Raw genomic sequence first — 70,396 nt, 5'->3', positions numbered from 1 at the left:
AACAAATAATTGTTCAACAAATTAACAATCCAATCTCATACCTGCTGATGTTGGGCTTCCTGAGGCATTAAGTACAGGGCTATTCCTACCAGCACCATGATCCATATCATCCAGACCAGCACTCTTATGGAACCGACTGGCTCGATTTACAATCCGTGGACTACAGTGGGTTCTAGTATTCACTTGTCCTGCAAAATTGTCATTTACATTCTAATTACAGTGTTAAATTTTACGGAGTTTGCAAATGCAAATCAGAACTTGAAATTTTTCAACATTACTACATGTATCAACCTACTCCTTATGAGAATCTTCAATACATGTATTATATATGTTGCTGTCATTTTTTAAATCAAGAACAATAAAAAATGTTGTTGCCAATTGTAATGTGTTACCTCCCATATATTTTTAAGGCTAATACATGCTTTACTATTGCCATTGATTCATTTTCAAACAAATTTTCTTTTGAGGATTACCTCCATATGGTGTAATGGGGAAAAGATGAGTTGTTCCTCGGTGAGAAGAAACTGTCACCCATCTACTGTCATGGCTAAAACACATGTCAATCACCTGGCAAAATATTAACATAATGATTGTTGAAACTCCATATCATACAATATATTATAGTAACATTATCTAATCTTTACGGAAAAATGTCCATCACTTTAATGTACGAAACTTTTGCCTGACAATTAAATTCACTTTTCCTTCCGTGAACCTTCAACAAAAGAACCAGACATGATCTTTACAGTTTTACACACCAAACATTTCATCTAAACATCGTTAGTCTTTATACAAACCTTTGCAGTTGTCTCCCCTCTGTGTAGTGTATACAGATGATGAATTGCCCCCAGTGATGAGGCACATGGATGTGCCATGATTCTGAACACATGAAAGTTATGCCCTAGTTTACACGCTGTCAGGAGCAATGTACCAGAGGAGTCAAAGGTCATACAGGACACTGGCTCGTTAGCGTGGGCATGGAAATGAGCAATCAGTCCGTCAGCCTCATTGTCTTCACTCACACTGAACTGTCAATAGGGATAAACAGAACTCGATATGGTCAGCCAGTAGGGTAAGGGAGATAATGCTGTATTAATCATTATCAACATAACCGTAGTCAGACAATATACATGTATATCGCACTTTGTTTGTATGATTTTAAAAAAACACAAACTGAAATCTACTCTGTCTTCAGTAACAGGTGAATTGATATCTTTTATTAAGGATAGTTTCACATGTTTAAAAATAAAAAAAAAAATTTAAAAGACATACATGAAATTTCAAGGACATAATAAGGACATTAATAAAAAGAATGTAATGAAGTAAACCCTAACATGATCGACGTTGATTGTCTGTGTGTCTATAATGGACACAATGCCTGGGCGATGACCGTTGTCCAGGGGAGGGGAGTCAGCCTTCTTAGGGGCGGGGGCAGGCTTTGTTCCTGTTACACTGTGAACCATAGCTTCTCCAAACAGGGTCAAACCCTTAAATGCTCCCTGTAATAAACCAAAAAAATTATAGTGTTCTAAGTAATTTTCTCTGCTTGGTTGATATATGCATAAGTACTTTGTATTTTCACATTTAATGTTTACATCTTTATTATTATGTTGTTTAACATTTCAATAAACACTGTTTATAACATTAAGTGTTTACTAAATCCTGGTAGAATACATTCAACCCTATCTTTGCAACATCAGAGACATGTTGCACAGGTAGTTCTAGATCTTTATCCTTTAGCAGTATCTTCGTAAGAAAATACCAATACCAATACAAATGTTGATGACCAGAATCAATCAATCAATAATTCATTACCTTGGCAGCACTGATGACCGTGGCAGCATAAGACTGGGACCCATCTCCTGACATACCCCCGCAGGACTGGTGCATCGGAACAAGCTGACAATTAAATAGATTAAATATACAGCTAAAAATCTCTGTACACTGCTGAATCAACATTGCACGTAAGCGAGAATTCATCGTAAGTGTGTTTGCTATAACCATGTTTTACTGTATACATTGTACCTGTGGTATTTTACTTTTTATATTACTTGAAACATTGTAAGGAACCTAAGATTAATAGTGTTGATATACTCACCCTTTTATCTGCATAGGCTAACCACCTCGTTCCCAGAGCAATAGGGTTGATATTAGGGCCAGTGTTAGGAAAACAGTCTGAAACAGACAAAGATACTGTATACAAAATATATTCCAGAATTTTAACAGTTTGTTTAAGATGACCAAAGTCACCAGAAAGTCAGATCATTATTATTCAGTATCTTACTCATGACCCAGAACAGCTGTCTCAGTGAACAGGCATCATACACACTCAGCTTCTCTTGGAACACCACCACAACCACTCTATAAATAGATATTACATCACAGTCACTCTATAAATAGTAAATACCATCACAATTAGTCTATAAATAGTAAGTACCACCACTATCTCTTTACTTACAGTGAACATAAATACAATGAGTCACTTTATAAAATAATGTAAAACTACAATCTTTGTAAACATAGTAAGTAAAAGTTTTACATCATATAATATGTTTCTGATTAGCACATACTGCTTTTCCTTGCACATTTGGATTTGTATCATTCATATCAATATTTAGCGATACTGATATTGCGTACATAAAAATAAACATTGTTTTACTTTTAATTCAGGATTTCTTTCTGTTTGAATTGAAAAGTGCCTGACATAATAATATGTACACACACTTCTCCTATACTTACCTCTTATTGCCTTGTATATTTATCACTGGGTGAGTTTTAAAACTGATGTTGTGAACCTCATCCCCCGTCCTTAGAGAAATGAACTTCACAGAACAATATGGTTGTCCAGCACTTCAAAAGAGAAAGATATAAATTTTAAGTGTATAATTTTTATTCTTAACAGTGCTCAGATTACAGTACTTCATTTACATTTCAACACCATTCAAGACATTTTGCAAAAGGACTTTGCATTGATGAAACTACCACAAATAATTCTACATAAATAAAGTAAGTTTTCCTTTATACCTGGTACTGTCACAGAGAACAGCCAATGGTCTCTTATAATGGAACTGATCAGGATCCTCAAAAACTGTGAGAAAATAAAACACATGTATATAATACTAAAATATATGTATATGGGTATTAATAAATATATATATACTGCCGTATATGAATAACAAGTAGACTTTTATTTAAAGTTTTCTTAGAAAAAATGTAGAGAAAACATTATGACTGTAATCTAAATTTGAGATGGTGATGCCTCAAGACACTGGTCGTCAGAATGCACTAGTATATACCCTGCAATCTAACAGAGTAAAGCATTAAAACACAAGTCATCAGAAAGAGCTAGTACTAACCTTGTGTAGGGGTTGGCAAAACTTTGAAGATTCTGATTGGTCCTTGCCTCAGTGACAACACTTCCTGTGCTTCTCCATTGGTCTGTGAAACATAATTTTACTTTAAAAATAAACATGTATGTATACTTTATTCATGCTGCATAAAACTCTCACACACAATATGAAAGGATTGTGGGGAGTCACAATGGTAATACAAAAAGACCAATAATGCTGATATTTACAGAGATGAATTTAAGAAGAATGTCCTTAAATTTACCGCTATATTCCACACTTGTACTCCATTTCCATATCCCAGTATCAGCAATAATGGTACTCCTTTGCTCTCATTTGTGTTCAGATCTGGATTCGAGGACACATCTAGATTTTAAAACAAGAAAAGAAAAAATATTACATCAATAAAAACAACCATCAAATACTGTATGCAGGGTTATTTTTGCCTCGTGTTATTTTCGCCCTTGCACACTGCAGACAATTTTGCCCCATTTTAAATTCATAATAGTTTTATTTAAGTAATTATTCTGTATTCTTTGAATTTTTGCTCTGTATCAAATTCGCCCAAATGAGGGTAGGGTGAAAGGGGCAAAAATTTCCCTGTATACAGTAAATGTTATATGTTTCGATGGAATTATTTTATCACTTAAGTCATTTGAACATGCAAGTTCAAACATATGACACAACAGTATTTTATAGATGATTTTCATGTTCCTGACTAACAGAGACAATACTTAATAAACAATCTCTTTTCCCATGAATTGAATCCCTCAAAACTTTAGTAATCAATTTGTAAAATTGATATCAGACTGGACTAACTATCACCCTAACATTGATATCAGACTGGGCAAACTGTCCACCCCTGCATCATGTCCATTGATTTCAGGCTTTGTAAACTTACTGTCACACACTCTCACAGATATCAGACTGGACAAACTATTATCCTATCACCGATATCAGACTGGGCTAACTGTCACCCTACCATTAATATCAGACTGTCACTCCTCCATTGATATCAGACTAGGCTAATTAACAGTGACCCTACCTAATTGATATCGGACTGTCACCCCTCCAACCGTGACCCTACCATTGATAGCAGACCAGGCAAACTGTAATACTACCATTGATAAAAGACTGGACTAACATACAGTCCTTGTATCACTGTCTGATATCAGACTGGGCATTTTAACAGTGACCCTACCATTGATATCAGACTGGGCAAACTGAACCCATTGAATTCTCTCCTTGTCCTCAGCCTTTGTGTTTCCCGTGTATGCCTAAAAAGAAAAAAAAATATGTATGCTACTATAAACGAAGATATTTTCATTGTTCATGTAAATTTTAAAATTTGTGTGTTTCATGACAATGCTTACTACAGAGTATAATATGTTAAATAACTTTTACTAAATCTATCATTAAATATCTCTAGTTCTACTTTCATGATAAATTCAATTGCTAACTGCACATTTATATTGATAATTTTACTTATTTTCTTAACAATATTATTACAATTTAATTTCTGAATCTCTTATCTGTGATACTTATCATTCACCAGAGATGTATACTGAGTTCCTATTCAACATCTCTCCCTCTCACGTTTGGTAGATACATATCTTACCTGTGGTACTACATCTGAGATGAAATCCACAACACTCTCCATCACACTCTTTTCACTAAAATATATATATATATATATATATCAGAGATTAGTTGGTTTCATTTAATCATTATGCACACTTTGTCAATCGATCGTGTATTTGCTCATTATGTGTAATAGAATTTGAAATAGCTATGTAATGTGTACAGCTCAGCAATGTGTCTACTAACGAGTAACTAAATTTTATATATAACAGTTGTCAGTTACAGCCATATTGAAGAAATCTTCTTGCACATTTGTATTATTGGTACTCAACAACAAATAATCAATATGATTTAATTAATGGCGTTTAGAGTGACTAGGTCTCATGTTTTAGATGTCTAACAATTCATAAAAAGAGGGAGAATATGTTCCACAGTTTGGTATTCCTTTTGCATTGTATAGTTCTCCTATAAGTCTCCTATAAGTCGTATATGCAACACACACTATCTAATCGGCAAATTCTCAAGCCCACTTGGTAGGGTTTTGGATTTTATATTTGAAAGTATTTAGTCTTCCCCCTTAATTTGCATTAATGTCTATGAAATATTGAACCTAATTTTCTTTTTTTATCCATTAAACACATAGGCGCTTTTGACGTTTATAATCTCTCTTTTCATTAATAAAAAAAAAATATTCCCCATACTATTATAGCCATTATTATAGCATGGGGAATTTTCAAATTTATTAAAAAACGGGAAAAAAAAGTCAACACGTGGTTGGCACTGGTTGCGATTATACACAGTTGGTATCATGGACACTACACCTGCACATGCTCTAATAATTGATAAGTGGCCTTTCAAACAAATTCTCTAACTTTTTTGTTGTAATAAATCTGTTATCCATAAAAATCACTATTATAACAGAAATGAATCAGTAGGCTGGGTAGCAATGAAATAATCAGACGAAACATAGAAATCTACTTCAACACGTTTTAATCCCTGGTCTCAAGACCATAAACTGGGGAAAGACTTTTTATAAGTCAAAATGAATATAACTAAGAAATATTCTGGTATTTGAAACAAATGCATGAAATTGAATTAAACCTCAAAATATTCAGAATCAAAACTTTATCATGGTCGTGGGTCCTGGTCTGCTTCATAATTCTATAGGACTGCACGATTTCAGTTAAGTGTAATTGTGAATTGAAGATCGTAGAACAATTGATGCCCTTAATCCTGGACTGAAATCTGAATCAATCCAAGTAAACAACACCCATAGCATCAAATTAAACGATTCAGAATGCTAATTACCTAAAGGCCTGTGGTCTAATAACGTTGTAGGTTGATTTTATACTTCTTTTCGGTGAATCTGCAGCCATATTTTGGATATAATCGCCTTTAAACACGAAAAATAATGCTACATAAGCAGAGGAAAAATACAAATATGACGTCAGGTTTGTTTTGGTTTGTCCGCGAAGCAATAAACTGAAGAGTTCTACTTCCGGTTCAGAGTGGTGGATCTAATAGCTGTCTAGAACTTCTGAATAATTATTTCAAATACCCCCCGTCATTCCTTTCTTGTTCATTTTAAAAATATAAGCATTAAAGTAGAAATGTATTTGTAAACAGACAAAAGTGGCTCACATGACATTCTTCTTCTTCTTCTTCCATACGAGTATACTCTAGCTAGATCATTTCTTTTTCAAATTTCAAAATTGCATGAATTCGAATGCGAATGGATTGTTAGTATCTACAGATCAGTATATGTCCCTGATTGTACGATATTCATTTTTTAAAAGATCTTTCATCATGTGTCTTTGTTCTACATTTATAAATGCGATATGCATGCTCTTCATTTAGGCCTAGTGTGTTGGTGTCTGTGTGCTTGTCACCTCTCGCTTTCAGCCCTCACCGCTGGCTAGCAGCAATGCAAAAAGGGAGGCAATTTGTAAGTCTTCCCCTGCCAGTACATACATGTAGCCTCTCCACAACAAGTCTGGGCTATGCGATGCCTCCACGTGGAAGCAGACGGCACCTTTCGGCCCCAGGCTAACTTCGCAAGGTCGCAGGAAGATGAGGCTCGAAAGCCTTGGTCGGCAACTCACTCGGATTACAATCCGGATTTAGTAGGAGACCGTTAGCAACTACTATGTTGGCTCCCCTAACATAAACTTGAAGGTTGGACTTGAGGCTAATCACCTCCTTCCATAAACAAAAACCAATTGATTACGGATACCGTTACAACAATCAGTACCACTGAAGGAAGGGCAAGCGCGACATGCGAGATTCCGGATGAGGATTACCTTCATTGGGAATTCGAGAGAATGAGGGCAATCAGGAAAAGCCGAGAGGACCCTAACGGTCTGAAAGGAACGCAGATGCCATCCATAACAACACCTAAAAACATAACCAAGATCGGATGTTGGAACGTAAGAACAATGTTCCAGATTGGAAAAAACAGCGAACATTGTAAGAGAGTTTACCTAAGTTAGACATAATGGGACTGAGCGAAGTGAGATGGACAGGCTTTGGTGAACTTAAGACAACCTCTGGAGAGACCATCTTGTACTCCGGGGCTGAAGAGCATCATAGAGGAGTAGGACTTATACTTAGCAGGAAAAGCCGAAAAAGCTTGATGGAATAGAACCCCGTTAATGACAGAATCATCAGCGCACGCCTTTTCTCCCGCTTTGCTAAGCTAACAATAATACAATTATACAGCCCAACAAACGAAGCAAACGAAGCGGATAAAGACACCTTCTATGAACAGCTTCAAAGAGAGATTGCAAAAGTGCCAAAACATGATATACTGATGGTAATGGGTGATGCAAATGCAAAAGTGGGAAAGTCGAATGAAGGATGGAAAAGAGTCATGGGACAATGGGACAAGAGGGCATTGGGATTGTGAATGAAAACGGCATGAGGTTAGCAGAAATGTGTGCTCTTAATAACTTAATCATCTGTGGAACCCTCTTTAAGCACCTCGACATACACAAGCTTACATGGGAGTCACCTAATGGTAGAGATAGGAACCAAATGACCATGTAATGGTGAACGGCAGATACAAGAAGTCTGTATTTGATGAAAGAGTTATGCGAGGTGCAGATGCCAATTCAGATCACCATCTAGTACTGGCTAAAGTAAAGATGAAGCTCTGCAGAAACTTAAAGCCAAAGGAAAGCAACAGGTAGATGTATGATGTCAACAAGCTGAAAGATCCAAAGATAAGCAAAGGATTCCAACTTGAACTACGGAATAGGATTCAGCAACTGGTCGATGACGAAAACACAATTAATAAAAAATGGACTCTTGTAAAAGAAGCATATAATGAAACAGAAAAAAGATCCTGGGCCAGAAGAAAAGGAAGAACAAAGACTGGCTAACTGCAGAAACTTACAAAGCCATAGATGAAAGGAGAAAACTAAAGGAAGAAATAGGAAGATCAAATTCGGAGAGAATGAAGGAAATTAAGACAGAAGAATATAAGACCAAAGACAAGTGAAAAGAAGAGCAAGAGCTGATAAAAGGAAAAATCTGGAAGATGTAGCTAACCAAGCAGAGAATGCAGCAAATACAAACCGTCAAAGCAGCTTTGTGGGAGAAAAAGGAGCAGGACAAGTGGCATAAGGTCCAAGAATGGTGAACTAATCATTGAGGATGGAAAAATATTGGAGAAATGGAAAGAGCATATTTTGCAGAGGTCCTTAATGTCCCAACAGAAACAACAGATTTACCCAAAGGATGCACCACCCAAGAGAATGAAATTGAAGAAATTGACACAACACCAGTTACAGAGGAGGAGGTTAAAAAGGCAATAATAAAAAAAGAAGAATGGAAAGAGTCCTGGCATAGATAGCATCAATACATAGCTACTAAATGAGAGCGTATCATATTCAACACCAGAGCTCACAAATTTATTCAACAGAATCATCAGTGAGCAAGAAATACCAACAGACTGGAAGAGATCGCTCATTGTCAAAATACGTAAGAAAGGGGATCTGACAATATGTGACAACTATAGAGGAATATCACTACTATCAGTGCTATCTAAAGTATTTTGCAGAATAGTGATCGACAGAATTAGAGATGGACTAGAGGACAGATTAAGACCAGAGCAAGCTGCATATCGAAGAGGAAGAGGAACATCAGAACAGATTTACATTCTGAGAAATATTTTAGAACAGTCTATAGAGTGGCAAGCATCACTGTACATAAGTTTCATAGATTTTAAAAAAGCCTTTGACAGCATAATAAGAGAGAAACTGTGGGACATACTAAGGCAGTATGAAATTCCGTGTGTGTACGTGGATATCATCAAGAAAGTATTCGATGGAAGTTCTAGTTGTGTCATAGAGAATGGAAGAACAACAGACTGGTTCAAAGTACAGACAGGAGTGAGACAAGGTTGTGTTATGTCTGGATTCTTGTTCATCATTGTGGTAGACTGGATAATGAGAAATACCAACAATAAGAAGAGAGGCATACGTTGGAAATTTATGTCCACTTTAGAAGACCTGAATTATGCAGACGACCTTGCACTTATTTCCAGCAAACACAGCGACATGCAGGAGAAAACCAGGAGATTACATGCTGAATATACAGGCCTAAAAATTAACGTCGATAAAACAAAAAGCATGAGAATAAATGTGAAGAAGAAGGATGCCATCAGGTTGAATGATAAAGAAATAGAAGAGGTCGAAACATTTCTCTACCTGGGTGCCACAATAGACAAGACCGGAGGAACCGAGGCAGATATTGGGAGAAGGCTAGGCTTATCCATGACCGCCTTTGCATCCCTTGCCAAGGTATGGAAGTCAGCACAATACAACACAAAGACCAAACTTAAGATCTTCAACACCAACGTTCTATCTGTGTCGCTGTATTGTGCTGAGCTATGGATAACAACAGAAAAAGATAACGAAAAGCTTGATACATTCCACCAAAAATGCCTTAGGAGGATCCTTAAAATACACTGGCCTGAAAAGATAACTAACCAACAACTATATGAAAGAACAAGATCCATACCTCTATCAAGCACTATCAAAAGAAAAAGATGGAGATGGATAGGCCTTATCCTCCGAAGGGAAGAGAACTCGCATGGTAGAACAGCTCTCACATGGGCCCCTGAGGGAAAGAGACAAAGAGGACGGCCAAAGAACACCCTGTTGAGAGAGAAAGAAAGAGAAGAACTGGGCTAGAACAATTAGAAGGAGGGACAAGTTGTTGCCAGTGAGCGCCGTAATGGCGTTCGTTGTTGAACGGCCTCATGCGTCCTCCGGGGCACGGAGAGGATAAGTAAGTAAGTAATCATGATAGTAAGGGAAATCCTACTGGGTCTGAGAAAGAAAGAGGGGAAATCTGGCTCTGATGTGAGATTTCCCCTCGGGGGAAATCCTACTCTAAAGAATAAATATACGATATTCATAGGCGCTTGGTTTAAAGATGGTGTATTTTAGGAATGTAGGAACACACCCATTTATAAATAATCGTATTTTTTTTCAAATCGATGAAAATTAGGACTTCTAAAAAATGTAAATATCTGGACATAAGAAAAAAACGACAAGCGAACATACTTGCGTATAAAATTTTTATACATAGCTTGCACATGGATTTTATGAAACGTGTTTTAAAAATATTTAAAAAAAACCAAACAAACAAACAAACAAAAATATGTAGGACTGATTTCCAGGCATTCAAAGCAACCAAAATACCGGTATACATTTTGTCTACAAATTGGAATTTTATTTCTGTATTAAATGATATACAAAATACTAAATGCAAAATCTTCCTGTTCAAGTACTAATAAATGGATTTCCTCTTTTCAATGACATGTTGTTTTTGAAATTATCCTCGTTTCTACAGGACACGATTTCGTTATTACCAACTTGAAAATGTCGACTACATTGGTTAAATATCATTAGAACAATAGAATTTCGTCGATAGTTAAGAATTTCTGTAAGCATTGCTATCCTTAAATTACTCTCACATCAATGACTGCAAACAGTAACTATTTTACCTCCTTCAACAGTCAATTGACCTTGGATCATGATACGTCCACTTTTTAAACTATTTTTCCCCCAAATATGATGAGCATCGAAAGCTATTTTCTTTACCCACTCAAATGTTTTTTAAAATACAAAATGGTGCATCAATTTAGATGGAGCTTTCCAGTTGTTAGAGATTGATATCAGAAACCATAAAGTAAGCATCCACAGGATGTCATGGAGTAACATCCCATGTCGATCGTTCACACCTGCCATGTGATCCTTATGATGGAACTCTTTGGACAATTCAATGTGGGAATAACGGCCAAACAACTTGTATGAAAAATGTCAGTTAAAATTCAAGTAAATGACAGATTGTATTTGCTCAAATGTCATTGTATCGATCATAGAACTTGCAAAATATTGACCTTAAACGAGACAGTTCTCGAGCAAAGATGGCTTGATATATTAAAAATATAGGAAAAGTAGTATTATACTACAAATTTTTATTGCTAGAGTTCGAATCCCACTAATACCATCTTATATTTTAATAAAAGAATAATTATTTTCGAGATTTTTTTTTCTCTCGGAAAAGATTTGTTTCTCATAATTTTATTAATTTCAATAATGAGAAATCTAAATATGAATACTTAATTCACCAATTGAATATGATTTCTTAATATCTGAAGCTATAGGCATTCTGCACGCCTTGTTCCCCACCTCCTTTGAAAATTTCTTGTAGAATATGTAGGTATATTACGATGCATATCTGCAGGTATGTCTATAAGTTATTCTTGCACTAAATTATTAAATACATCTTAAAAACATTGTTTTTAATTTAGCTTCTGATTTTCTACAACTAATTGGTTTTCATCTTCATTACAAAGTTAAGTGAATCTTTATATAAGCTGTTGTTGTTAAACTTTTTACAATGCTTGCAGAATAAACTTACAACTTTTATCTAACATATCGTTTTCACTACTAGTATTTTGACAGCATCAATTCCTATTACCACATAAGCATTATAACAACTCAATGACGTATACATAATTAAGAGAGTTTTTTTTTTCAATTCAGTTACAATTTTAATTGTTTCAAAAGAGCCAATATTTATAGGCATTACCAAGGAAATTTTAAATATCCAGTGACCAATTGCAACTAATGTCACTTGAAAATTTTTGCTGTAAGATACATGTACTTGTGTTCAGAGCTAGTCTCATTGACATTGTTGAACAAAAAGCTTAGGGTATTGATCTAAAGTTGTAGAATTTAATAAAGTGTTTCTGCCAGTGACCATACCAAAATAACCTTGAGTTCCATTATTACACTTTAGTCATAAGGAATCCTTGTTTTATTAAACAACCGCTTTTAATTAGCCTCCATTTTAAACTTTATCTGCCAGTGGTCCCGATCTTGCCCTTGGATGAAGTCAGGTCATAATCTCTGCTCCAAGTTTGAGCTGGAAATAATTGTTTATTTCAAAATATAACCCGGAAAACTTGCATGGAAATATGATTCCCATGAAACCAATAATTTTGTTTACGGGAAGGGGAAAATGAATGCAGAAAATATACATATAATAAATATTTGTGATAATTATCATGCTTCGACAAATAAAAAGTATTAATGTTGGCAAAGTGTTCTTTCTTGCTTTACTTTTTCTCCAGCAATTGATTGAGATTGTCAATATTTTCAAAAGGAAGACGACACCTTTCGTACACCACTTTGTCTTTTAGATCCGCCTGTAATTTTGACAATAGAATTAACCTGTTTTTGATTGACAGCTCGCTGTCTGATTTGCACTCTTTCCTGGTTCCTTCCGGTTGGACGATATCATTGATAAGTTTGACTGGATCTGTCACAGGAAATGATTGCTCTTCCGCTGCGGTCACGTGATTGACCGTATCAGGGTCTTTTATCGTGTCTATTTCATTACTTTTTCTGCAGTCTTTTTCAATTACTTCATTCGTCATCGGAAGTAAAATTGCTCTCATCAGATTTTGAAGCAGCAGTAACTGTTGGCTGTAGTGTAAAAGATAAGAAAACATACGTTTAAACATATTATCATGTGAAAATTTGATATATTTAGTTTGTGTACATTTGGGTTAAAATATCCCTCTGTAATCTTTTGAGTTTCTCTTGTTAAAACTGGCATACATATATGTAGTTAGTAAATTAGTCATTACTGCGTGGTGCAGTGGTTAGAGCGTCAGCTCTAGAGAGTAAGGAGTTGATTCTTTGTTCATGGCTTAACGTCCATTTCTAGAACTCTTTTGGAGACGCCACCACTAGCCGGTGGAGGGCTGCAAATTTATACCTATGCTCGACACTTAGGGCCATTGAGCAATGATGATTCTTTTTCGTGTCAACATCTATTGGGCCTCGGTTTAAATAATAAATACTGCCTCATTCGACATGTTCGAAGAACGATCTCTACGTCCCGAAGTGAATTGGAACCCACTCCTAAAAGTCAGCTCCTTACTTCGCAACTCTGGGTATGGCAAGCCCTTTTGCTATTTATTAGGAAAATAAAATTTATCTTAAAATTACAGATATATCTCTCATTTTAGAGAGATATCTCTTAAAAAACAGACATATCTCCCAACTTAAGAGAGATATCTCTTATATTTAGAGAAATATCTCTTGTTATAAGAGAGATATCTCTCTAGGTGAAAGAGAATCTCTTTCTCCCTGAGAGATATCTCTTTATTTGTGAAAAGAGTCTTCTGTTTTCTGTCGTGTAATGTAAAAGGCGAGGATAATAAAGAGAGACACTGATTATCTTCTTTTTCTGGTAAGTTATGGTAATTCGATGTAGAAAAATCTGTTTATTATGATTACATCAAGAAATGGTATCATAACGATATAAAAATTTCAAAGAATTCAGAGATATGAGAAAGTGAAAGCAGGGAATAACGCATGTTTACTGCTGTTGTAGAGCAGTGTCCCCTACAAAATTAGTATTGAAAACATTGTCTTGTCATGTAAAGATTTAAGTAGAAAAATTCAAAATTTTTGCGGAGGACAGTAGGATTTCCCATGCGTATATACCGAATATACAAAGCCAGCACTGCAATGGAAGCTATGATTGTCACACAGAAAAACGTCTGAATTCCGGACAATACCACCAATGCCGTCACATCTTTCTCTGTCAAAGGAAAACAGGTATTTTTAAAAAATAATCTTTGACTTGAGTCTGTACACAATTCTAAGATAAAATTATTAAGTCGGGGTGACTTATAAGATAACAGTCACAATTTAGTTTAAATTCTTGACATTAGAGAAATAGTATCAGAACCGAAATCTTTCTCTAACTCATCAATCAACATTCTAAAAAAATCCTGATATAGAAGTAAATTCAAGACCCTTGAACAAATCGCTGCAGATTTGTTTAACCCAATCGTTAGGCTTATACAAATCAGTATCATGGGCTTGCATAACTGCTTTCAAATAATAGCAGTAATTGCAACACCAAAGACAATGTCAATTTATTAAAAATAATTAAAATTAAAAAATAGATAGATAAAAAAAAAATATAAAAGCACTCTCGTAACTCACCTATATTTGCATCATTTACACATGACATTTCTATTATTCTCCGAAACAGGTGAACTTATCAAATATCTGAAAATATGCAGGAAAGATTCAACAGAGATGATTATGAGTATAAGGGTAAGACGTACCCCTTTTTGGCCTCTGGTTTGGGGTGTCGTTTAGAATGATGCAACATTTTATAAATTAAAAACCACTTATCACCCTTGCCACAAAACGAGTATTGGTTCTATAAGTTATGAAATGCACGGAGGTCACAGGAAGTGGGAAAAAAGACCAATTTCCGAAATTTCACATTTTATGCAAATTTTAGTCAATTTTACAGCACATTTTCTTTCAGAAAACATAGATCACAAGCTTGCCTATCTATCATATTTATATATTCCATACACTAGTATTAGATGCATCTTGTGTTAAAAAACTCAGGTAGGCAAGCTTGTGGTCTGTTTTCTGAAGTGAAAAGTACCTCAAAGACGAAATTCCACCAGAATTGAGAAAATTCGGAAAATGTTCTATTTCAGCACCCTCTTGTTGCCTCTATGTATGCTTTGAATCAAAATTAGTGCTGGTTTTAAAACAAGCATCAATTTAAGATCTTAACTACAAACTATCACAGTTTTAACTGTGTTCCGATGTTTACATCAAATAAGGGACCAGATTCAGAGGTTATCATACCTTGTCCTTTTACAGCCTATCTGTTATTCAGGTGCAGATACCAAGTACATGTGTTCAACTGGTAGAAAATATGTATTATTGTACAAACTACACAAATCAACATTGTGAATTATATATGAAATGTGACTTTCACTGGTATAAAGTGTGACAATATTGATATACAACATTCTAAAATAATAACTTCTTAAAATTAGATTGAGTGATTGTTTTTTCTTGTTTGCTTTTAATCTATGATTATTTGAATGAAATTCAAAATCCCTCCTTAAAACTACCATATTATATGTATTTACTGAATTTTCATTGGGGGATAACAAGAGGAAGCGATTATTTAAAAACTATCAAATCATTTTCCGAAACAAACTAAACGTTATAGGCGCTTCTCATTTTGTTTACATATACGTATGTACTATTTACGTTTTCTGCTAAGTTCACGTAATTCAGTTCTTTCTGTTTAATATATTTTTGACAACTATCCTACTACTTCGAAAAACTTGAAATCGACAGGTGCGTTCTTCAAGCAAAAGGGAATCAGCCAAATTTCTAAATAATTACAAGTGCTTAAAATAAACTATTTAAGGGATAAGGCATTTTTTGAAAACTCTGACCTGTAGAAGTTAATACTAAAGGAAACATTTACTTAAAAGATAAAATATTGTTAGCCAGAACAAAATACGTAGTCTAGTACACTGACAAGGCTTAAAAGAATCAAAGATTATAATTATCTTGTAAGTTTTGAAACGAACAATTTAATTTATATTGGGTTTGCAATTTAATTTTTATAACTTTAACATAAATTCGCAGTACTTACATGCAGTTCGAAAACCATTTGGAAAATTAACTTTTCACAGCACGAGGGACTTTTCCGGGAAACAATTTCTCACACGAGTGTTTTATGATGCAGATGCCACCGATCTACTTTTACACTTCCCCAAACAAGCACGGCTCTTCCAAAGGTCTTTGCCAAAGTGTGAATTTCAAGTATACGATACTCACGCCCTGACACAGTGCTTTATGAATTCATATGACACGCGGAAGAATAATGAGTGAAAATAATTAATATCAGGATAAAAATCACATGATATCCAATCTATTTTGATTTATTAATTAATCAGGAAACAATCATACATGAAGTATTACTAAAGTTGTATAACTCAACATAAACAAATATTCAAATCTTATAATTTGAAAAGAACAATACTATCATAATTGTAGCAATAGAAGAAAAACGAATTTGTGACTACAATGACATTTCTTTGTGATTTAGGAAATGGAGGGTTATTCAAGAGAACAGTTCCTTTAAATACTTTTCAATTAACTGCATCTACGTATGATATAATCTTTAATCTACAGTTCCAAAATTGAAAGACAGTTTAGGGTACACCCAGAGGGTGTACACCTATAATCTAAGTTTGTCTACGACTTCATTCTCCAGTATTTATAGCTGACAACTTGCCGCCGCCGGACTGGGATTTTATTTATTTAACATGATCAAAGCTCAGATCAAAAACTGCAACACATTTAAGCTTTTGAGGATTCGTCACTGCGACCTTAAAAAAAAGACTACGGTCAAATTGCTGTAAAGGACCATCAGAAGGTCCATTACTGTACACAGCATAACAAGCGACATTCTGTTGCTGTAAAAGACCATAACAAGCGAAAATCTATTGCTGTAAATGACCATAACAAGTGACAATATGTAACTGAAAACGACAATACATTGTAGCTTTAAATGACAAAAAGAAATCACATTGGTGCACCTTTGAACAAGACCGAAGATCAATGTCACGAAAACCTTATTATTTTTTTTATTCAAACCATATTTATAAAAAACTTCAAAATAAATTATTGGCAAAATTAAATTTTGAAAAAAAGTGGTCTAACTTAGATGTCAATTTTTTCAAATAAAAAGTAGCAATGCTTTAGCATATACATCAGTACCTTACTAATTAAAGGACAGCATAATTGAAAAAAAGACATGGCATTATCAATTAATTTTATTCCATGCTGAAAAAAAAACAAGGAAAAAGCAAATTTGGAGAGAAAAAAATGTCAGATATCAAATTTTAAAGTCATGAGGTTAGACTGAAACTGTTCAAAGTTCTTGTGACAGGCCATATGATGCAGCAGTCCAAAGAGTAAATTCCTATCCTTCAATTGACGAATAAAATATGAAGATACGGTAATTAACACCAATCTTAGCTAATGAACCTCAAAGGTCCCTCGAAACAGTTCGGAATGTAAACAGAGCAAACACGGATCTTTAAGGCATCAAAGATGAAATGCAATACCATGGTAATGAGTAAGCATTCCCTGCCAACCGGTAATATCCACCACGTACTCCCTGTCAGGATCGGAACGAAAAAGTGGTCTAGCAGTATGTATGAAAGAAAACATGATGATGTCAGACAAAATTTCACTTATTCATTGCTGGTATTAGCTCTGAACCAACCTTTGCAAGATAGTAGATAAGTGCTCTAAACACAAGAAAAACGAGGGACAATAAATTTTAAGTGTTTATTGTATGTAAAATATTACAAGGAATATTCATGGCACACTAGAAATCAAAATTACGATAATATTGACGGCCAATAATGTCAAAGGTACTCTAATGTCTTCCATTTTATTTTAAGGACAGATGATACAAACAAACTTTTGTCAAAGAATTTTGAAATAACAAGTTGGTTCATGTTTAAATGAATAAAATGAATAACTTGCACCGTGAGGTTTTTAATTCTTTATTTGTATAGAGTAATAAGGATGGCTTCAGAATGGCAGAATTTTGAACATCACAGAAGGTTTACAATTTCTTTATATTCTAGAAATTTATTATTTGCATCATTTGCAATGAAATTAGGCAAAAAATATATACCAATCCAGGCATCCATTTTTTTTTTATTTGTATCATCTGTCCTTAAATCTCGAAAAAGAGAAGCAACAAAGCTCTATTAACAGCAAGAATGTTCTTTTTGCAGCAATCACTTTTTTTTCAGTTGATAAAATTTTGTATGTGCCTGATGTGTGTTTTGAACATTCCATGAAATGAATCAGAAATGTGATGTAACTAAGATTTTTTCAGAATCTTTTTTGCAATTCATAGATTCCATTGTCACTCTCCAAAAGGAATCGGCCACTCTGCACATCCATGGAGCCAGCCATTGAAAGCTCGACATGTTGCTCTTCAGATGAAACATTTTCCTGACTTGAACTTTCGTATACAGGGTTACTGAGATGCTTGGTCTTTGGACAATTCAAGAACTGCAATGGGATTTCCTGGTAGTTCTTTTTACTTTCTGTACTCTGAATGTGGCTTGTCTCCGTCGTCTTGGAGTGTTGCTCCTCCTGAACGCTTTGATCACTCTCTTCTAGTTTGTGAAGAATTGCCAAGAGAAGATCTCTGTCCTTTCTGTAAAAAACACGTGTATATGTTTACAATTTTAGAATACGATAAAAAGAATTTTATTGAGTGATATTTTCTCATTCAGAATAAGATGACCAACTAAAAATGCTATCATATAAAATGAATGCATGCACGTTTATTTATGAATGAAAAGACAACGCCTAATAAGTTTTACAATGTTAAAAAAGAACTAGAGGAACTGTGAGCAATGAGCTCACTAAATGATACCCCTGGTCTCACATAATGTCATGAATACATGTGTAATGGCCGTGTCCATGTTTTGTTACTTGGAAAAAATGTGTATGGCTTGGATCAAAAAGTGAAAATCTTGCACAATGATAAATAATTAAACCTGTTGGTATCATCAAATTTCATTCAGTGGTATAAGAGGAGTTCTGGACGTGAAAGTAACAGACGGACGGACATCCCGATTACTATATACATGTACCCTCCCGCTTTTCAAGCGGGGGGAATAAATATAAAGCTTTCAAAACTTTTAAATAGAGATACACCATTGTTTGTACAATTTGTTTTACCTTCTCTGAATTACAGAGAGAAGAAGGAAAAAAATGACCAGTAAGACGACTCCTCCCAAAAACAGGAAAAGGCTGCTGAACAGGGCTTTATCTGAAATAAATATAAATGTGAATGAATGCAACTCCAAACTTGTCCAAATTAATGCTGAAGAACTTTTTTTACTCAGCCGAGAAAACTATTTGAGAACTCATAACCAATAAAAATAGCATGCTTTTTCATACAGTCTTCGCAAAAGAATTAACTTTTAAAGTAAGCATGGTAATCACGGTGAAGCAAACACTTTAGAAATAAATAAACTCTGCCAAGAAAATGAAAATGAGGTTGAAAGTCAAATTTGCGCTTCATTACAAATCGCCGAAGAAACATTATTAAAGATGTGGTTTGGATATCTGGAGAGAGATTTTTTTTTCTCTACAATGTTCAAATGGACAAAGAAATGGAGGAGGAATTTAATTATATTGTAGTCGAAATGGTCGTTCAAAAATTGAGGGACATCACAAATGTTACTATATATATCAACATGATATCTGTAAATGCCAGATTTACGTTGGTATAACACACTTAAAGTGTCTTTATCACAAGTATTGTAAAGGAAGTACGAATCCGAATTTAAAGAAAGTGGTCTCATTTCATTGAAGACGCTTAAGAGAAACCATGCATTAATTTTGACATAGTAAAAATGTTGCTGATATGATTACAGTATTGACAAAAGAGGGAAATTGTACTTTGAGAAAGAAAGAGGGAGAGATCTTTTTAGTGTGAACATTTTATACAGTAATGTTTTGTATTACAGATTTGGAAAAGTTGGCATGTAGTGATATTTTCTACAACGAGATGTAAAAATAATTTTGAAGAAAGGACATTTTCATTTTTGTAACAGTTTTAGAAATTTTCATTTGATAATAAAAAACAACCAAAAGGGGACTTTACAAGATTTAGATACGTCATAAAAAGTGTTGTTCATAGGGGTCTTTTGGGAATCCCTAAAAAGAGTTTCCTGAGGTATCGTAGGTATAAAGATCTTTGACATGTGTTAACTTTAACATCCTAATGTAATACTTTGAGGATTATAAATATATGAAAAATTGCTTCTTGTGATTTTTTTCTTCAATTTTTAGATTACACTTTTGAATTTTTTACTGAGCAACCCTCGTATATCAACTACTAGTACTCGAATAAAAATTAAATGCTATTTTTTTTTTATTTCCCTTCAATTTCTTTTTGCAACTTCTTACTGTTATGTACATTGTATCTGTTATAATATTAATATACAGGAAAATATCATCCAAATGTTCTTGGAAGAGCAATCTGACAATTTTGTACACGTAATAAATCTGTACACAAAATTAGTGATTTGTGTACACGTAATAAGTCTGTATATATTATAAATTTTGGAATAATGAATTTTCATGAGTAAGTCCCGTATTTCAAATTACAGCTGAACTTCATTTTCTTTAAGTATTACTTAACTTGTCATAATTTATTTGATTTCCAATTCTGAAAAAGTTCTCTTATCATTGTGAAAATTGGCATTTTATCATTTTACTGTTCGTTATCTTCACCCTTTTTCATTCCTTACAGATTCAAAAAGTTCGTCAGTTAAAAATAAAAAAAATCTCCACTTTAAGGTACATCAAATCAAACTAAACATTACGGACTAGTTAAATAATGATAATATTTTAAAAAAAGAACCGTTTAACAAACGTTGGTGGTTGCCGTTATTTGTAGACGCTTGTGTCGCCGTTGCTGAAGCATTCAATGATTTGTCAAAGCCCATTACTGTAAGGGAGAAAAATCTCTAAACAAAACTGACAAAACATTCCAGAAATTCTTTATATTGATCAATTTGCCAATCTTCAATTACACTGCATTGCATAGACCCAACTCTGTAAATTTTCAAAAAGAAACAAAATTTGACAACTGTGGAAATGTGTACTCATTGTAATACCCGGTACAATGTAATTAATTCTGGTCATATATTTACAAAACAAAATCTTCAGATCAGAAGCTAGCTTTAACAACTAACAATATTGCCTTTGCTAAAGACATTGATGATTTGTTTTCACCTTTTACATATTGACTTGTTGAGCTATGTGTTAGTCTTTGTTCTCCTTTCTGTTGTGTCACTGCACTGGTTAATTGTGTAGGCACAGCTACTTTTACACATTGTTTTGTCCTCGCAATGAATTGTCAGGTTCCCTTAAAAGAAAAATAAAAAAATAAAAAAAGGACTACATCGGTCACTTTATTAAGGTAAGATATAATTTGTCTTAAAAGGATGGGTACTTTAACAAGTTTCGTCACAGGAAATTAAGGCTGACCTCGCAAGACATTTGGACAAGAAATCAAATGTTGAAATTTCTTATACAGTAGATAATTCTTATGGTTATTCGGTAATCTTCTGAACGACCTACATCCGTCGCAATATTTTGTGTACGTATATTTATAAAGTATATTGAAAATAATGTAGCAAGTACAAAATTGACAATTATGAACTGTTTTTAAATAATACCAAAGAAAGAAAGAAAGAAAGAAAAGAAAAGAAAAGAAAACATATTTGAGGAACGTGCCATCTGACCTTAATGACTGGATGTAAGAATGAAATGCTTACCCAATACTTTAATCAGTATATAACTTGATGCAGATTTTCCCTTGGTACGAATGAGCAACTTCTTAGTAATCACTTGAACTTCCACTCCATAGAGACTTACACTAGGGTGATTGTGCTCTGAAGCATTGAAATAAAAATAGAATATTGATTAATGTAAATTGCACTATCAAAATAATTATATTTATAAAATATTATGTTAATATATGTTGATAAATAAAAAGTATATAATAAAATCTGTAATTATATTTTAGAGAAGGATACTTTTTATAAAGAAAGAAAATTTTAAAACCATCAAAAGTATCTCGTATTATATATCTTACCGTAAAAAGGCATACTTTCATTGTAGATGGAAATTTCAACCATATTTGTCTGTAAAATATGAACAGGTGAAATATTACCAATGACGTCGCACGAACAGTTTTCTCTGTCACCAGATAACCGTAAATATACATGGGGACTTCTGCTGTATTTTCTATTTGTGCACATATCAATGACTTGATAATCTAAAAAATAAAGTTTTTGTTAATTATCTGAAAATTAAAGTAGAAGAACTGTCAAGAAATTGGGAAATTTCTTTTCCTATGTAAAATTACCTTGAATACATTCGTAATCAATGCTTTGTCGAAATTTGGCTTCGTTTAAATCCGATTGATGTGATTGACTGCATGATTTGCGAAGACCTGCCTCTACATCTTTAAAGTATTGAGTACTCACATGGCACTGAATTTTACCATTGCAATCTCTTACAGCTGACGAAAAAGCTGAATTGTTTTGTCCAAGCGTTTGGTTGATAGGAAGTTTGGCACCACAATAAAGGGCATCTGTCTCTTGACATCCAAAGATCGTGGATGATAACTTGTGAAATCCATCCTCTATGATATGATGTTTGATATAAATCGTATGATTTTTGGGGCATTGGAATTGGTAACCGTTCCAGTCACGTGTTCTCTTACACTGTGTGTTTTGTAACGAACCTTTGGATATAAAGAAAAAAGTTCTCATTTGAAACACAGATTGTTGACAGTAGAAAACAAAAATGCTAGATATCGTCTTTTAACTTTTACGTTAAAGCAGCAGTTGCACTTTACAAACTACTCTCTTATCAAATGTTACACGATAAAAAATTCCAAATACCTCGACCAGAACCAGCACGGACCTCGTGGAAACATAGAATGGTTCAGGCGTCATGGAAGACACGCCTGGAATGTGCTGTTTTTCTTGATTGAAACAGACCATGTTCACAGACCGAATTGAATAAACTTAGAGAACATACACAGAAAATTATTGCACGTCAAGTATTATTTTTTAGCATATAAAAAGAGCCAAAAGTCTTAACGTAGAGACATGGTTTCAATTTCATGAAGACTTTTTTTTCAAAGCAAATTTTACCATTTGCCCGACCATGGCAAGAAACTCACTTTGGGTGTGACTGGTCGACAGGGGATGTTTAATCCTCCATGACACCTCATTCTTCAGTATTTAGAGGAAAATGTTTGCTTTCTTCCCAATTCGTAATTTGTAATTGACTTTAAGCTTTAAAGTTTAAAGCTTTATCCTGTTCGTCACCTTCATATTTCATTTCAGAAGTGAAAAAAGAATTAGTTTGATTACATTATCAGTACGTGGTCCCTGCCGACAAAGCAGGTAACAACATTGTCTTCTTGCCAAAATGAATTTGAACTACCTTATATATATATTGGATTCCGAAACTTCATAAAAACCCTTAAACAAATGAACTCATAAATTTACTTATCTGGTCATTGGTCATTTGCAAAACTATTTTGTTAAAACACATTCTGATTGCACATACAAGTACTCTGAAGTTGACATCAAAGAGATGCTTAAGTTTCTGATTGACAATATCTATGTGGTTTTTGGAGACCAGGTATTCCAACAATCTATTGGAATTCAATGGGTACCAATTGCGCTCCGTTATTAGCAGACCTATTTTCATATTCATATGAAGCAGAATTTGTGCAAAATCTTATGCGTGAAAAGAAGAAAACACTTGCTATGGCCTTCAACTCGACATTTAGATATGTCGACGACGTACTGTCAATTAACAATGGTTGTTTCGATTCTTACGTCGATACGATATATCTTGGTGAGCTTGAGATAAAATATACCACAGAGTCTGACACATCTGTTTCATATGAAAATTTTACTTGAAAAAGACGTTAATGGTAATCTAACAACCAAGCTATATGATAAACGTGATGACTTTTTTATCGTCAACTTCCCTTACTTATGCAGCAATATACCTTCATCACCTGCATATGGAATGTATATATCTCAGTTGATTCGATACGCAAGAGCATGCTCTACGTATGAATGTGGTAGTTTCAGATAAACGGCATCCAACTAGCTTGAGCTAGTGGGTTAACCCTTTAGCTCAATCGGTAGAGCACTGGACTGGCAAGTCAGAGGTCCCGAGTTCGATCCCATGCAGAGGCAATAAATTGTCTCTGTTACATTTGGCGCAAACGTTGGGACCCGGATGTTCTCTGGCGGGTGAGAGTGATTGCCCCTAGAACTTTACCCCACAGGTGTCGGCACTCCGAAAGGGATGAGGACATCTCATTCTCCAGAGGGGGACAATGTGGTAGTGTCAGATAAACGGCATGCTTCTAGCTTGGGCTAGTGGGTTAACCGTTTAGCTCAATCGGTAGAGCACTGGACTGGCAAGCCAGAGGTCCCGGGATCGATCCCATTCAGAGGCAATAAATTGTCACTGTTACATGAACAATTTCTGAAACGAGGTAAATTATTGACAAACAAGTTGATGAAACAAGAATATCAACAGTCTCGTTTAAAGTAATCATTTCGTAAGTTCTATGGTCGATACAATGCCCTTGTCAGTAAATACAATTTATCATTGAGTCAAATGCTGACTGACGTTTTTCATACTTATTGTTAGTCCATTATTTATACACTGAATTGACGACGGATTTTCCCGTTGTTTCCTGATCATGAGTCATGACAATGAGCACACGGCGGGTGTGACCGGTTAGCAGGGGATGCTCACTCCTCCATGGTACCTGATCCCACCTCCAAAGTTTCGGAGGTCCGTGTTTGCTCTGCTCCTATTTTGTATCGTTTCATGGACTTCGAAATTGAATACTCTTCGTTATCTCTCAAATGGACATTTTCGGTTGGTTGAACTTCTACAACTATCAGCATATATCGTAAAGAAGTGTGGAAACAATGTTTTGCAAAAAAGAAATACAAACAAATGATATAAAATTATTAACCAAAATGATTCAAATTATTTCTGACCCTTGAAAATAATAAAAATAATTTAGATTTAGGCAGTAGATTATAAACATCAGCTCGAGCTCCAGTCCCAACTCTTTGTAGTGTCATGTTGTAAATTCTGTAATCTCAAAGCGCCCAAGCCCCCCCCCCCCCCCCCCCCCGTCTTATTTAACATTGATTGTATAAAATGCACATGTCATAGCTTTGGGAACTTTATTCATGAAATGTTTTAAATGTTAAAAAGCCCTTAGCGATGTTTGAAGACATCCTATTCCATGTATAAAAAGCAGTTTAAAATACTATGCAACATTTTTGGTGCGTAATGCGCTCCATACATCCGTTGTCGCTATTTTGGAAATGTTCAACCAACCGAAAATGTCCAATGGCCCCTTAAAATGAATACATTAATTTTACGTTATACAATAAAACTCGTATAGTACAAACACGGATATTGCGAATTCATGGATATAACGAAATTATCTTGGATCCCCAACTACATACGTTTAACGAATTCCTTACTTGGATATAACGAATTACGGATAGAGCGAAGTAATTTCACAGGTCCCTTGACTTCGTTATTACTGAGTTTTACTGTACATGTATATAGTTTTAATTTGCACGGCTATAGATGTGGCCTTTATTAGTAATTTTACATTTGATCAAAATATCATTTATTTAGAAATATGACATCATAAAGTTCACGTTTTCCCGCCATTTTGGCATATTTTGTATAAAACTCTTATTTTCAAGCAATTTTTCTTCCAGAATACATTGAGCGCAAACTAGAAAAACTTAATATTTACAAAAGATGTACCTATACAAGACTTATTAATGACAGAAAAATTTTGCATGTACCAAGCTGCGCTCTATGAATCTCATAAGAAAACAAAAGCCCATGGGCCACATCGCTCACCTGAGCAATGTGGCTAGGAAAAAAGCATAAATCAGTTTAATATTGAAAAGTTGAAACCCAATATTGGTCCCAAACAATCCTTAAAAGGGAGAGGGTATGATTTGAACAAACTTGAATCTACACTAACTAAGAATGCTTGCAAATTTCTTTGACTACCTGTGGCTTTATTGCCCTTTACATTTGAACTTACATTGTGGCACCGCCCTACTCCCAGGGGTCATGACTTGAACAAAATTGAATCTACACTACCTGAGAATGCATCCATATGAATAGGACTAATCATGGCTTTGCTATTTTTGAAAAATAAGATTTTTAAAGATTTTTTCCACATGTTTCTATGTAAAACTTGGATTCCAGGTTGTGGCCCCGCCCTACCCCTAGGGATCATGATTTGAACAAACTTGAATGTCCACTACCATAGGGTGCTTCCATATAATATGATCATTTATACCTTTGCTATTCCAGAGAAGAAGATTTTAAAAGAATTTTTCTGAAAGAATGCCACTGTGGCCCCGCCCTACCCCCGAGGGTCATGATTTGAACAAATCTGAATCTCCACTACCTGAGGATGCTTCCATATAAATATGATCATTCATACCTTTGCTAATTCTTGAGAAGAATTTAAAGAATTTTCCTATATATTTCTATGTAAAAATTTGATCATCCATTGTGGCCCCGCCCTACCCCTGGGGGGGTCATGATTTGAACAAATTTCAATCTACACTACCTGAGGATGCTTCCCTATAAGTTACAACTTTCCTGGCACAGCGGTTTTTGAGAAGATTTTTAAAACATACCATCAAATTTTCACTATTTCTGAATTATCTCCCCTTGAAAAAGGGCGTGGCCCTTCATTTGAATAAATTTGAATCCCCTTCATCTAAGGATACGTTGTGCCAAGTTTGGTTGAAATTGGCCCAATGGTTTTTGAGAAGAAGTCGAAAATGTGAAAAGTTAACGACAACAACGACGACGACAACGACGACGACGACAGACAACGGACAAATTTTGATCAGAGAAGCTCACTTGAGTCTTCGATTCAGGTGAGCTAAAATGTCAAGAAAAAGTCCATTTTTGTCTTGTTTTGGTTGAATAATTAATACAGCGAGTACCTCGCAGTTATCTAACTTACTACCACTCTTTTGCGGGGGAGTAGAGAAAGCTCTAAATCTCGCAAGATTTCTGGGACACATAACATTGTTAACTGTTACAATAGAATGATTCGAACAATTTTATGCCGAAAGTACAATGTATAGCCACGGATTGAACTCCAAATAGTAGATGTCAAATAAGGAAATTTTAGATCAACTTTAAAATGTGACGATTTTCAATGAAAATTAAATGAGAAGAGTACGCTTAGTTAAAAATATCGTAAAATAAGATTTTAGTATTAGATCCTCTCAAAAATTGATTAGGCTGGTTCAGCGATTGTTTAGCAAGGTATTCCAGTAGGATTTTTTTTTTACCTATCTGTCATTATAAATTCTACAATGATTGATCTTGCATTGTATTCAATATCACATTATCTCCCATCCGACAGACGATTCCTACCTCCATCGCGAAAGAGTTTCACGATATCAAGTATTGCAAAAATAGCATCATTTCTGACATCACTTTTAGCCTATGAGTGCATATAAATGTAAAATATGTATTGGAAATCTTTTTAATGTAATCTCTTCTACAAAATAAAAATCAATTATACATATATGAATACTAGTATTATTTTAAAATGTTGATTTTAAGGGGCCAAAATGACTCTTATCATATACATGTATAGTCCTTTAGAAGAAAGAAGTATTAACTTAAGTTTACAATCTTTAAGTAAAGTATGCTTGTCATTACTACACTTAAAACATTTAAAAAGATTATAGTAATTCTCTAGAATATTTTATCAAGAAAAATTACCTTGAATATCTACGATTAAAATGAATACAATGATTCCTATGGTATGATACATCCCTTTCTTTTTTTTAAAAATCAAATTGGCGAAAACATCAAAAGCAAGATCATGATGAATTTAACGTTGCATTAGGTTTATTTTTCTAAACACTAGATTGTGAGTCCTACATAGCAAAACAATTTAAATTCTTCCGTGTCAAGTAAAGAGGAATAAACTACAGATCTTCCTGAATGACTAGGCCTTGCTTCATCGTGAAGCTAAGTATGAAATGATTCGATGGTGAACGTGTTAAAAATACAAAAATGCAAAAAGTATTGGAGAAAAAAAAATTCATCAATTATAAATGTTTTGATTATGTATGGTATAAACCTTGCATCTCTAGCCATGGGTTGAGATCTAGTAATTCATTTGTAGATTATTTTTCATATCACAATGGGAAATCTAATAAATATATATAGAAACAATTGTTTTTCGATTAAACGTGTTTACCCGATTGTAGTACTCAAAACACTTGCTTTACACGGAAGAAAATGAGGGATAGGGATAAAACTAAATGAAAACAAAATTGTGCAAAAATTGTAAGCTACATACATTTTTAAAAAGAGATATTATGAACTGCTGTGACTAAAATGATTTCTATTTTAAAAAACGAATACAAATCAGTTCTTTGTGCTTGTGATATCATCAATGATTTGTTACAGCATCCGTATCCACGCATGTATATCTCCGAGAATGATTACTTTGTCAAAAGATCGGTTCATTGACGTCTTGCATATATAGTCATATTTATAAAAATAATTTCTTATTAAACACACAGAATTGGCTCCCAACAAACATTTACCCTATTAAAAAGAATAAGTAGGCAGTTATTAATTAAGACAAGAAATTTACAATATTGAAAAAGTAAAATTTACTCACGCAAAGTTATCAATAATTCATATTCGAATACTGCGATAATCACTTATGCATTTATATAACATTATCGCCTCCATGTATGTGCAACAAAATTAGGACTGCATACACATTTTTTAATGTGTTCTTTGATCAGGTCTCCCGAACAACATCAAGGTACTCATTTGTTAGACTTAGTTCAGTATAGGTTGATGTTCCGTTGACAGCCTGTAATGGAGTGTAGTGCTGTAAGGGGGGTTGTATTTCGCTGGTTTCTGACTGATTACACAAACAGTCTGCTCGGTGAATCTCAATACTTTTCTTACCGTCTTCTTGTTTGGGAGGAAACACAAGTACAAATCGTTCTCCCTTATCATTTATTTGGATCGTGTTCGATTTGTGAGATCTGGAATAGATAATATTTCTTTTTCTAGATCTATATTCATCAACAACCTAGCTAAAAATATGAAAGGTATAAAAAAAAATGTAAGGATTATGTGTGGCCATCATCCCCACGTTATGTATTACATATTTAGTTCAAAGAGGGAACATACATGTATTAAATGGATATCAAAAAAAATGCAGGCTTTGCCATTAGTCAAAAGTAAGCTTGTTTCCCATAAAATTAGCTGCAAAGTTAATTAAAACAATTTATAAATCATGGCCGTGAGGATGATTTTTTGAGATGTAATGTAAGTATAAAGCAAATGAAAAAGAAATAAATTTAGGTTTAGTGAGGGACCAACTAACTTAGAATTTACAAGTGCTGCGCTTTTCCCTAATAGCAAAATAAGAAATAAAAAAAAATTAAGGAGTAATTGGCTTTGATTTATTACTTAAACTTCATAATTTTTTTATCGCAAGATGAATCAAAGTTTTGTAAAAAGAAGTTTAATGAAATATATCTAGAGAAAAAGTCAATATGCATCAAGAAATATGGTTCAACATTGTTAAGTTTAATTACCAAATATGACTGGTGTATGTAGTACTATGGATATATCAGACTTTTTGTAAAAATGCTGTAAATTGCAATGCAAAATGTTCATTTGTAGTTAAATGAGGAATGAAACGATTTCCTTGATAAAGCTTGTTACTGACGTAATTGAAACAAAATTTGGCTGACAAATTTTGCTGCATTTATGGATATCAGTCTCACATCCGCCATTCATTTATGAACGAACGACAAGTTCATGGGCAAGGGTCACGTTAAATGTAATTATTTTGAAGATTGGTATACAATTTCTGATCCTAAAATGACATAAAAATAATTTACCTATTAACTACAACACATTGGTGGTTATTTATCAGATGTGTTTTGTATAAAATATAAATATATATACAGTAAACCATGAGATTTTCAGGATGTAAAATGTAATAAATGGAGAAAACAAACAGAGATTTATCTTAAAAAATCTTTTTAAAAAAAATCAATCTTTGAATGCATAAAGGGCATAAATACACGGCCCTTGGAAATTCCAGAGTTGGGATTAGATGCCTAGGAGGAGTAAGCATTCCCTGTTGAGCGGTCCCACCCACAAACAGCCCTATGAATTGATTCAGTATAATAGCGAAGACCTCACATTTACTATGAGACAAATCACCTGAGATTTGACCAAAGAATAAGTTGCTTGCTGACAAGGTCATTACAATGATCACATAATTGACGAAATGCGAATTTTAAATGAGATTGTCGAAATTTGCTTAACCGAAATTTATCAGTAACTAACAGTGAAAAGGCTTTACAAAAGACTATTCATTACAGTTTCAACTCTAATGAGTTTGAAAATGACCATTCATGACTCTGCTTACGACATAAAATAACAAGAACCATCAACTTTTTCCTGCCAATCTGTGTCAAATATTACATATATTTTGTAAATAAAGATACGATTATCGAAACTCAAAAATTTTCGTGATTTGCCTTATAAAAGAAATAGGACTAGATAACCGACAAACACATCTTTTTTTTATCGTACTTGTCAAAAGTTCAAATTTTAAAAGGAACATTCGACAGTACAAAACTAACGCTTAAAATTTTTAGAAAACATAATACAAAAATGACCGAATGACATGTAATATTAGTGAACAAAGCAATTATAACGAACATAGAATTCACGAAATTCTGACATGAAACGACATTGTTTAAATCACTGAAACATCAACTTATCTGTCAGTAGCATCCGGGGTCAAAAAAAAATCCTTCCAAAAAAGCATAATGTTTAGTTGCAGATAAGTTGGGAGACGTAAACATCATAAGCATATGAAAGCGAAATAAATAAGAAAGGATGCCGATTGAAAAGCTGAAGTCGTCTTGTTTGTCATACAATAGTTTGACTGCTTTTAGATTGCACTTCACTACAGTCAGTAAACCATTCCAATATGGAAACAGATGTGAAAGGCTCAATGCTGAGGTTTATGAATAATATTTTTACTTGAACATTTATCATAAAGACAGAAATCACATTCAATCTATGTGTTTTTGTCATTGGAGAAAAATGATGAGAAGGACAAAACATTACACATTAAGAATATATCTAGGATTTTTAATGTGGATAGCTTTGTATTAAACCTACCTCTGTTTATTGATCAGAAATATTACGAGTAAAATTAAAATGACACCAAAGGAAACTTGTATAACATCTAATAATCCGCCGTATTTCTTGCTTGCTGAAGAAATAGAAAACAAATTACACATTATAAATAGGAATGAAGCATTAGGATCGCTTTTAAACAAACGAATTTTTTTCTTTTCTGAAGGAAACGGTAAAAAACATAGAGATTCTCTATAGAATTAACCTCTCTGAAATTCGTCTCTTTTAATAGTACGTACTGATCTCATTTGAATTCAATGTTGATTTACTTTCTGCAGACATCATCGAAAAAACTTGTCCGGTTGATGTTTTCTGTTCTTGAAATGCTCGCCTGAGACCATTCAGTGATTTCACCATTACATCTACACTGGTTACATCTTTTACATATTGTCCTGATAAGGAATGTTTTTGTATTTGTTCTCCTTTCTGATGTGTTTCTACACTGGTTAATGGTGTAGAAACAGGATCCTGATCTTGAACAGTGCTCGTCAATTTTAACTCCTCGCAACGAATTGTCAGGTTTCCTTAAAAGAAAATGAGTATTAAAAAAAATGGTGCACCAGTGATCTGATGAATAAACTGTAACTGGATGTAAGAATGAAATACTTACCTAATACTTTAATGAGTGCATGACTTGCTGCAGATTTCCCCTGTATATGAATGAGCAGCTTCTTCGTATTCACTTGAAGTTCTACTCCATAGAGACTTACACTAGAGTGTTTGTGCTCTGAAGCATTGAAATTAAAATTAAATATTGATTTATGTAAATTGCACATGAAAAAGAATTAATTTTAAAAAATATTATATCTTGACGTTGTTGACAAATAAGACTTACATATTTTTCTTTCAGAAAAAAGGTGCTTAAAAAAAAGAAAATATAAAACCATCAAGAAATATTTCGAAGTATATTTCTTACCATACAAAGGCCTACTTTCATTGTAGATGATCAATTCTGCCATAGTTGTCTGTAAAATATCAACACGGGATATATCTCCGTTGACTTTACACGAGAAGGTACTTTCATATCCAGGTGATAACCGTAAATATACATGGGGACTTCTACTGTATTTTCTGTTTGTGTCCATATCAATAACTTGATAATCTATGATATATATAAAACTACAATTGTTTATTAGTTAACTGAAAAGTAGGAAGACTGTCTAGAAATTTTAAAATTGTATTCACATTTTAACCATTACCTTGGATACATTCATAATCAATGCTTTGTCGAAATAAGGCTTTCTTTAATTCTGATTGGTGGAATTGGCTACATGATTTTCGAAGATCTGCCTCAACATCTTTAAAGTATTGAGCACTCACATTGCACTGAATTTTACCATTGCAATCTCTTACAGCTGAAGGAAAAGCTGAATTGTTTTGTCCAAGTGTATGGTTGATAGGAAGTTTAGCACCACAATATACGGCATCTGTCTCATTACAGCCAAAGAACATGTCCGAGTACGATAACCTTTGAAATCCATCCTCAATGATATGGTGTGTGATATAAATCGTATGTTTTTTAGAGCATTGCAATTGGTAACCGTTCCAGTCTTTTGTTTGCTTGCACGGGGTGTTTTCTAACGAACCTTTAATATAAATATTATTTTTATTCGAAACATAGATTGTTGACATTCGTACACAAAAAAAGCTTCATCTTCTCTTGCACTTTATAAACTAATAAAAAATTCCCAAAACTTTGACCAGAACCAGCACGGACCTCGTGGAAACATAGATTAGGTCAGGTGTCATGGAAGACACGCCTGGAATGATCGAGACATAGACCATGATCTTGCGTATCGAGACAACTTAGAGACTTTAACGTATATAGAAAATTATTGCACATAAAGTATTATTTTTTAGTATATCATAAGAGCCAAATGATTCAACTTAGAGACATGGTCTCTATATTATAAACCATTTCTTTAAAGCAAATTTTACCGTTTGCCCAATCATGAAAAGAAACTCACTTTGGGTGTGACTGGTCGACAGAGAATGCTTAATCCTCCATGACACCTAATTCCTCTGTATTTAGAGGGAAATGTTTGCTCTCTTCCCAATTCGTATTTTATAATTGACTTTAAAGCTTTATCCTGTCCGTCACCTTCATATTTCGTTTCATATATGTATACAATAACATCAAAATGACGTAAATTAATAAAATAAAAGTATTAAATAAAGTTTATAATCTTTAAGTAAAGTGTGCTTGTCATTACAATATTCATAAAGATTATAACATTCTCTAGAGTATTTCATCAAGAAAAAAATTACCTTGAACATCTAAGGTTAAAGTGAATACAATGATTTCTATGGTATGATACATCCTCTTTTGTTTAATCAAATTGGCGAAAACTTCAAAAGCAAGATCATGCATTTGGCTTATTTTTCTAAATACTAGAATATGAGTCATGCAAAGCAAATCAATTTAATTTCTTCCGTGTCAAGTGAAGAGAAATCGGAATAAACTACAAATCTTCCTGAATGAAATTGTAAATGACCAGGTCTTGCTTCATCATAAAGCTAAGTATGAAAAAAAAAGATTCGATGGTCAAAGGGTTAGAAATACAAAACTGCAAAAATCATTGGAGAAAAAAATCATCAATTATAAATGTTTGATTACGAATTTTGCTTATGTTTGACATAAAACCTTGTTCCCTAGCCATTGGTTGAGATCTAGTAATTCATTTGTAGAGTATTTATTTTTCATAGCACAATATCATCATAAAATCTAATAAATATATATATATATATATAGAAACAATTGTTTTTCGATAAAAATATTTTACCCTATTGTAGTCCTAAAAATACCAGCTTTATACATAAGAAAATTGAGGCATAGGGATAAAACTAATGAAAACAAAATTGTGCATAAGTTTCAACAATGTATTTTATAAAAATATGATGAATTGCTGTAACTGAAATAGGTTTTATTTTAAAAACGATTACAGACCAGTTACTAGTGCCTGTGATATCAGCAATGATATGTTACTGCATCATTATCTACGCATGTACATTTCTAAAACGATCACTTTGTCAAAATATCGATTCACTGAAGTTCTGCATATACAAGTCATTCCTATAAAAAATTCTCAATAAACACACACCTACACCAACACTCACACACCAACGCACAAAAATGGCTGCCAACAAACATTTACCCCCTATTAAAAAGAATAAGAAGGCAGTTATTAAGGCAAGAAATTTACAATATTGAAAAAGTAAAATTTACTCAATAATTTATATTCTAATATTATATAATTTCTTAAGGCAAAATTAACATAATTCATATTATATATAAACAGGAATAATATAAGTATTCAAAAAGGTTTTCATAATTATTTTTTAAAATGGCCGTGATCCCCGTAGAATATTTGCACTAGGGGGTCTTTTTTAATAAAGTATTATTAAAATATGGTAAATTTTTGTTTTAAGATTTGCACTCATTTTTGTCTATGCTGTAAGCTGTTTTTCAGTTTCATATTTATTTTTTTAAAATGAGACAATTTGGATTGGAATTTTTATATTGTATTTTATTTTGTCACGTTGTGTAAAAGGGAAGATCATTTCACATATTCAAAGATCTTTATTTCTGCTCTCAGTATAGTTAATGGACCTCCTATTAGATTGTTTTGTTATCATGACATATAATGAAAATATTTATTTTATTTTCATCTAAAAAATACATCATTACATGTATACGTTTTTGTTCCTGTCAAAATCATTAAAAATTATAAAAAAATTTTTCTCGTTGGATGTAAAGAGCTCTGAAAGCGGTTTAAACAAAAAAAATTGCAATATTTTTTGCTTAGTGAAAAAAAGATGTCAGTGAAATTTTTTCCCCTTAGTCATTGTCAATGGGCGTTTTGGATCAGCTAAATATCATTAATAAGAATTAAGTAGGCAACAAATTCTTTATTATCAAAGTGACATTGTTACAATACAATACAAAAGTTTAATAAAAATAATATTCAAACACCTGGCCCATCGGACCTATATGTCAAGTTGAGGGCAACAGCTCGTGTTTCCTTCTTCTCATATGTTGTAGTTTTTGAAGGAATTTTGCTTCATATGAATATAAAAATAGGTTTGATGATAATAGGACGCAATTTATGCCTGTAGGATTTCCAACATATTTTTGGAAGATCTGATTGTTAAAAACTTAGATTTTGATTGTGATTGATATTGGTAAAATTTTTTTTATTCCAAATTTTCTAAATGTCGAGTTGAAGGCCAAAGCAATTTTTTCCTTCTTCTCATGTTGAAGTTTTTGAAGCAATTTTTCTTCATATAAAGACAAATAGATTTTATTTGTATTGACATGAAAATGCTCTAAATATTTTGAAAAAGATTAATTTAATATTTAAATAATTTTTATTTGAACAATTTATAACATTTTAAATTTTTTTAGCAAGCAAAACAACAAAAGTCTTTTGGCTAATTAAAAATTTTATTGTGTTTAAGCACACTGTTTGATCAAATTTGAAAGTAATGTGGAATACAATTTTCATTTAAAATAAAAATATTGAGATCAAATGCCATTTATGCACATAAATTTAAAATAATTTTCATTAAAAGTTGCGTGAATATTGAGAGTTATTTAAATCATGTAGAATATCCTGATGTAAGTTCCGGAATTTTGCATATGTAAGAAGAAATATAAATTCATACTTTTATGTAAAACATATCAGATACATTTTGTGCAGAAAATAAAAGAATCGCATCAATGAAAAAGAAAATAAGGGAGATTTCGATAATCACTAATACGTTTATATAATGTTATCGACTCCATGTATGTGCAAAAAAAATTTGGTCTGTACACATGCATTAATGTGTCCTTTGATCAGATCTCACGAACAACATCAAGGTAATCATTTGTTAGACTTAGTTCAGTATACGTTGCAGTTCCGTTGATAGCTTGTAGTGGTGTATAATTCTGTAGGGAGGGTTGAGTTTCGATGATTTCTGATTGATTACACAAACAGTCCGCTCGATGAATCTCAATGCTTTTCTTGTTGTTTTCTTGTTTGGGAGGAAACACAAGTACATATCTTTCCCCCTTATCATTTATTTGGATCTTGTTAGATTTGTGAGATCTGAAATAAATAGAATAATTTGACTTTTCCCCCTATTGTTAAATAACAATCTAGATAAAAATATCAAGGGTATAAAAAAGAGAAAATAACGAAAAAGATTCAGTTGAGCCTTTTCTATGTGCTTATCATCCCTACGATATTCATTATTTATTTATTTCTAGGAAGGAACATATCAAATCTTCCAGTTCAATCGACCAATTCATATGTAATCCTTTTTTCTGCAGCAGTCAATTCAAATAATTCAAACTTTGCCATTAGCCAAAAGTACGGTTGTTTCCGATACAATAAGCTCCAAATAAGTTTGGTAAATTTTTTAAAATCATGATCGTTAGGTTGATTTTTGAATTATTATATTAGTATAAACCAAATGAACAAGACATCGATCTAGGTTTAAAGATGGACGAACTTAACTTTAAACCCTCAAAAGAAATTGCGGAAAAGTTTTAGAATTAGAGAAAAATTGATTTTGATTTAATACTTACTCCCCATTACTCCCCATATTGCCCCGTGGAGACCCGGGTTAGAATAGGTCCTCAATACCCCCTTGCTTGTCGTAAAAGGCGACTAAATGGGGCGGTCCTTCGGATCAGACCGTATAAACCGAGGCCCCGTGTCACAGCAGGTGTGGCACGATAAAGATCCCTCCCTGCTCAAAGGCTTTATATTTAAGCATAGGCCTAAATTTGCAGCCCTTCACCGGCAATGGTGACGTCTCCATATCAGTGAAATATTCTGGAGAGGGACGTTAAACAGTATAGAATCAATCAATCATTACTCCCCATATTATTTTTTATCAAGACAAATTCAGTTTTTGTTAACCTAAATGAAATCTATTAAGAGAAAAATCGATATGCATCAAACAGAATTAATGATTCAACACGTTGTTTGCAAATAATGTCATTATAACAATCATTGATGCTGACTTTAATTGAGGTCGTTGAAATTTGTTTTACATAAACTTATCGGTAAGTAACAGTGATCGAAAACAGCTAAAACACGAGAGTAATCATTACAGGTTCCACTCTAAGGAGTTTGAAAATGATAATTAACAATTCTGTTTACGACATAACACAACAAAAATATTACCTTTCTTCTCCCTCTCAATGTCAAATACGATTTTGTAAAATAAGTTAGTTGATCTTGAACAGTTGAAAACTTTCCGACCAATATGTTTCATTAAAAATTTGCCTGATAAAAGAAATATGACTGGGTTACCGAAAAACACGTATTGTTTTACTGTGCTTGTCAAAATTTCAAACAAATTGTAACAACAGGCAGTGAAATTAAGTACAATACTAATGTCTAACAATTTTTATGAAACGCATCAAACAAAATATGACCCAATGGGTGTAATATTTGTGAACAAAGCAATCATGACGGATATAGAACTCACGAGATGCTGACTTGAAATGACATTGTTGAAATCACTGAAACATCACTTATCTGTCAGTAGCCTGTCTATGTTTAAAACTTGATCTTTCTGACAAAGCATAATGTTTAGTACCAGATAAGTTGGGAGACGTAAACATCATATGCATATGAAAGCGAAATAAACAAGGAAGGATGATGATTGAAATGCTGAAGTCGTCTTGTTTGTCATACAATAGTTTGACAGTTTTTAGATTGCCCTTCACTACAGTCAGTAAACCATTCAAATATGGAAACAGATGTAGGAGGCTCAATGCTGAGGTTTATAATAATTTTACTTGAACATTTATCAGAAAGACAGAAATCACATCCAATCTATGAATTTTTGTCAATGAAGAAAAATGATGAATAGGACAAAACATTTCACAGTGAAGAATATAGAATGATTTTTAATGTTTGAATCTTTGTATTAAACCTACCTCTGTTTACTGATCAGAAATAATACGAGTAAAATTACAATGACACCAATGGAAATTTGTATAGCATCTAATAATCCACCGTATAGCTTGCTTGCTGAAATAATAGAAAATAAATTACACATTATAGAAAGGAATAAAGTACAAGTATCATTTTTAAACAAACGGAAATGTTTTCTTTCTCTATAGAAAACTTAAAACAAGAAGTGTTTGTGAAACATTATTCGCCCGGTGGGAACAAAGTTCCAAAAAGCTATTTTCCGGATATAGGTCACATTCAAGGTCACAAGGTCATTGACCTTGGTATCATTTTAACGAACTAAATTAGTGAAGTATGCATAACAAATATGAAATATCTATCTTCTATGGGTCAAAAGTTATGGCGAAAGTTCGGAAAGCTATTTTAGCACATAATTATTGTCATAGCCAAGACCACTTTTGTCATAGTCAATGATCTTGGTGGCATTTGAAAGAACTTAATTAGTGGAGTATGCATATTGAATATGCAGTCATTAATCATTTTGTATATAAAGTTTGGCGAAGGTTAAAAAACAGACAACAGAGAGACAAAACGATTTAACAAAATTGAAAAATTTCAGGACAAAACAATGTACGCCCCGATCTATCGATCAGGGCGCACAATATTCTTTGATACATATTTTACCTCTCTGAAATTGATTTTTAGATAGTACGCACAAATTTGTGAATTCAATGTTGGTTTCCTTTCTACAGATATCATCGAAATAACTTCTCCGGTTGATGTTTCCTGTTCTTGAAATGCTCGCCTGATACCATTCGGTGATTTCCCCATTACATCTATACTGGTTGTTTTACGTGTTGATTATTATATGTTTGAATTTGTTCTCCAACCTGATGTTTTACTACACTGGTTGAACGTGTAGACACAGGATCCTTATCTTGAACAGTGCTCGTCGATTTTAATTCCTCGCAATCAATTGTCAGGTTCCCTTTAAAGCATGAGAATTACGAAGAAGAAGTACAAGTATTACGTCAGTCATTTATTTATAATTCTATGTAAGAATGAAATAATTACCCAATACTTTAATAAGTATATAACTTGATGCAGATTTTCCCTGTGTACGAATGAGCAACTTCTTAGTAATCACTTGAACTTCCACTCCATAGAGACTTACACTAGGGTGATTGTGCTCTGAAGCATTGAAATAAAAATAGAATATTGATTTATGTAAATTGCACTATTAAAATAATATATTTATGAAAATATTATATTAATATGAGTTGATAAATAAAAAATATATAACAAAATCTGTAATTACTTTTTAGAGAAGGATACTTTTTATAAAGAAAGAAAATTTTAAAACCATCAAAAGTATCTCGTATTATATATCTTACCATACAAAGGCATACTTTCATTGTAGATGGAAATTTCAACCATATTTGTCTGTAAAATATGAACAGGTGAAATATTACCAATGATGTCACACGAACAGTTTTCTCTGTCACCAGATAACCGTAAATATACATGGGGACTTCTGCTGTATTTTCTATCTGTGCACATATCAATGACTTGGTAATCTAAAAAATAAACTTGCTGTTAATTAACTGAAAATTAAAGTAGAAGAACTGTCAAGAAATTGGGAAATTTCTTTTCCTATTTAGAATTACCTTGAATACATTCGTAATCAATGCTTTGTCGAAATTTGGCTTTGTTTAAATCCGATTGATGTGATTGACTGCATGATTTGCGAAGACCTGCCTCTACATCTTTAAAGTATTGAGCACTCACATGGCACTGAATTTTACCATTGCAATCTCTTACAGCTGACGAAAAAGCTGAATTGTTTTGTCTAAGTGTTTGGTTGATAGGAAGTTTGACACCACAATAAAGGGCATCTGTCTCTTGACATCCAAAGATCGGGGATGATGACTTGTGAAATCCATCCTCTATGATATGGTATTTGATATAAATCGTATGATTTTTGGAGCATTGGAATTGGTAACCGTTCCAGTCATGTGTTCTCTTACACTGGGTGTTCGTTAACGAACCTTTGGATATAAAGAAAAAAGTTCTCATTTGAAACACAGATTGTTGACAGTAGAAAACAACAGATTGTTTGATCCTGACTTTCAACTGATACGTTTATATAGTTGTTGCACTTTATACACTATTTATTCATCAAATGTTACATACGGTTACAGTTGGGGGGTTTTTTTGGGGGGGTCTCACAAAAAGTTTCTCATTATTTATCATAAAACTATTTACAATTGATTTTAAAATGAAATTTAAATTAACTAAGTTATATGTAAAATTAAAAGTGACAGATGCAGTTAGAATCTTATGAAAAATCATGATTGTAAATATTCTTTAAAATAACAAAAAGGACTTTTTATTTTAAATGAGATTTTCTCTTTGAATATGAAATAAAGAAAACTCGAACAATGAACTTATATCAATGTTAAATAAGTAATGTGACACTTAATTGTTATTTACGTAAGGGATAAATAACGAGATTGTATTGAATAGTTTAGAAAAAACATTCTCTCCGAGGGCCGAAGGTCCGAGGAGGGGATGTTTTCTCTAAACTATTCAACACCATCTCGTTATTTATCTTATTTTAAAAAAATTCCTTACTTTGGGATCCAAAGAAACATTTACCCATCCAAATATCTAACTTTGCTGTAATACAATAGGATGTAGCCCATTTAAATATCCAACCGTGACACAACACAATACCCTAATAGAACACCCCTTTTATTCATAGACTAATGAGCATGAAACTACATGGTGCTGATGTCATTTCAACCCTCATCATTGTTCTGAAAGGTCATGGAATCAGACGAAGAGTATTCTTAGATCCGAAGTAAATTAGAGAGGTTCAGGTGTTTTTTTTGAATACCATTGACCTGAAAGCTGAAGAAAACTACAGAATTTTGATAAAAGGTTGGAAATTTGTCATTACTTATTATAAGATGATGGTTTGTTGAGGAAAAGTGTAGGATTCTTATGGAGTTCCATTCGGACAATACTTATATAGTGCTTAAACAGATTAAAAGATTAGCGGTGTTAATTATGCGAATCCAGCTTTAAAAACATTCCATATGATATAATCAGGATCTGCAATAAAAGCGGTGTCGAAAAATATAGATGGGCTGTCAATTAATTACGTTGTTTTGGGAAGTACGCCGGAAAAGTATGAAACAGATGAATCTCGGATAATTTAAAGGAATTTACTGATAACGGACCCTGGAATAATATTCAGCAATAAGAAGTGATATGTAGTTTAAGATTTAAGGTGAAAATGTATTTAAGTGTCAAAAAGTGATGCTTTCAAAATGTAAGACCGAAAACATTTCTAAAAGTGTGGAAAATTCGGAGGAATTGTTATTTCTGTGAGGACTGGAAGTGCATTTGAAACACGATAAATGTGATAAATGCGAATTAATAACGGAATTTAACTGGAAATTAATTCTGATAGTGTGGCAAATTTGCAGTAATTATTATTTTTAATGTGCACTGGAAATACATTTTAAAATTGTTTTATCTCTTTTGTTCATTGTTTTTTGTTTTGTTTTAAATATCCAACCGATAGGCAGTTGGATATCTAAATATCCAACTGATTGCCAGTTGGATCTTTAAATATCCAACTAGTGCTGGTTGAATCGGTAAAATATACGTAGACTTATAACAATGGGTGACGCCATAGAAGTTTTTTAAATATGTTTATTACTTTATAAATACACGGATGAAAACCAAGAATCTTACGGATTATTCCACGTAACAGGCTTGCATTTTCTTAACAGTGACTAAAAAATATTCATACAAATAAAGAATTAAAAATGTTTATTGCATTATTACAGTCGGCGGCTTTCAAAATGAAAAGTAACACGGAAGTTATGAAAATGTGGAACAGTAAACAAAAATCATGTAAGGATGTACAGAAATGAAATGTGAAAATAACGAGCTTGATAATTCGAGAAGTTCATTTAAAAAATATAAACTTTAAGCAGAACCAATTCAGGCCTCTGGAAATAAAGAAAAGTGTCACGGACGACAAGGCTGACGTGTGATGTTTTTTTCTTGGCCGGGTAAACAGAAAATTTAAGGCAACATGGGTAAAAAAAATTGAATTTAAACTTTTATCAACATTCGACGTAATTGCAGACTTACAGAACGATTTATTTGCAAACAAGTTCATTGTAACGATCGATCGACTTTAGAATTAGAAAAAGGTTGACTTTAAACAAATTTGTTGATATTTTGTATTATTAATTTCTTCGTGTAAAGCCATATTCGTGAAAGAAATTATTCGAATGTAGACCACGCTCTTGTGTATCGAATCAACTTCGAAACATGACCTCCATATCTTTAAGACAAGATTTCAATCTGAATTGCCTAATTATTTTCCGTTTGCTAGTTGATGACAAGAAACTCACGGCAGGTGTGAAGGGTCGACAGGGAACTTCCTAATCCTCCAAGGCACGTAATTGCCTTTTCTAGTGTTTTAAGAGGCACGTGTTTGCTCTGCTCTAATTTCGTACTTTGTAATTGACTTTTGAGCTTTATTGCTGTTCGTTACCTCCATGCATATTTCATTTGATCAAATGAGATAAAATTGGTATAAAGAACTATATGCGGTATATTGCATATATTTGCCCCCACAAAAGTCAAATTTTGAAAAGTTCCTGAAATGTGCTGAATTCAATAAATTGTATGAGAAATATAAATTAACAGAAAATATTATAGTGTCAAAGCAGTGTATTCACAATTTTTGTTTTTATGACGTCACAAATTAGTCCGATTTTACATCCTTTTTCAGAAAGAGGGAAAAAATGAACAATTTTCAACAATTTTAGCTTTAAAATTTATAGAGCATATTTTATATGAGAATATTGACATATTTATTGATACTTATCAATCTACACATTATATCAAAATATTGATCCTGAACACACATGCGCTCGGAAACTGTTACGTAAAATATCGACGAAATATGTACTTTTTTTCTGTAAAATTCATTTAAAAAAAACTGAAATTTACGTCATGTTTGTGACGTCATTACGTACATATGCATCATTATAAAAATATAATAGTGCTTTGACATTTTCAGCATATACTCCCCTGTTTAAGAACTTAATTAAATATATCTCCATCAAAGTTTGCTTTGGGGGGCAAATATTGGTTATTACCGAATAAAGTTCTTTAGAAATTTGGGGTATTTTATGAAGAAAGATAACAGAATTACTGTAAATAGTCTTTACGAGAGAGATTGTTTTTTTTAGAAAAGCTTATAATAATTATTTGGAATATTTCATTAATTAGGTATATCACTCGTCAGCTTTTTAGGAAAGTTCAGACAGAACCTCTTACTTCAAAACTATTTGTTATAATTCATTTATTATAACATATTCAAATTAAACAATGTAAATTGTTCAATATTCAATGAAAAAACTGCCCCCCCCTCCCCCCAAAAAAAAAAATCAGAAAGAAACAAGATTTATGATGGACTTTTTTTTTTGTGGTGGAAGGGATTTTACAAGAAAATTAGGCAAATCTGCACATCTATTAAATTTAACATCTTTGAACTCACATACTTTTACTCAGACAATATTTTCCATTTTGATATGCTAGGAATATTAAATACATGTCTCAATTTATATTTTTAGAATAAATTTTACACCTTCCCTCAACAATTTTTCCCGAGAAATTAAGATAATATTAAAGAAGTCAAGATAAAATTGACATTTTTAAGCCTGCAAATTGCATATTTTGACCAATTATTCAAAATTTACATCACTGATTCCAACTTTCTCTTTCATAATTTTAAACTACTCAATGCTTGTGACTGAGCAGCACTTTAGTCGTTAAAAGTTTGATACAAGAAAATATTTTATTGCCTACCTAGATTTTTAATACCCAAATATGTTACTTTTTAGTTAAAAAAGGTCACACAATAATTTACGCGCATTAATTTGCAAGGTTTGTTTAATGATAAATATTATTCAGACGATTTTACGCAAAATAAGATGATATTTATTGCCATGGCTGCATCTGATAAAATATGATGAAGGTGAAAGTGATAAACCAAATAGTTAAATTTTAAGTGCAAAAAGGTCAACTTAATTGTACTGTAGCTCAGTAAGATACACACTGCCCCCTGTTTTCTCCGCTATTTGAGTTCTTATTCAAAAGATACTTCTCAAAAATCCTTGATAAAACAAATTTAGAGAGTGACATACCTTAAGAAAATCTTTACCTTGAACATCTAGAATGAAAATGAATACAATGACTCCTAAGGCATAATACATCCTTTTATTTATCAAATTGATGAAATTATTGCATGCAAATCACATTAATGTTAAAAAATGGAAAACGTATTTTGAATATATAATATAAATATATGCGTTATTTATATATAACAATTACGGTATCTTCCTTGTCATGTGAAGAGGATTTAAAAGTCCAACACTTTCTGAATGAGTAGGAGTAAAAATAGGATCGGTAGAAAATTTAATGGGACCCGCTTAATTGATCGTTAATTAGTCTTTGTAAGGATTTCTATGAAATTTTAGACTTTGATTTATATGATCATATGCAACTTCACTTTATTTCCTGAATCTATATGCAAGCGAAAATAGATATTTTTTTTTACACCTGTTCCAATTAGTTCAAAGTTAAGGACAATGCTTATTTTGTAAATTCTAAGTGAGTTCTCTTTTAGAACCATTGATTCCAGGGAAAAAAAATCTCTATGGACTCATCCATTACGAAACATTATTTACAGTTCTAATATGTTTATACAAGACATGATGCGATGGGAGTTACACAATTAACTTATATTGCATTACATTTATCAAAAAAAGATGTGTTTGTGAAACACTGATGTCTACGTATGACAACTTTTGGCAAAGGTGAAGTTTTGAAATGCAAATGAAACTCCAAGGTCAAGGAATTAATTTAATGTTGTTACCCAAAAGAAAAGAATTGTTCTTAATAAATATACTTGTACTTTTGTATGAACTCTTAGCACTATTTAAAGGTTATGGTCAAGGAAAAATTTTGTAAAGTAGGTCAAAATCCAAGGTCAAGGTCACTGTCACATGGAATACATATGTAAAGTATGAAGGTTCTAGTAATCATTGTTCAAAAGCTATATCCAAGGTTTAAGATTTTTAAAAGTTTACCAATAACAAAAGTTAAAGATATTTATATCAATGTAAGGTCTAATGACAATGAATATACACGTGAAGCATGAATTCCATAGCACCATGTGTTCAAACTTTATGACCAAGGATAAAGCTAGGCAAATTCTTGCAAAATTTGCTCAGACTCCAAGGTCAAGACCAAGAAGTTAAATATTTTGATACATAAAGAAATGCTTTGTCGCAAGAACCACACACGTGGATTATGACAGAACTACAGTTGTGTGCCAAAAGTGAAGAACATTTTGTTTTTTCTCTATATATTTCATTGATAACAACATTTTGTAATACCACTGGCAATTTCTATGTAAATGTCAATTTTTGGCATTTCTCTAATAATTAATTGTGTTGGAGTTTTCAAAGGCAGAACAATGTTGTAAGTTATCTTTTTAAAAAGATCATTACATATTAAACTTTTAGTAAAAGATAGTTCATCACTTAACTCAGTTCTAAAATTCAAGATCAATGTGGACTATATAATTAACTGGAAGTATGTGTCTTAAAATTCTTGTCACACTTAAATTATAATATTTTTAAAATATTGATGCTGATGAAATACAAATTGTTGTTTTCATCAACTACAACATATAACTGATGTAAAATAAAAATTTAAAAATTACTACATGTATTTAGAGAATTTTGAAACCCACTTTTAAAGAAATATTTCTAGTTTAAACGATTAATAATGCAAATGTCACAAAAAATGAAAAAAAAAAGTATCAAGAAAACTGAATATGTTTTGTTACAAGTTAAAAAGGAAATGTAACTTCATATTCACTTTTAAAAATAGAACAACTGGGTGTATAAGACGCAAAGGAAAAAAGTAAACATTTATGATCAGAACATTTCAATGTAAATGTCTAGTTCTTCAATTATGCTTGTCAATTCTCAAAATCAAAACCCATATATGTTCTGTAATTGTGTTGACCCCACGAAATGTAAAATAAGGGAAAACAAATTAATTTCTCTTCTTCAACTGATTACTAAAATAGTAGCACTTTACTTGCTCGATGACTGAATATCTAATTAATTTATCATAGTTTACCTCCGTTGGAAGATCAAAAATAATACCAGTAGAATTATTATGGCAGCAAATACAGTGAGAATCCAGTGAAAAACGTTAATTTCCAAATTTTCTGGAAAAGAAAATGACAGAGAAACCAGGTGTTAAAAATGCAAATAGCATTTTTTTTTTAAATTTAGCATTAGGGTACTAGAATCGACTTCTCTACCTTTACCTGAACCTTTGGCAGTTTCAGTTTTTTCATGAAAAGGTCCGACATGTAATGTGCCGCTTGAAATTTTTCTCACTAGCATATAAATAAAATATTTAAAAAATTATTAATGTCATGTACTTTGAAAGGAATATATAAAATTTCAAACCATTCGACAGAACTTTCTTAGTCAGAATAGTTAAAACTCACCAAGAAGTTTTACAAGTACGTAGCTACTATAATCAAACCCTTGCATTTCGAAATATAACTTCATATTGTATTGTTAAAAATACACCAATCCTGGGCTCTAAGTGTTCTGTAAAAGCAAAAAAAAAAAGAACTCTTAAAGTTAACAATTTATATATGATCAGATAATTTCGAGATGCAATTGTGTACAGGTGATGGTGCTCTTTTGTATTTTGCCATCTTAAGTATTCAGGATACAGGGAATTTCAGTTTGGCTTATCTGTACAGATTCATAGTATTCATGTATTATCTCTTGGGTTGTTATGTATCGAGCTGATGTTTGGTGTAGGAGGAGAAATCAGCCCTTATATACTAGTAACTGAATAAGCTTCATTTAAAGCCGCTTGGTCCGATTCTAATCGCTAAAAAATATATTCGTTTTTCTTCTTGAAAAATAATTGTCCATAAATTATTTAAACTTTTGTCAATTTATATCCCAAAGTCTTTTTCTTTTTAAAGATATCAAAATTCAAAAGTTAAAAAAATAATTTTTGTTAGGCACACAATAAATAATCCTTTGTTGAAAAACGTTGCTTTCCAAATGTTCTTCGAAAAATTAAATTTATCGCTTACATGTATAACTCGAAAGAAAAACCCGGTTTTTTCCACAACAAAGTGTACAAAAAAAAAACCCCCTTTTTTCCTTTATTCTGTAAATACGCATATTAATATAAAAATTACAATGGATTATATTCAATTAATTCCTTAATTTTTAAAAGATATATCATGACTTAGGATTCTACTAATTGAAAAATTGCCGGGTTGAAATTTTTCTCACTAGATATATCCGAAAAAGTATTTTTTTTTCAAAGGTGACTTCAACAATGTTCATGTAAATATAAAATCACTGAAATCGTTTTTCCATGTAAGGATTGTTGTAATAAACTATTAAAACAACTTACCAATTAGTTTTTATATATTATCTATGTAATGCTACTATAATCAAATCCTTGCATTTCGAGAACAAGACCAATTGTCTGTATAGAAATTTGCACCCCATACAAACCAATACTGGACTCTAAGTGTTCTGTAAAAGCAAAAAAAAATTAAATGTTTTCAATGAATTTTAGTGTTGCGTAAATATAAATTTTGAGATGCAATTGTGTACAGGTGATTGTGTGTTTGTGTTTTATTTTTATTTTACAATCTTAAGAATCCGGATATAGAAAATTTCAGTTTGACTTATCTGTATAGAATCTAGTATTCATGTTTTATCTCTCAAGTTGTTATTTATTAAGTTGAAGTTTGCTGTAGAAGTCGAAATCAGCCCTTTTGTAATTGAAGAAGCCTCACCATAAACAGGATGGTTTTGGTAAAGTAGGCGCAAAACAGAACTGTAGGTATGTAAAATTTCTATTCCTGATAGCTCGCCAATCAAAAGACAAGAATGATTTCTATTCATCACAGAAAAGCGTAGATATATATCGTGAAGTTCAGATTGATTATCCACGTCCACTTCTCTTACACAGTTATCTACTACGTAGACATCTGTAAAAAAAAATTAAAATAGTTTAGAGGATAAATTTTTAGGTTTTTGCTATACATTATCATTGTTATGAGAAATTGTCGTTTAGGAATACCTGGTATGCATTCATATTCTATTCGCTGAAATATTGACGTATTCGGGTTTCTGCATAAAGCGCCATTCTCTGATTCAATTTTTTCAAAGTAATCCGTGAACAGGACACACTCCCTTTTGCCGTTGCACTTATTTACAGTCTTTGTAAATGGTGTCTGGTAATCTGTGATTGTTTTACTGAGCGGTAAGGAGTAACTACAAGAGTTTACTTTCTTTTCATCATATCCCAAAACTTCCTCCTGACAGCTTTCTCCAATATTGTGCTGTCTTATATATATCGTCTCATTCTCGGAACATCGAACTTCGTACTTTTTCCAGTACTGTGTTTCCAAACAAGGGGAGCTGTGCGTGGTACAATCAGCTTTAAATACAAAAATCAAACGACAAAAAATTTATCAATATGTTCATCTTGAATGAATTTTGAAAAAATGAATAAAAGCATTCAGAAAAATGACCCATTCAGTAATTTAAATCAAAATGAAAAGCAAACTTGAAACTTTTTTCCAAGTATAATTTTCTTGGTCTTGTGAAACGGAGTAGAAGTGTGGCATCTAATAGAATACAACAATAATAAATAATTTATTTCTACTTTGTAAAATCTGATAGCTGTTTTTTAAACATATTAATAGAATGAGATTTGATAAATATTTAGAAAGCAGATACAGATAGATGACAGTGAAAAAGAGAAACCTTGCTGGGTTATCCACATCCAATGTGATCAATTGGAAACAGTGCTGAAAAATCATGATACTGTACCTTTGAAATTCAAAAGAAAGTTCAGTATGATAAATTCCAAAGTGTGCAGCATCGTCAGTCACTAATACATGTAACGCCCTTCAATACCTCTAAAATAAGTCTAATGACTTTTTTAAAATAGAAACAGCTTCGGGGGTACTATACATGCGACCTCTATACAAATTTGTCAGCTTTGAAGATTTCAAAGGTTCCAACCACGCGTGGAAATTAAGTCTAAATCCGAAATAAAAGATCGCGTTCAAGTACCAGCTGTTCTCTCTACAATTGCCGAATAACTCCTTGATATTTGCACCTTACTTTGACATCACTTGACTTTCAAATAATTTAAACTTGTTGAAAAGAGGAAATTGTAGATCATTTCTATATCAGATGTTGAACGATTCCACGAACTTTGTCATAAAGCATCACTCAATTTAAGATAATAAAGTGATGTGGGAAAATGTTATATGACGCAAAATACTTTTTAAATGATCATTTATACCTTTTGTGGCCTTTATTTCACCGCTTTTTTGTTAAGAAACAGTTTTAAAAAATAGTGAAAGGGGTTAATTGCTAATCGTAATCAATCATTCTGATGCTTAAATATCATTGAAAGGATATGGAGATAACAAACAGTATTCAATCTCAAAATCCATAAAACAATACAAAATAAGAGCAGAGCAAACACGGACCTCCGAAACAATCCATCATGAAGAAGACTATGTGTTTTTATCGACCATAGATTTTGTGAAATATTGAGCTAAATCAAGATGGTTGATATTTCTGTATCATCAACTTATTTGTAAATAGCTTGCCTTGTTTTAGAAAGTGTTTGTATGTAGAACGTACTATTGTGTATCAAATTAAGTGGGAAACATTAATTCCATATGCAAATGATAATGGTATATTGCAACATAAATAAGGGGAGTTAACTGATTGGTTTAATTTTTGTTAGTTGAATTTGAAATAGTCAGTCAATACAGCTTGACCAATATTCTCCATACAGAAATGAATTATTTAGATCTTTTAATGCAATTTTTTTAAAATGATAATATATTAGAATTAAATAAAAAAAGAAATTATAGAGTAGAAAAATATAATTATAATTTTAAAGAGATGATTTTTATAACTGTTTTTGCAAATAGATAGAAAATAAACTATAGCATTTATTTTGATTTTCCCCTGATCAAAAGTATAAGGCAGTTTTAGGTGACATCTACACGTAACACAGAAGACCCAATCACTTGTATCTCTAAGGAGTATGAATTTAAAGAGCTATTTGCAGTTTTTACCAGCAAAACGTATGCTTACGATATTTTTATTATGTTTTATGTGAATACCAGGTTTTTTTTTTTTAAATCCAATAATAACAATTAAGCAATCGAAGTCTTTCAGCATTGTGCACTCTTTTTTTCCCCGGTAGTACATATATATAGCTATTCCAAATGGTTCATCCAATAATACAGTATGTTAAATTTGATATAATAAATACATGTATACCTATTCCTCGCGTTGATTTAGGGCATGATCTTTTGTTCCCACGAAAGTTTAATCAACATGATATACATGTATATAGTAACTGAGTCTTTTTCTTCCATTCGAAAAGGATTTTGTGCGTCACAAAATATCGGGTTTTCGAATTCATGTCATTTCTTTAATGAGGTAGAACACATGCAACCTCGCATCGATATAGAATATTATTTCATTTATTTCACAATTTCAAAAAAAAAAATCATTTGAACTGAAATTTGATTAATTTTCACTTTTAAATTTTCTCTGTGGTCCAGTTCAAATCTGGAAGAACTTCAATATACTTATTATATGGTGGCAATGTAAAGAGAACGGGTTCATCATAACTTGTAACACGATCAGTCTGTGTAATGAGGCTTGTGTACACAACTTCTTGTGGCTTTTCAGTTGATGCTTGCAAGTGAATCTTTTCCTTTCCTCTGCTCTCCACTGATGTCAAATTTTCCCTATCTTTCCATTATCGGAAGTTTCTGTGGACTTAATCCTCAAAATGAAAGGGGGAAAATTACTTTAGGTTATCAAATTTTTCAATTCATTATTAAGCTTTCCATGAGAGAGAGAGAGAGAGAGAGAGAGAGAGAGAGAGAGCGAGAGAGAGAGAGAGATTGTATATGTTTTTCATAGTACAAATAAAACAATACTTACTTGTTTTTTCGAGGTTTCAATTTCCAGATGAAAAGAGGTGTAACAACGAGAAAAACTAAAATAATACCTGTAACCAACCACCCATGATTATCTAGAATATGAAAAAATACGAAGGGACAGAGTGTAAATTGTCCTAAACACTTCTAAATGCCCTATAAAACATTCAAGTAAATATGAATTAATTTAAAATTCTTTCATGTCCATCTTATCAAAGCATATCACAGACTTTATAATTTACTGAACATAATTTTGACCTTTTCCTTGCATTTCTGTCACGTTTATCGAGTACCTTGGTCAGTTCCAAAGTCAGTACTGACTTGGACATTATGTGACAAATCAGCTGACCCAGTTGTAGAGAGCAGTGATTTAAGAAATCCAGTCTTGGTGTAGTTTCCCTCTATACTTATTTTGGTTGTGTCGATAGTCGGAGCCTCAGTTATAAAGACCATGGATTCTGCTCTGACGAGAGGTACGACTTTTTCTGCATCAAGGTAAAGTAAAGAAAAAATTGAATACTTTAAAAAAATTAAATAACTTAAATATATGTACTATAAAAGCTAGTGATATACGAACTCACCTTCAGCCGTTATTATTAATTTTTGATTTCTTTTCAATATCTTAAATCTATTATTGCCATAACTTATAAGATTTTTTTAAAAAAATTAGTGTACTCAACATACCTTCAATTAATACTTTCAGAAAAATCATACTTTCCAGAGATGTCAAGTTCACAGTAATGGAGAGACGGTCAGTTCTTATCGACAAATGACGTCCGTATACTATATCAGCTTCTTTCTCTGTTTTAAAAAAAGTTTCAGCAATTCAACTTATTCAATATGCAATATGTGCAGTTAAGCTACTTTATTATACAGAAAATTACTTACTTTCGGGAGGATTTCGGAACCGCTGGTTTGTCGTGATGATTGTCTTGTAGGAACTCAGAATTACCAATCCGGAGACAACCCCCTGTATTTCACACCTGCAAATCTTATTTGGACCCTTGGCCTTCATATAAACGTTTCCGTTGCGACTTACATTTAGATATTTACACATATCGATGACAGATCTCTCGTTTTCTGAAGAGAATCAATTTTAGATTTGATCATAATTTTTTTTAATCCAGATGCAAACATACTTCAGTTGCAAGCATCATATGCAATATTTTCTTTCATTTATTTATTTAAAAGAAAAATATTGTCAACAAATTGTTTAAACGTACCTTGTATGCATTCATATTCAATACTTTGACGAACCATCGCATTTGGATAACTCTTAAGAGATGGACAATCGTTTCGAAAGAAATTCTCACTGTCTTCAAAATACTTCTTTTTCAACGTACACATGTTCTTTCCATTGCAGGTGCTGACTGCGCGCTTGAAGATGGCCGAGTCCTCAGAGATTGTTGAGTTAATGGGGTAATGTTGTCCACATACCAATGCATTCTTAACATCACATCCAAATAATCTGTCAAGTGGCGATAGCTTCTGGAATCCATCTTCTATCACGTGACTTACAATGTAAATAGAGTGGTTGGTTTGACACTGTATATCATACCCATAGATATCCACGGTCCTGCGGCAGGGGAGATTATGAAGCGATCCAAATACTACAAAGGAAAAAAATAAGGTTTAGCAAAAAAAAAAAGATATATAATATTTTTATAATCAATTTAATACTTTTCTGTTTTGTTTAATATCTTTTAATGATTATAATATAACTTTCGAAAAATAAATAGAGATTTAAATTTTCATTTTCAAACATGATGACAAGCCTGAGTAAAAATAAATGTTTAAACAGTGTTGTTTTTTCCCTACGAAACCTAACTGGTTTTCTGAATTGATCTTACGCTTTCGGCAGTTGTCCGTTCATATTATGATGATTGAATTGGGTTTTTAAATACTCACCTTGAGGTCACAAAACAATGTTTTTCTTTTTTTTTAACAAAAATGTTTCCTTAAATTTCTCATACATTTCTTGCAGTACATGTAGGCCATTCAAGTTTCAGAATACACTTAGTTATGTCCTGTAGATTAGCTAGGGACCAAGGGACCAAAAGGAGGTTTAAAACGTCGTTTTGTTTTTTTTTACCAAAAAACCCCCATCTTCCTTGAACCCTTCAGTAACCCATTTATACATTGAAATAATTCCTGTAAGTGATTTGGGAATTTCGATTTTAACACTGAGAACATTTTGGGCAAAAAAACAACTATTTTTTTTCAAATTGTATAATCATTGTGCTTTCTTTTTTTGATATTCGAATAAGAAGAAGAGTACATTTGGAGGACAACGCCTAAGTTTGGGATATGCTATTTTTTTACATGTACATTCCATATAATATCTATTTTGCTTAAATGTAGCAAGCTATCTACAGCATTCAAAATACCAAATTACGTCACAAACTTTCAAAGCGTTATAAGCGAAAAGCGAAATGTAAAATTCACGCTCTCATTGAACAGACTCTGTTGAAATAGCACACTTCCTTTAATTGTAGCTTACCAGAGGGATAATGCCAGGATTTTGAATGAAACATATGGAGATAACGAACAGTATTCAGATCTAAAGTCCATAAAACAATACAAAATAGGAGTAGAGCAAACACAGACCTCCAAAACATTGGAGATGGGATCAGGTGCCATGGAGGATTGAGCATCCCCTGCCGATCGGTCACACCCGCTGTGTGCTCCTTGTCATGATCGGGAAATAACGGAAAAATCCGTCGTCAATTCAGTGTTTAAATAATGGGAAAAAATAATGGACTAACAATTAGTAGGAAAAACGTCAGTCAACATTTGACTTAATGAGATACTAGTATTGTATTTGCTGACAAGGTCATTGTATCGACCGTAGAACTTACGAATTATTATTCTTGTTTCAACAATTTGTTTGTCACTAATTTACCTCGTTTTAGAAATTGTTCATATGTAGAGTATGCTTATGTACGAAAGCCCAGAAGGCTCATTCGAGATTCGAGATTCGAAATACGAGATTCGAGATTCGAAATACGAGATTCGAAATTCGAGATTCAAAATTCGAGTTTCGAGATTCAAGATCTAAAATAACCAATCAAAAGGCGGTTTGAGATTCAATTACTCCCCTTTATTATTTTTTACTAAGAAATCGTTGATATTTTAATACCGAGGAGGTCATTTGATTAAATTACAACGCAAGAAAAAGTGTTATATATTATCAAAACGAAATTTAAAGAAATATCAGATTTTGGTCTGCAAGATATGCTTAATTAATTTATAATAGCTTCTTAAATGTCATAAGAGATTTATTTAAAGAATATATATATTTCGTGTTATCTACTTTGGATATACAGGGTTGTTGACATGATAGTAACCTTAAAATAGATTAACAGTAAAAACATAATTTTTTTTTACCATTGAAAATGTTCATCGAAAGGTAGGTTGCCAAGCCCCCCCCCTCCCCCTACGTTTTGCTACAGTGGTGCAGTATATTCAAAGAAGTTTAAGTAGTGGTGTATTAAAAGAAATTAGGTACTAAATGAAGTTCTTTCCCCCCCCCCCCCTCCCCGCCCCCTTCCACGCCCCGAAATAGGATTTTCGGGTTTGGACAATTTTTTTCTGTCAGTTTTTATTTTCAGGTTTGAAATAATATTTTTGTACCCCCCCCCTTATCCCACTTTCAAAATCGATGCTTCGTCTCTGTAATAATTAGTACTACGGGTTTCAAGGTGGACAGTGTTTGTGACACGGTATTAGAAAGTGGCCAGTGACCAAGTTTATGAAACCAATAAACAGCCCCTTAAATACGGATGGCTGAAACATGCATGCTTAATAAAGATAATGACCCTTGGAAATAATAAATTTGAAAAAAAAAATCATTGTTAATCCCCCTATCAAACCTCGAAAAATAGGGGTTATCATGGTATTTGGAAGTTATTTTTGAATGGACATAAAAATAAAGTTACTGTTTTCTATATAGTATATTATATCGGAAAAATATTACGGGAATGGCCAAGTGGGGGGGGGGGGGGCAAATGTGTGGTTATCAACATTCATTGTCAATCTTGCGATGCATAGATACAATAATGCGATAATTACGATACGATAATTACTTAAAAGGAAACCACTCGGGTCTCGCCCGACTTGGTCAAAGACTCAAATATACTAGTAAAACCACTATGCTCATTTCATGCACAGCCATACATGTTCAGTTTTCTACTACCAAAAATTTCTTGACAACCAAAATCAAAGCAAAAAAAGTCATCAGATGTTTTTTATAGAGGGGGCACAAAATTGAGGGGGCGCAAGCATATAGTAGTTATGATTTCTATAGTAGTTTATATATCGGCAAAATTATTGGGGGGGGGGGGCAAAAAATGTACCCTCATTACTATTTCATGTAAATAATATCTCCCTCATCAATGTTCTTATTAGAAAAAAAATGTCGACTTAAGAATTGCGCAATTCAACGATAAGACCATATAATATATCTATATACGTATCTATTGTTTTGTTTAATGAGGAAAAATAAGAATTTATATATATTTTCTAAAATGTAACCTAAAATTCCTTTTTATTTCGTTTTAATACATGTATCTTTTTTTCTTGCATTATCATTTAAGCAAATGACCCATTTTATATAAATATATTCAACGATTTCTTGATAGTAAAACATAATAAAGGGGAGTAATCAAAATTGAACCTGTCTTTTGATTGGTTAATTTGGATCCTCGTTTTCGAAAATTTCGTTCATTTCGATGTCTCGAATGAGCCTTCTGGGCTTTCGTACTTATGCGTATCGATTCAAATGAGATATATAAACCCCATATGCAGGTGATGAAGGTATATTGCGCATAAGTAAGGACAGTTGACGATAGAAAAGTTAAAGTCATCACGTTGCAGTCAAGGAAAAGAGTTTAAAAATAAAAATATAAGCATTGGATGATTATTTTTGGAAAAATAAAATCTCATAACTTCAACGATAAATGCAAACAATTAAGCATTGATTCGTTATTTTTTTTAAAGACATAACCTCATAACTGCACCGGTGTGTGCGAACAAATTGAGTAATGCGCTATGAAAATTTTGTTTGCATATTCATATCCAAAATCGCTGTATTATCCTCCTTTTTAATTACATTTAATGGAAGATCCATCTCATCAGCTTCTGTTTAATGTGATGAGGTTTAATTTTCGCTCATGACGTTGTACCACCACGCCTTTGAACGGTTGTGCCTTCAAAATAAAACGATTGCTTTATTTCTATCCGTGTCATGGTGTTTTGAATGTGTAGCTTTCCACAGACTATATATGCATGTTATATACATGTGGAATGTAAATATATTTCGTAATCCGCTAATGGACGCTACCCAATTTGTCTGCACACCCTATTGCAGTTTTGAGATTTATTCTTTCTAACCGATTCATGCTTTAATGACATAGTCTAGTTAAATTTCCTGAGGATGATGCAGTTAAAAAAACCAAAATGATAGGAACATAATTTATGGTTAATCTTACCTTGAAGCATCTTACTAAATAAAAGAAGAAAGGTAAAATCTCTGAACTTCTTTATGTTATTGTCAATACAATGTCTAGCCATTATTTTTCTGTCGAGATCTTTTATATTTATATGCTGCACCGTAAAGTTTCCTTCAATATTTTAAATGCAGCGATTATATATAGGATAACTATTTTGAATAGGCAATACTTCCCTTTGAGCTGACATACGGATTTCCTTGGGATCAGCAATTATTGCTAGCATTTTAAATTTTTGCTTCACTGCTCTATTCCATTGAGCTTAACAATAAATAGAGAATATTCAATGATTTTATTTTTCAAGAGAGCAGAGCACGAATGAAAATATATAAAGAGTTTGTCTCACGAAAGCTATCACCAATACGACAAGGCAATATTATCACCAATTAAAAATGTGATTTCAGCTATTCAAATAGGTGATATCACTGAAGAAGTAAATACGAAAACGGCCCCAAATAGTATTCTGTATTTGCAATAAACTCAATCGTAATATTGACGTAATCTGTTTAGATCACTTCGACGAGTCGAGATGAACATATATGCTATACCCCCGGCATCAGCCTTAGCGTCGACATCCCGGTTCAAGTTTTAGGAGCATGTCTATTACCAAGAATCTATAAACACTACTTAGACCAAACTTGGATGATGCAAACAGGGATAAACACTTCGAGACTTGATTCGGATGTTGGATCTGACCTTCATTTCCCAGATGAGTGACCAGGTTAAAATTTTTTAGCCAGGTCTACTCCCAAGTAACTATATCTCATACCTTGACCAACTTACTTGAATGATGCATTATAGGGATGGACACTACTAGACTTACTTCGGATGTTGGATCTGACCTACATTTCCCAGATGAGCTTTTAGAGCAGGTCTTTTTTATAGTTATTATAGGCTCTACCTGGACCAAACTTACATGGCTGATGCGGCTGGGGATGGACACTAGCAAACTTGTTTCAAATACTGGATCTGACCTACATTTCCCAGATAAGTGACCTGTGTAAAGTTCTTGGAGCAGATATATATTACCAAGAAACTATAAGTGCCACCTGGACCAAACCTATATGGATGACGAATATAATGTGAACAATACCTTCGGATGCTAGATCAAACCTACATTCCCCAGATGAGTGACCAGGGTATAATATCTGATATCAATAATTATACAGCATATAATGATCAATCTTTGCATCTAAGGATGGACTCTTCGAGAACTGCTCCAGAGTTAGAACTATTAAACGACATTTTATTAAATTGTTAAAATTGTTAACAGGTTACAGTTTTATGGAACATATACATTTCCAAGTAAGGGTTTGGGTTAGTGGAACACACGTCGATTAAAGTTATAGTTATTTCCATTTATATGTCTTCACGATATATCCCGTAGAGCCTGAAATAAAAGATATTACACAGTCTGTAACATCTGTTTTATATCTGGATCTTTTACAAGAAAAAGACGTTGATGTTTATCTAACAACAAAGCTTTATGATAAAAGAGATGACTTTAACTTTTCAATCATCATTTTTCCTTACTGAAGCAGAAATAAAACTTTGGTCACCTGGATACGGAGTTTATATCTCTCAGTTGAAACGATACGCGAGAGCATGCTCTACGTATGAACTATTTCTGAAACGAGGTAAGTTATGGACGAACATGTTGCTGAAAGAAGAATATCTGCATTTTTAAAGTCACTATTTCGTAAATTTTATGGTCGATACAATTCCCTTTGTCAGCAAATACAATTTATCACCGAGTCAAATGCTGATTGACGTTTTTCAGATCTATTATTATTTACATACTGAATTGACGATGGATTTTCCTGTTATTTCCCGATTATGACAAGGAGTACACGGCGGGTGTGACCGGTCGATAGGGGATACTCACTCTACATGGCACTTAATCCCACCTCTGTTTTGGGGGTCCATGTTTGTTCTGCTCCTACTTTGAATTGTTGTATGAATTTTTGAGCATGAATACTGTTCGTTATTTCCACTTTCTTTACATTGAAGAAAGAACGCAAACTAAAATCACGTCTTTTACCAAAGTTTCTTTTTTGATTTTTGTTCCTTGTTTTAAAAGCCTTTCAGTTTTGAAAATAAACGAACACTAGTATACCTAGTACATATTATGTATAACGTTAAGTTGCCATCTAGGAAAACTACTTTCGGCATTTAAGAGCTAAAATCAAAAATATGCATTCATGTATGAAAAGGACCAGGTCATACATATCCTAATGAACTTTATAACGATAATAATTATATATTTATATTTCAACTGCTGGTATATTATTTCATTCAATTCAGAATGAAATTTACTTGACGAGTGTTTCAAAATTTAATTTGTTGCCTGAATTAACGAACTCTATACTACCCCTAATGGTTTGAGTTTATAAAATTGGTAACTTTAGAATTCCAATTTAATTAATCTTTTAAGAAACAAGGAAAATAATCTCTTTTAGCTAATAAAAAGTTAATAAATGCATGATCTGTAAATGTCCAGACTAATTCATACAGAGTGTTATAAGAACTATATTATAAAAAATATTATTCTTATAATAATATAAGAAATAACAAGAGAAAATAACATCTCTTTTCATCATTTGCACAAATAATAAAAAGTATAAATATCACAAATCATAGCTTTGAAGTACTTGAAAAGAAGATTTTAAAAGGTTTCTATATATCCCTATGTAAAACTGTCCCATTTTGGCCCCACCCTAGCCCCGGGAGTCATGATTTGATAATCTACACTACCTGAGGATGATTCCACATGAGTTTCATCTTTCCTGGCCCAGTGGTTCTGGAGAAGAAGATTTTTAAAGATTTTTCCTATATATTCCTATGTAAAACTAGGGTCAGCCATTTTGCACAAATTTTACACTACCTGAGGATGATTCCACATGGCATCTTTCCTGGCCTAGTGGTTCTGGAGAAGAAGATTTTAAAGATTTTTCCTATATATTCCTATGTAAAACTTGGGTCGGCCATTTTGGCCCCACCCTTGTTTTGTTTGAATCATCAAAAATAATTTAGTGTGATTTTTCCTATATATTCCTAATTTCGTTGTTTTAAAACTTGAATCTTCACTACCTATGATTCCAATATATAGTGGTTCTGGAGAAGAAGATTTTTAAAGATTTTTCCTATATATTCCTAAAAACTTAGGTTTTTGGCCCCACCCTTGCCCCGGGGGTCATGATTTGAACAAATTTGAATCTACACTACCTAAGGATGATTCCACATGAGTTTCATCTTTCTTGGCCCAGTGGTTCTGGAGAAGAAGATTTTTAAAGATTTTTCCTATATATTCCTGTGTAAAACTTGGGTCGGCCATTTTGAATGATTTGAACAAATTTGAATCTACACTACCTTGCTTCCAATCTTTCCTTGCCCAGCGGTTCTGGAGAAGAAGATTTTTGAAAAATGCCATTAATTTTTTACAAATTCATGTATAAAAGGACGTTATAAAAAATGTGCCATTTGGTTGAAATTGGCATTTTAATGAAAATGTGAAAAGTTTACGACAACGACGACAACAACAACGACAACGACGACAGACAACGGACAAATTTTGATCAGAAAAGCTCACTTGAGCCTTCGGCTCAGGTGAGCTAAAAACTAGCTAAAACATTTACTGTACCCATTGAGTAGACAAATAACATTATCGGCAGAAGATCGTGTGAATGTGAACTAAATTCTTTTGAATTTGAATATTTAAATAAACACAAACAATAATTAATATAACTTTCATTTATTAAATTCACATAATTAAAACGCTGTAAATTCTAAGAATGTACATATATACTCGTATTGGTAGATACAAACAAATGAACGAGGGAATGATTGTTGTACAAGGTTGTTTCACAATTTACAAATGAGTATGAATATAAATAAAGATGTATAATAAATAAAAAGCAAATGTTTATCATTGAAAGTGAATAATGACATGGAATTATGATTCTTAATGAGCAGGATTTCTTGTCATCTCTAGTTTTGTAGGAAATTTGAAGGAACACAATTGCTGTAAATTTCAACCTGAAAAAAATCATTCTTTTGTAGAAGCTGTTATTGTATAAGTAAAAGCTAAGAAAATATTTCGAAATTTGCTTTGTTTGACATAGAAAAGTTAAAGACATAGAGAATTTAGAAATATCCATATACTTACATTATCTACTAAACCATTGAATCCAGAACCGGGTTTGGGGCAGCCCCCTATAAACATCGGGTTCGAGCTCGTCTCTATTCCTCCAGTAAGTTTCTCTGAGATGCTGTACCCATTTACTTCAGCAGTAAACGTATTGCCATCGTAGTGATATGATATTTCATTCCATTCATATGGCTTGAAATAAAATAATTTTGTGCAGTGGGCTTTTCCTTTGCATAATTTAAATAAAGAATTTAGAAAAACTTGTGAAATATATTTTTGCATTCTAGTTCATTCCTACTCGGTTTCCTTCTTAATATATTGAAATGAAATAAAACAAAACCGTTTTAGATGTAATAATAAATACTTACGACTATGTGATATTCTAAGATGGATGGAGAATTGGAATGCAAACTTTTAGCTACCAGTCTCGCTTTTTTATCCTGCATAGAGATTTCTACTGTTGGTAGACCTTCATATCCACAGTTAGAAACTAGCATCCCGTACCCTCCCTCTGTCTGGAGTGGCTTGAACCTAACTCTAACAGCAAATTCATCTCCAAGTTCTTTGTTCATAAAACCCCACAAAGTAATCTTTCCGTTTCCATTGAACTTTGCTGCGCCATTTTGAATAACTGCGTTTTCTACGTAGAAAGCCATGTTGGATCCAGAAAGTTCCCTGAACAAGTTTCCATCGAAATTCATCTTAAAGTCAGGTTTACAAACTGTTTAAGAGAGAGAGAGAGAGAAAAGGAATTAAATGAGCAGAATTCTTTGAAATAAAGTTTGTATAATTATTTTGTTGAAGAAAGCTGTTAAGGCTGTAAAGGAATATGAATGCGACTGTAAGCTTGATAAATTTATACCTTCTCGCTGTGGGTATGATCTGGTTTGCGTTGGATTCCAAGTACAGATACACTGACTGGCACTAAACGCTGTCCCGTATGGACATGCTCTAAATCGAAGACCACTGTGCTCTAGAGTAAGATATCCATAGGGGTTGCCACTATCTGGTAGGAACCTACACACTATATTTAGAGAGAAAAGACTCAAAAGCTTTTCTTTAGATGTGTTAATATGGGAATGTTCAGATAAATTCAATTTTAATACTTACTTAATGATAAATGCTCTGATAAATTCAATTTTAATACTTACTTTGTTGATTTACTCGTCGTCTTAAGTCGTCTGGAGTTTCACAGGAATCCATGCAAGAGCTGTCCGGAACACAGCCTTGACCATCAAAGCGGAATCCCTTATCACAGCAGGCTGGGACAGAAATTCCCGCTTCACAGGAATAATAGGACCTACATCCACCAGATCTTGCATAGGCATTCACACCAATATTGAGACATTGATCTGAAAATTGAGAGAACCAACAATTCATTGTAAACTTGTATACAGCTACCATGATGTAGAGAAGAATTATTTTTACAAAAACTTTTCCTGTTGTTGTTTTTCTTTAAAAAAAAAAAAAAAAAAATTAAAAATCAATTTGATATAGCGGAAAAAAATCATACCATCGTAACACGGCACTTTTTCTGGCGATTTACACATGGCGTGATCTTGATGCCAAAATAACCCAGCTGGACATTCTCTTAGAACTGCTTTTGTTTGATCGTAGTTGAAGTAACATTGAACAACTTTGTTACATTGTCCTGGATATGTGTTATATCCGATGCCATCAATAAAAACGCTATTTTGACACAAAGCTGTAAATAAAATTTGATAACACATTTCAATAACAGAAGGAAAAATAAAATGTATGAAAATTTAAAACTGAGAAAAAATAGCATGAAAGTATTAATAATTGTTTAAAAGTCATACTTTCAAGAGGAGGTGGGGGAGTAGTTGTTGTTACAGATGTTACTGGTTCAAAAGTTTCACGTTTCAGAGTTGCTGGCTTAGCAGTTATGTAACTACGAGTTGTTGGTGCCAGAGTAGTTGGTTCTGGAGTTGTGGGTTTTGATGTGGTTGGTTCTGTAGACGTGCCTTTAGGTGCAGTTGGTTGTGTGGTTGTGGGTTTAGGTGTGGTTGGTTCTGGTGTAGTTGGTTCTGGTGTGGTTGGTTCTGTAGTCGTGGGTTTTGGTGTGGTTGGTTCTGGAGTCGTAGGTTTAGATGTGATTGGTTCTGGTGTGGTTGGTTCTGGAGTTGTGGGTTTAGATGTGATTGGTTCTGGAGTGGTTGGTTCTGGTGTTGTGGGTTTAGGTGTGGTTGGTTCTGGAGTGGTTGGTTCTGGTGTGGTTGGTTCAAGTGTGGTTGGTTCTGGAGTTGTGGGTTTAGATGTGGTTGGTTCTGGAGTGGTTGGTTCTGATGTTGTGGTTTCAGGTGTGGTTGGTTTTGGAGTCGTAGGTTTTGGTGTTGTTGGTTCAAGTGTGGTTGGTTCTGGAGTTGTAGGTTCTGGTGTGGTTGGTTCTTGAGTTGTAGGTTTAGGTGTGGTTGGTTCTGGAGTTGTAGGTTCTGGTGTTGTTGGTTCTTGAGTTGTAGGTTCTGGTGTTGTTGGTTCAGGTGTGGTTGGTTCTTGTATTGAAGGTTCTGGTGTGGTTGGTTCTTGATTGGTAGGTTCAGGTGTGGTTGGTTCAGGAGTTGTAGGTTCTGGAGTTGTTGGTGCAGGTGTGGTTGGTTTTGAAGTGGTTGGTTCTGGAGTAGTTGGTTCTGGTGTGGTTTGTTCGAGAGTTGTGGGTTCAGGTGTGGTTGGTTCTGGAGTGGTGGGTTCAGGTGTGGTTGGTTCTATAGTTGTAGGTTCAGCTGTGGTTGGTTCTGGAGTGGTTGGTTCTTGAGTTGTAGGTTCTAGAGTGGTTGGTTCAGGTGTGGTTGGTTCTATAGTTGTAGGTTCTGCTGTGGTTGGTTCTGGAGTTATGGGTTCAGGTGTTGTTGGTTTTGGAGTTGTGGGTTCAGGTGTGGTTGTTTCTGGAGTTGTTGGTTCAGGTGTGGTTAGTTCAAGTGTGGTTGGTTCTGGAGTTGTGGGTTCAGGTGTGGTTGGTTTTGGAGTTGTGGGTTCAGGTGTGGTTGGTTCTGGAGTGGTTGATGCTGTAGTTGTTGGTTCAGGATTGGTTGGCTCTGGAGTTGTAGGTTCTGGAGTTGTTGGTTCAGCTGTGGTTGCTCCTGGAGTTGTGGGTTCAGGTGTGGTTGGTTCTGGTGTGGTTGGCTCTGGAGTTGTTGTTTCAGGCGTAGTTAGTTCTGGAGTTGTAGGTTCAGGTGTGGTTGGTTCGGGAGTTGTTGGTTCAGGTATAGTTGGTTCTTGAGTTGTAGGTTCAGGTGTTGTTGGTTTTGGTGTGGTTGGTTCTGGAGTTGTAGGTTCTGGTGTGGTTGGCTCTTGAGTTGTTGGTTCAGGTGTGGTTGGTTCTGGAGTTGTGGGTTCAGGAGTGGTTGGTTTGGGAATGGTTGGTTCAGCTGTGGTTGGTTCTGGAGTTGTGGGTTTTGGTGTGGTTGGTTCTGGAGTTGTGGGTTCAGGTGTGGTTGAGTCTTTAGTTATAAATTCTTCAGTGATTTTAGTTGCAGATTCTAGAGAAGTTAGTTTTGAAGTTGTTTGTTCAGGGGCGATTCTTTCTGGAGTTGCTGGCTCAGGAGAAGTTTGCTTAGATGATGTTGGGTCTGAGGTGATAGGTCTAAAAGAAGTTGTATCCTGAGTAAAGGTATCCTTAATGAATTTATCTGTAGTTGTTAATACGGGAGAAGTTGGTTCTGACGTTGTTGGCTCAGATGTGGTTTGTTCTCTTGTTGTAGGTTTTAGAGTAGTTGGTTGTGCAGAAGTCTCAACAGTAGTTGGTTCATATGTAGTTGGTTCTGAAGTTGTTTTTACTTGATTGGTGGGTTCTGGAGTGAAAAACTCTTCAGTGATTGATTTTGGACTTGTCGGCACTTTAGAAATTGGAACTTGAGTTGTGGGTTCTAGATTTGCAGATTCAGGAGTGTTTGGCTCTTGGGTTGTTGCTTCTGAAGTAAATGGTTCAGTTGTGATTGCGTTTGAAGTTGTTGGTTCAAGAGTGGTTAGTTCTTCAGTTGTAAGTTTTTGACTTGTCGAAAAAGCTGACTGCGGACTTTTGGTGGTATATTTTTGTATCTCTATAGTTTCATTTTCGGAGACAACTTCCTGCAAACCAACATTTGGGCCCTCAAGGATCACATCATGGGGCACTGTAATGTTTCCAAATTTTCGGATTTTCCCTTGAATTGGTAGATTTTGTTTATCAATATCTTTAATCATTTGCTGGTTTACTATTTTCTCTTGAATACTTTGTTCTGGTCTTGTTTTATCTTGTATAGTTGGAACCTGTGTTGTAGATTCTTTAATTACTGAAGTTTGAATTGTTGTGTCCATTGATGATAATTCTTGTGCTGTGGAGTCCCTTGATGTGGGTACTTCTACTGTTGCTGGCTTCTGGGTTGATTTTTGTGTTGTTTGACTTGGATTTATTGGTTCTAATGCTTCTTTCCTTAAACCTTCCCTATTTTTTACTTGATCCTTTACTTCATTTGGCAAAAGCATGTTGACAAAAGAATCTAAAGAAATGGATCCTGCTGAAGAAGGTGATTTACTTGGGCTCGTTGTATCAACAGTCTCTGTTACAACGGACACTTTCTCTTCAGGAATGTATGTGACGGTCGTTGTGCTGATATCGTTTATTCCAGGACTTGAAAGCAACCTGTTCAACTTGTCACCGCTTTCAGCAGTAGTTTTTGTTGAATTGTGGGTTGGGGTTTCTAAATCACTGTTGCGTGTTGGACTTGTAGTGGAAGGTATAAAATATTTTGTTGAATTTTCTCCTGTAAGCATATCACTGCCTGAATCAACTTTTTGTAGAACAATATCGGCACCTTCAATGATCACATTTGTGCTGTTTTTAATATTCCGGACTATATTTATATTTTGTTGTTCCAGACTTCTTGCAACAGAATCCCTATCTGTCTGAGATACGGTGTTAACGTCAGACGCTTCATTATTGTTATCTGCACGAGCTTTCGACTCATTTATCGTTAAATTCTGGATTTTGTTATCAATGGATTCTAAATGAACATTTTTCAAGTCTGACACACTGTCTCCTACCCGTGTCCAATCTTCCGGGGCTATGGAGTATATGCTTTCCTTCACTACTGGAACAGGAGTAGAAAATCGTGAAGCCGTTCCACCGACTGTTGTAGAAGTGGTTTCTACAAACTGAAAACCGTCACTTTTCCATAGGATATTCCCGTTAGCCTTAAATATTGGGTTCTGGTTTCCATGAGTTAATCCCATTACTATGAAAATCAAACAGCCCTTTAGGATTGTCATGGCGGACTGAAAAAGTACAATTAAACGTTTATGTAAGGCTTAGTGATATTTCTAAAAACTAAAACGTGATAAAATGAGCAATTCTAATGTATTCAGTTTGCACTTTTGTGCGTATTCAACTTTATGACCTAATAATAAAACAATCTGTGGCTTTATTCTTATTTAAAATAATAGTATATAGAAAATTTTCTTATGACATTACAAAATAATTTCCTGAAAAAAAATATTAAACAAAACATCAATGTATAAAAATAATTTCAGTTTATGAAACTATTCCGACTTTTTACTTACTATAGTTATAGAGGGATCTAGAATTATATCCACTCCCTTCGGCCTCTTCGGGGAATATATAGTCACACGCCTCCGGTCCGAAGTTTATACCGACCTCGGAACCCACCTCCCAGTAGAATGACTAAAGTCTTGGTAATGGTACCAACACATAATTCATATGACTGACAGCCCAATAATCACGTCCAAAACACGAAATCCATCAGTTAAGACGTTTATGATAATGAGCTGCACATCATTAGCGAAGCTAATTAATTCTTCATATAACCGAATCTAACATTCGAGTCGCGGTTCCGCCATAATTAAAATTCATTTCAATTTTTTTTGGAATTAATATTTACGATTTTCTTTTCTTACGTACATCTAAATTAAGAAGCCTACATTCGTTGCAACACTGCAAATATTTAGATGTGTGACGTACAGGTTGATACAAATTTGCCATATTCCAATTATCCAAGAATTCAAATTTATTTACAAAGGTCTATAGATAGATTGAAACTTTCAGAAAATTTCAACAGGACTTAATCATCAAAACCATAGTACTACTCCGTTCCAAGAATACTTATAGAATGAGAAAAGTTAAAGAATTCGTGTCATTTTTTAAGTTTTGAAAACCTTTCTGTCAAATTTTTTTTTCTAAATGAATGCTCATGATTGAAAAGAAAAGTTATTTCCTTCAAAATACGAGAATAATGATTCAAATACAGAACAACACTTATATACCATAACAAAACTTATATGCTATATAGATTGTCTCTAAACTGTTCTTTTTGGGGTAAGTATACTCAATAGTTTGATGGGCTTTTTTGTCTTTTAAATCTTAAGGTTCAGTATTTATCACTATAATGTTAAACAGTAATAATTTATTTCCTTTCATCGAGACGATTTGCCACAGAATTGATAGAAGGTGTATTTTATGCAAAGCATAATATTTAAATTAGATAATTATTAACTGCAATGATTAATCTAATGTTCAATGATAAAAGTATTATGATAAAACAAGTTATATTAATCGTCTAAATAGAGCAGCGATTAAAAGGAAAACACAACACAACAATTATATGTTACAACATGCAACTCTGATGGTGAACAAGATTTTCCCCTCTTTTTTTTTATCGTGAATCTGCTTAGTTATAAGGATGTAAACACCATTCTATAGTTGTGAAATTGCTATCAAATCTAACCATCATCTTTTAAGTTCTAAAATAGACATTTTAAGCAGGCCAAACAAGCATTGACTTGTGAAGAAATCTAATTATTTACGTCAATTGTTAATGTGATACTCTTTAAACTCAGATATTATATATAACAAAAAATTCTAAATCATGATCAGGGTACAGATTATAACATTTTTTAATTTCTAATTTAGAGCCCTAAAATATGGCAAGCCCTTTTACTATTTATTCGTAAAATAATTTTTTCTTTCAAAATGAGAGATATCTCTCTAGCATAGAGAGATATCTCTTTAGCTTATGGAGATATCTCTTTAGCTTATAGAGATATCTCTTTGACTAATAGAGATATCTTTAGACTTAAGAGAGATATCTCTTTCAACAAAAGAGATATCTCTTTTTGAAAGAGAGATATCTCTTTTAGTAAGAGAGATATCTTTATAAGCTAGAGAGATATCTCTTTAAGCGAAAGAGATATCTCTTAAAGTTAGAGAGATATCTCTTTAACACGTTTAAAAGAGATATCTCTCTTAATTAGAGAGATATCTCTTTAGATTTTCAAAAAGAGATATCTTTCTAAGCTAAAGAGATATCTCTTTTAATGAAAGAGATATCTCTTTTCCAATCACCCTTAAAATAAAATAACTAATTCTCCCGTTAAAAACGAAAGCGAAACAGGAAGTAATGTCTGTTAAGTCGTTCGTTTTCTGGTTATTGAAAAGAAGAGGATAAAATGGACTAGCCTGTTTCCCTGGCCTTCCCATAATGCTGCGCAAACGTTTGCGCAGCATTATGGGAAGGCCAGGGAAACAGGCTAAAAATGGACTGATTGATACAGGTAAATAACGTTTAATTGCTTTATTGTTTTAAGCGAAAGTAACAGGATTTCAAACCAAAACGTCCCCCAAAGATTGGTTCCATATTATATTTATTTCATTTATTTAGCTCACAGGACAGCTGAGCAGGGGATATAGAAAGCAAAGTCAATAAAAACAAATTCGAAATACATGTACCCAATTTCATCGATCACGGGAATACAGGGTTAAACATAATCCTGATAGAATCCATGTTCTTTTTTAATTAATTAATAATCCAAAAATAAACACGTCCAACATTACTTCTTTCATGTACACAGGGATGTATATATTCAATTTCAATATTAACTGTAGGACGTTAAACAACATACATGTACGATCAATATATTAACTGTAAAGCCTTATGACCCCCTTCCCAAACACAGGCACCTGAAGTATGGATAATACCCCCCCTTTTTTTCCCAAACACAGGCACCTGAAGTATGGATAATACCCCCCCCCCTTTTTTTTAAAATTTTTTTAAATCTAAAATAACAGGTGCCCGTGTTCCCAAATACTCTAACAATTATGAAAAAGACATTTTATTTTCTTAAAATAGGCATTAGAAATAGGAATTTTCTTATTTATCTTAGCTAGAACAATCCCCAATTTATCCAATGGTGTCGCCAAACAGGTCTGCACTGGGTCCATAAGACATTCATCATTCAATGGTAGAACATTTTATCTACATTTGTCATTATATTTTACAGGGATCCAGGAGGTACTGAAAAAAGGGACAATGCTTAGACTGATTGTGTCATCCATGTACCAATATAGACCTGTTAATGAGGCATATCCAATAATTCTTATACTCATGAAGAGTGTGGCAACTCCCAAGTAGTTATGCTGGCACTCATTTTAAATCAGGTACAGGATAAATTTTTGGGCTGCACTTCAATATTTCAAACTTACTAGTTAATTATCAAGTCCACAAAAGCTCAAACACCATGGTAAATCAATGGACCATAATGATAGTTAAATTTGTCATATGCTTTCTTATTAAATTATCAATTTGAAATTTGATTGGTAAAAAACATTTATTAATAAGTACAATTCTTCTACTGTGTGCCTGTCATTAAATCCCAACAATTGCAAATGCACATCGATAGGTTCTCCATAAAAATTGCTAACTGCGCAGAATGATTGCACTTTTTTTCAATGAATGACATTTTCTTAACATTTAATCCTTCAGTATAACAAGACAAATATTGCATGCTTATTATATTATGTTATAAATAAACTAAAGAACAAATTTAAGGATTGAAGTTTAATTTGTATATTTGGTAGTTACATGCGTAATTAGTTTTATATATAAAGGATGTACACAAGCATTTCATAACATTGAAAATATTCAAGACAGTATTCACTTAATTTCTTGTAGATCCTCACTTCTAGGATGTTTTCCATGTTCTTGTGAAAAGTGTTTTACATGGCACCATTCAGCTACAAATACTTTGCCGGTGGAACTGTGACATCAATCAACTGCTCATGCCACTACTAATTGGCAGAATTTCCTTTCGGACAAGCAAACTGTTTCAAATATTTTACACCTGCAAGTTAGTACTTATGAAATTTTGTTTGAAGGAAGCTAAAAGCTAATGAGTACTGAAAATACAAGCCAGATGAAGTACAAAAGTGTTGATACAAGTCATTTAGAATTTTTAATTCTTTGCAGGTAGTGATGAGTGTACTGGAAGTTTTTTCAGGGTCTTGTCTGACATCATAGGTACAACTGGTCACTGTGCTTTCTTGGTTATATAAGCAGGCATATTGTTAAAGCGGTGACATATGTAGCTTCAAATGATGCTTGACTGTTAAAGTGTTTTTCTTCAATTTATAAGTAAACCTGGATTGATCTCTGAGGCAGTAAT

General features: G+C 33.2%; 8 protein-coding genes and 1 long non-coding RNA gene across 15 annotated transcripts in view; all 9 read right to left on the bottom strand.

The window, feature by feature from the left end:
- LOC134255793 (BCAS3 microtubule associated cell migration factor-like) overlaps positions 1–6,383 on the bottom strand; it is a 15,225-nt gene extending 8,842 nt beyond the window's left edge. The window contains exons 1-14 of the mRNA XM_062738327.1: positions 6,237–6,383; positions 4,966–5,020; positions 4,549–4,624; positions 3,613–3,713; positions 3,357–3,438; positions 3,025–3,088; positions 2,740–2,850; positions 2,285–2,361; positions 2,099–2,175; positions 1,816–1,899; positions 1,335–1,499; positions 798–1,028; positions 474–567; positions 42–188 (exon numbers count right to left, since the gene is read on the bottom strand). Coding sequence (XP_062594311.1) covers positions 42–188; positions 474–567; positions 798–1,028; positions 1,335–1,499; positions 1,816–1,899; positions 2,099–2,175; positions 2,285–2,361; positions 2,740–2,850; positions 3,025–3,088; positions 3,357–3,438; positions 3,613–3,713; positions 4,549–4,624; positions 4,966–5,020; positions 6,237–6,304 — 1,432 coding nt within the window. The 5' untranslated portion in view covers positions 6,305–6,383. The remainder of the gene's footprint in view (positions 1–41; positions 189–473; positions 568–797; positions 1,029–1,334; positions 1,500–1,815; positions 1,900–2,098; positions 2,176–2,284; positions 2,362–2,739; positions 2,851–3,024; positions 3,089–3,356; positions 3,439–3,612; positions 3,714–4,548; positions 4,625–4,965; positions 5,021–6,236) is intronic.
- A 5,979-nt stretch (positions 6,384–12,362) lies between these two features.
- On the bottom strand, positions 12,363–16,141 carry LOC134255739 (uncharacterized). 3 transcript variants are annotated; one of them, XM_062738250.1, is made up of 4 exons: positions 15,945–16,141; positions 14,468–14,533; positions 13,961–14,057; positions 12,363–12,931 (listed from the first exon to the last, which is right to left on the bottom strand). In XM_062738250.1, exons 2-4 carry the CDS (start codon positions 14,493–14,495, stop codon positions 12,562–12,564), a joined length of 495 nt encoding a protein of 164 aa, XP_062594234.1. In that variant the 5' UTR covers positions 14,496–14,533; positions 15,945–16,141; the 3' UTR covers positions 12,363–12,561. The 3 variants fall into 3 exon arrangements, with proteins under 3 accessions (XP_062594234.1, XP_062594236.1, XP_062594235.1); XM_062738252.1 differs by having other exon boundaries at positions 13,961–14,051; XM_062738251.1 differs by lacking the exon at positions 15,945–16,141 and adding an exon at positions 15,137–15,189.
- A 1,906-nt stretch (positions 16,142–18,047) lies between these two features.
- LOC134255808 (uncharacterized) lies at positions 18,048–27,976 on the bottom strand. Its single transcript, XM_062738351.1, has 8 exons — positions 27,755–27,976; positions 22,275–22,655; positions 22,002–22,184; positions 21,682–21,798; positions 21,137–21,223; positions 20,763–20,849; positions 19,070–19,160; positions 18,048–18,539 (listed from the first exon to the last, which is right to left on the bottom strand). Exons 1-8 carry the CDS (start codon positions 27,804–27,806, stop codon positions 18,209–18,211), a joined length of 1,329 nt encoding a protein of 442 aa, XP_062594335.1. The 5' UTR covers positions 27,807–27,976; the 3' UTR covers positions 18,048–18,208.
- Positions 27,977–28,739: 763 nt separating this feature from the next.
- On the bottom strand, positions 28,740–44,478 carry LOC134255778 (uncharacterized). Of its 4 annotated transcripts, none has more exons than XM_062738304.1 (7): positions 44,402–44,478; positions 39,813–40,193; positions 39,540–39,722; positions 39,220–39,336; positions 31,471–31,755; positions 31,214–31,307; positions 28,740–29,046 (listed from the first exon to the last, which is right to left on the bottom strand). In XM_062738304.1, exons 1-7 carry the CDS (start codon positions 44,451–44,453, stop codon positions 28,794–28,796), a joined length of 1,365 nt encoding a protein of 454 aa, XP_062594288.1. In that variant the 5' UTR covers positions 44,454–44,478; the 3' UTR covers positions 28,740–28,793. The 4 variants fall into 4 exon arrangements, with proteins under 4 accessions (XP_062594288.1, XP_062594287.1, XP_062594286.1 ...); XM_062738303.1 differs by lacking the exons at positions 39,220–39,336; positions 39,540–39,722 and adding exons at positions 31,842–31,958; positions 32,148–32,333; XM_062738302.1 differs by lacking the exons at positions 39,220–39,336; positions 39,540–39,722; positions 39,813–40,193; positions 44,402–44,478 and adding exons at positions 31,842–31,958; positions 32,148–32,333; positions 32,431–32,817; positions 33,500–33,590.
- Positions 36,018–38,491, bottom strand: LOC134255780 (uncharacterized). Its single transcript, XM_062738306.1, has 2 exons — positions 38,169–38,491; positions 36,018–36,321 (listed from the first exon to the last, which is right to left on the bottom strand). Exons 1-2 carry the CDS (start codon positions 38,288–38,290, stop codon positions 36,069–36,071), a joined length of 375 nt encoding a protein of 124 aa, XP_062594290.1. The 5' UTR covers positions 38,291–38,491; the 3' UTR covers positions 36,018–36,068.
- Positions 44,479–46,396: 1,918 nt separating the features above from the next.
- On the bottom strand, positions 46,397–46,822 carry LOC134255745 (uncharacterized). 2 transcript variants are annotated; one of them, XR_009989618.1, is made up of 3 exons: positions 46,772–46,822; positions 46,580–46,657; positions 46,397–46,483 (listed from the first exon to the last, which is right to left on the bottom strand). It is a non-coding gene; the product is annotated as an uncharacterized LOC134255745 (long non-coding RNA). The 2 variants fall into 2 exon arrangements; XR_009989616.1 differs by having other exon boundaries at positions 46,586–46,657.
- A 908-nt stretch (positions 46,823–47,730) lies between these two features.
- Positions 47,731–49,326, bottom strand: LOC134255807 (uncharacterized). The gene is made up of 4 exons (XM_062738350.1): positions 49,143–49,326; positions 48,388–48,747; positions 48,101–48,295; positions 47,731–47,834 (listed from the first exon to the last, which is right to left on the bottom strand). The coding sequence occupies exons 1-4, from the start codon at positions 49,192–49,194 to the stop codon at positions 47,731–47,733; spliced, it is 711 nt and encodes a 236-aa protein (XP_062594334.1). The 5' UTR covers positions 49,195–49,326.
- A 1,587-nt stretch (positions 49,327–50,913) lies between these two features.
- Positions 50,914–56,791, bottom strand: LOC134255806 (uncharacterized). The gene is made up of 7 exons (XM_062738348.1): positions 56,782–56,791; positions 52,516–52,902; positions 52,181–52,372; positions 51,977–52,093; positions 51,586–51,777; positions 51,297–51,387; positions 50,914–51,135 (listed from the first exon to the last, which is right to left on the bottom strand). The coding sequence occupies exons 1-7, from the start codon at positions 56,789–56,791 to the stop codon at positions 51,087–51,089; spliced, it is 1,038 nt and encodes a 345-aa protein (XP_062594332.1). The 3' UTR covers positions 50,914–51,086.
- A 3,789-nt stretch (positions 56,792–60,580) lies between these two features.
- On the bottom strand, positions 60,581–66,283 carry LOC134255744 (mucin-2-like). Its single transcript, XM_062738256.1, has 7 exons — positions 62,767–66,283; positions 62,460–62,651; positions 62,098–62,298; positions 61,809–61,970; positions 61,315–61,667; positions 60,965–61,138; positions 60,581–60,834 (listed from the first exon to the last, which is right to left on the bottom strand). Exons 1-7 carry the CDS (start codon positions 66,209–66,211, stop codon positions 60,787–60,789), a joined length of 4,575 nt encoding a protein of 1,524 aa, XP_062594240.1. The 5' UTR covers positions 66,212–66,283; the 3' UTR covers positions 60,581–60,786.
- Positions 66,284–70,396: the final 4,113 nt, after the last annotated feature.

The sequence above is a fragment of the Saccostrea cucullata genome, unplaced genomic scaffold, assembly GCF_032062105.1.
Source record: "Saccostrea cucullata isolate Sc308-1 unplaced genomic scaffold, CSIRO_AGI_Scuc_v1 ctg5, whole genome shotgun sequence".
NCBI classification, from domain to species: domain Eukaryota; kingdom Metazoa; phylum Mollusca; class Bivalvia; order Ostreida; family Ostreidae; genus Saccostrea; species Saccostrea cuccullata.
Note: the sequence above shows the minus strand (reverse complement) of the source record. Positions and strands in the feature narration are given on the sequence as shown.

Coding starts and splice junctions, on each gene's coding strand:
- LOC134255806 (XM_062738348.1), bottom strand. Junction 52,094..52,180: donor GTTCCGAAATCCTCCCGAAA/GTAAGTAATTTT, acceptor TTTTTAAAACAG/AGAAAGAAGCTGATATAGTA. Junction 51,388..51,585: donor TGACTTTGGAACTGACCAAG/GTACTCGATAAA, acceptor TTCATATTCTAG/ATAATCATGGGTGGTTGGTT.
- LOC134255808 (XM_062738351.1), bottom strand. CDS start 27,806: ATGTATCATACCATAGGAATCATTGTATTCATTTTAATCGTAGATATT. Junction 20,850..21,136: donor AACAAGTCAATATGTAAAAG/GTGAAAACAAAT, acceptor TCTCCCTTACAG/TAATGGGCTTTGACAAATCA. Junction 18,540..19,069: donor CTCTCTGTAATTCAGAGAAG/GTAAAACAAATT, acceptor TGTTTTTTACAG/AAAGGACAGAGATCTTCTCT.
- LOC134255739 (XM_062738250.1), bottom strand. CDS start 14,495: ATGTCATGTGTAAATGATGCAAATATAG. Junction 14,058..14,467: donor TGTAAATGATGCAAATATAG/GTGAGTTACGAG, acceptor TTCCTTTGACAG/AGAAAGATGTGACGGCATTG. Junction 12,932..13,960: donor GTGCTGGCTTTGTATATTCG/GTATATACGCAT, acceptor TTTACACTACAG/CCAACAGTTACTGCTGCTTC.
- LOC134255744 (XM_062738256.1), bottom strand. CDS start 66,211: ATGACAATCCTAAAGGGCTGTTTGATTTTCATAGTAATGGGATTAACT. Junction 62,652..62,766: donor TCCCCCACCTCCTCTTGAAA/GTATGACTTTTA, acceptor TTTTATTTACAG/CTTTGTGTCAAAATAGCGTT. Junction 61,971..62,097: donor ACGACGAGTAAATCAACAAA/GTAAGTATTAAA, acceptor CTCTAAATATAG/TGTGTAGGTTCCTACCAGAT.
- LOC134255780 (XM_062738306.1), bottom strand. CDS start 38,290: ATGTGTAATTTATTTTCTATTATTTCAGCAAGCAAGCTATACGGTGGA. Junction 36,322..38,168: donor TTTCTGATCAGTAAACAGAG/GTAGGTTTAATA, acceptor TATTTATTTCAG/ATCTCACAAATCTAACAAGA.
- LOC134255807 (XM_062738350.1), bottom strand. CDS start 49,194: ATGCTGCACACTTTGGAATTTATCATACTGAACTTTCTTTTGAATTTC. Junction 48,748..49,142: donor CTTTCTTTTGAATTTCAAAG/GTACAGTATCAT, acceptor TTGTATTTAAAG/CTGATTGTACCACGCACAGC. Junction 48,296..48,387: donor AGAATATGAATGCATACCAG/GTATTCCTAAAC, acceptor TTTTTTTTACAG/ATGTCTACGTAGTAGATAAC.
- LOC134255778 (XM_062738302.1), bottom strand. CDS start 33,551: ATGTATCATACCATAGAAATCATTGTATTCACTTTAACCTTAGATGTT. Junction 32,818..33,499: donor TTTAACCTTAGATGTTCAAG/GTAATTTTTTTC, acceptor TTTATATTAAAG/GTTCGTTAGAAAACACCCCG. Junction 31,756..31,841: donor TGCACTCATTAAAGTATTAG/GTAAGTATTTCA, acceptor TTTTCTTTTAAG/GAAACCTGACAATTCGTTGC.